Source organism: Oncorhynchus clarkii, chromosome 17 (genome assembly GCF_045791955.1).
Source record: "Oncorhynchus clarkii lewisi isolate Uvic-CL-2024 chromosome 17, UVic_Ocla_1.0, whole genome shotgun sequence".
NCBI classification, from domain to species: domain Eukaryota; kingdom Metazoa; phylum Chordata; class Actinopteri; order Salmoniformes; family Salmonidae; genus Oncorhynchus; species Oncorhynchus clarkii.
In genome coordinates this window covers 38,592,183-38,664,271 of record NC_092163.1, presented here as the reverse complement: position 1 = coordinate 38,664,271, position 72,089 = coordinate 38,592,183, and the positions used below count along the sequence as shown (strand labels likewise).

Sequence of the window (72,089 nt, the reverse complement as noted above, 5' to 3'; positions counted from 1 at the left end):
GTCCAGGTATCCTGGAAAGATAGTGACCTCTTTCCATCAGTAGAGGATAGCTGGTCTTTCTTTAAAAGTGCTTTCTTCACCATCTTAAATAAACATGCCCCATTCAAAAAATGTAGAACCAGGAACAAATATAGCCCTTGGTTCACTCCAGATCTGACTGCCCTTGACCAGCACAAAAACATCTTGTGGCCTACTGCATAAGCATCGAATAGCCCCTGCGATATGCAACTTTTCAGGGAAGTTAGGAACCAATATACACAGGTAGTTAGGAAAGCAAAGGCTAGCTTTTTCAAACAGAAATTTGCATCCTGTAGCACAAACTACCAAAAGTTTTGGGACACTGTAAAGTCCATGGAGAATAAGAGCACCTTCTCCCAGCTGTCCACTGCACTGAGGCTAGGAAACACTGTCACCACCGATAAATCCACAATAATTGAGAATTTGGCTACCCCGGTCAACAGCTCTGAACCCCCACAGCAACATGCCCAAGCCTTCCCCATGTGTCCTTCACCCAAATCCAGATAGCTGATGTCCTGAAAGAGCTGCAAAATCTGGACCCACTCTTTCTAAAATGATCCGCCGAAACTCTAGACCCAAACTGCTACAGACCTATATCTATCCTACCCTGCATGTCTAAGGTCTTCGAATGCCAAGTTAATGAACAGATCACCCACCATTTCGAATCCCACTGTACCTTCTCCGCTATGCAATCTGGTTTCCGAGCTGGTCATGGGTGCACCTCAGCCACACTCAAGGTCCTAAACGATATCATAACAGCCATCGATAAGAGACAATACTGTGCAACTGTCTTCATCGACCTGGCAAAGGCCTTCGACTATGTCAATCACCACATTCTTATCGGCAGACTCAACAGCCTTTGTTTCTCAAATGACTGCCTCGCTTGGTTCACCAACTACTTCTCAGACAGAGTTCAGTGTGTCAAATTGGAGGGCCTGTTGTCTGGACCTCTGACAGACTCTATGGGGGTGCCACAGGGTTCAATTCTCAGGCTGACTCCTTTCTCTGTATACATCAATGATGTCGCTCTTACTGCTGGTGATTCTCTGATCCACCTCTACGCAGATGACACCATTCTGTATACTTCTGGCCCTTCTTTGGACACTGTGTTAACTAACCTCCAGATGTGCTTCAATGCCATACATCTCTCCTTCTGTGGCCTCCAACTGCTCTTAAATGCAAGTAAAACTAAATGCATGCTCTTCAACTGATCGCAGCATCACTACTCTGGACGGTTCTGACTTAGAATATTTGAACAACTATAAATACCTAAGTGTCTGGTTAGACTGTAAACTCTCCTTCCAGGCTCACATTAAACATCTCCAATCCAAAATTAAATCTATAATCAGCTTCCTATTTCGCAACAAAGCATCCTTCACTCATGCTCAAACATACCCTCGTAAAACTGACTATCCTACCGATCCTTGACTTCGGCGATGTCATTTACAAAATAGCCTCAAACACTCTACTCAGCAAATTGAATGCAGTTTATCACAGTGCCATCTGTTTTTTCACCAAAGCCCCATATACTACCCACCACTGCAACCTGTATGCTCTCGTTGACTAGCCCTCGCTTCATATTCGTTGCCAAACCCACTGGCTCCAGGTCATCTATAAGTCTTTGGTAGGTAAAGCCCCGCCTTATCTCAGCTCACTGGTCACCATAGCAGCACCCACCTGTAGCACGCGCTCCAGCAGGTATATTTCACTGGTCACCCCAAAAGCCAAATGCTCCTTAGGCCTCCTTTCCTTCCAGTTCTCTGCTGCAAAGGACTGGAACGAATTGCAAAAATCACTGAAGCTGGAGTCTCATATCCCCCTCACTAACTTTAAGCACCAGCTGTCAGAGCAGCTCACAGATCACTGCACCTGTAGATAGCCCATCTGTAAATAGCCCATCCAACTACCTTATCCCCATACTGTTACACATTCTATTGCTCCTTTTTACCCTAGTATCTCTACTTGCACATTCCTCTTCTGCACATCTATCACTCCAGTGTTTAATTGCTAAATTGTAATTATATCGCCACAATGGCCTGTTTATTGCCTTACCTCCCTTATCTTACCTCATTTTCACACACTGTATATATACTTTTTTTCTATTGTGTTATTGACTGTATGTTTGTTTATTCCATATGTGTAACTCTGTGTTTGCGTCCCACTGCTTTGCTTTATCTTGGCCAGGTCGCAGTTGTGAATGAGAACTTGTTCTCAACTAGCCTACCTGGTTAAATAAAGGTGAAATAAAAAACTAAAACAATATAAAACTTACCACCAGAGCAAAGCTTCTCAAAAGTACATTTTTCTTCACCTCAAACAACAAGTAAACAAAGTCTGTTTTTAGATCCATTGAGAATGACAATAGTTCCTCAATGTAGCCTATTTGAAAAATCTTTCCAGCTCTCTTTTGATAACCACTCAGCGTGAAAGTGAAAAAATAGTAATGCTGGAAACGTCATAAAATAGGCCTACCTGATTACTTATTATCCCTGATGCAAATAGAGGGCCCAGAATATATTATCCAATGTTGCAAGTTACTAGTGTGAGCTTCATGCTGGACCCAAAAGTTAATAGTTGATACATTGTTTCAAGTTCCTTGCAGACAAGCCATGCGAAGCGATTTGTGATTTATATGATATTTGCTTTTAGCAGGATATTTTCTACCTGCAGGCTGCAAGGTTTTTATTTGTTGTCTTTATGTAGGCTATTTTTACATAGTTGTCAATGGCAATGGAAGTTTTAGAATTTTGATTAACCACATGTTAATGATTTTGAGACATAAAGACTTTATTGTAAATTAATTGAAACTGTTACACGAAAATGTGCATATGAAAATTATAACTGGCACGCAGATCGGTATAAATGGTAAGAAAATTGGCACTCCAAATGGAAAAGGTTGCCTGGTGTAGCCTATTACCTACCGGTAACTTGAGGATCGTAACAGCAGAATCTGCGAATGCCAGCTGTCATGACTACTCCTGCTCCCTCCCTCCGGAGCTTGACGTCGCCGGTCTACTAACCACCAGTCCTGGCAACCCACATTGTGCACACCTGGCAACCATTGTGCACATCTGCTCCCCATCATTACACACACCTGGACGTCATCACCACCCTGATTACTCTCCCTTCATATAGCCCTTAGTAGCTTCTGTCATCAGGCAGTATTGTTTTTTTTGGTTACGTGTAGTATGCATCTCCTGTTTTGTATTATCGTCATGTTTATTATTATTAAACTCACCTTCTGCACCTGCTTCCTGACTCCCTGCGTTGTGGAATAACCAATCAGAGATGCAGTAGGCCTATATACAAATAATTGCAATAAATGGATCTGTGCTGTTCACTTTGAACTGGACTGTGTTTACAGCATGAGCAATCACGAAGCTGCTGAAGTTACAATGCTTGTGATGTAGAATATCAGGCTCCAATTTCAAAATAATTTAGAGTCACAGTTGAAAAGTTGCGGATTGATACACTTGATAAAAGCAGTACTTGTTTCAATATGTGAGAAATAGGAGGTGTGGCAAGTGAGCGTGAGAAGAGGGTCAAGTGCATGTGTCTCATGCCCAATGCGTGAGAGTTGGCAGCACTGTTAACATTAATGGTGTTTTATGCAACCAGGCCCAGAGCCATGGAGCAGAGCCATGGAGCAACCCTTGAAAAAGCCCTGTCACTAAAGCTATGAAGCTTGGACTTGGTGACAACCAGATGTCCTGCTGTGGTGGAACAGAGTGAGCATGTGGGTTGCTAGGGGAGAAGAAGGGGGGGCAAAGGTGGTGGAGAGCTTTGTAGGTCAGGAGGAGGATCTTGTATTCAATCTAGTGGGAGACAGGGAGACAGGAGTTCAGGGGCGGCAGGGTAGCCTAGTGGTTAGAGTGTTGGACTAGTAACCGCAAGTTCAAATCCCCGAGCTAACAAGGTACAAATCTGTCGTTCTGCCCCTGAACAGGCAGTTAACCCACTGTTCCTAGGCCGTCATTGAAAATAACAGCCCAAGTCAGTTAAGTTTGTGCTTAACTGACTTGCCTAAATAAAGGTTTTAAAAAAACGGAGTTCTGAACCATTTGGAGCTTATAGAAGCCTGAGTTGAAGCCTGAGAGTAAAGTAGTCGAGACGGGAGGAGACCTGACTTTAGCAATGTTGCAGAGGTTAAATAATAAGGATTTGACAGTCTGCTGGATGTGGTGGTCAAAGGAGAGGGTGGAGTCCAGGATGGTGCCAAGCTTGCGCGCCTGGTGGGAGGAAGAGACAGTGGTTTCGTCAATGATGAGGGTACCAACTTTGGTGAGGATGGATTTGGTGCCTATGAGGAGGAGTTCTGTTTTAGCAAATCAAATCAAATCAAATGTATTTATATAGCCCTTTTGTACATCAGCTGATATCTCAAAGTGCTGTACAGAAAAATCTGCCCAATGTCTGCCCATTCCATCTAGACACCTAATCTACTCAGAACTACCAACAAGGGCATCTCCATAAATGCATCCGAGTAAGTTATGTATTCCATTCAAAAGGCTTAAAATGTGCCTTTGGTTGTATAGTGTTATTTGGGAGTGTTATGGACTTTGGCGTAGGCGTTTCCCCTGTAATTTTAATAGGCCACAATAAGAAAGAATGTCTACATTGTTAATGAGTAGCTAGTACACTGGAATCTCTTTTATAACAGTTTTGATTAAAGAACAATGTTCAAAATGTTTTTATGTGCGGCATAATCCCTTATCAGACTCATAACATGGAGACCATAAATTCAATTTTGATGCATCGTTATAAAAAAGTCTCCATGTCTGTATCATCAGTCACTTTAAGTTAGCATGTTAGCATAGTTTAAACTCTTTGGTAATAATGTCATGGTTAAGGTTGCAATATTCCGGGAACTTTCAATTAATTCCCTGGTTTTCCAGAAATCCCGGTTGGAGGATTCCGGATTTCCTGCTTATTTCCTCCTGATGCCGGGCTACTGCCAACCGGGATTTCAGGAAAACCAGGGAATCTATTGAAAGTTACTTTCATTCCTAGTCATAGTCATACATCACTCACTCTGGCATGGGAATCATGGGATTCACTGCAGATAAACAAAACACATAGCACTGTTGAGTTTTGTTGCATCCAGGTTTTTATTGCAGAGGCATGATTCAATGTGGGTTGAGGAGGGATTTGGTACCTAGGTAGATCTGGGTGTCATCAGCATAGCAGTGAAAGTTAAGGTTGAAGTGACAGAGGATCTGACCAAAGGGGGATGTAGATGGTAAAGAGTAAGAGGCCCAGCACAGAACCTTGGGGCACACCCAGTGTAACTGCAGTGAGTCTGAGATGTGGCCATTGAGGGAGATGTAGAAGGTCCGGTTGGTGAGGTAGGATTGTAGCCAGAAGACTACAGTGCCCTCAACACCCAGACCCTCCAGCCTGCTGAGTAGGATATGATGGCTCACAGTGTGAAAGGGGGCACCTAGATCAAGTCAGAATCAGGATGTTGAGGGCACCAGTATTAGCAGCGGTGAGGAGGTCATTGATGACTTGTGTATAATGTGTATAATGATGGTTGGGTGAACATTTACTGTTGATATAATCAATACATCAATAGGGGATGTGCTTAGTATCATGACCCCCTGCTGAATATTTTATACATTACAAATGCAGACAGTCTACTGGTAGGGTGTGTTACAGTCAAATCAAATCAAATTGTATTTGTCACATACATGGTTAGCAGATGTTAATGCAAGTGTAGTGAAATGCTTGTGCTTCTAGTTCCGTCAATGCAGTAATAACCAACGAGTAATCTAACATAACAATTTCACAACAACTACCTTATACACACAAGTGTAAAGGGATGAAGAATATGTACATAAATATATATGAATGAGTGATGGTACAGATGGTCGTCTGCAAACTTGATGACTGAGTTGGAGGCGTGCATGGCCACGCAATCGTGGGTCAACAGGGAGTACAGGAGAGGGCTCATAATGCACCCTTGTGGGGCCCCAGTGTTGAGGATCAGCGGGGTGGAGATGTTGTTACCTACCCTCACCACCTGGGGCGGCCCGTCAGGAAGTCCAGTACCCAGTTGCACAGGGTGGGGTCGAGACCCAGGGTGGAATGACGAGTTTGGAGGGTACTATGGTGTTAAATGCTGAGCTGTAGTCGATGAACAGCATTCTCACATAGGTATTCCTCTTGTCCAGATGGGTTAGGGCAGTGTGCAGTATGGTTGCGATTGCGTTGTCTGTGGACCTATTGGGGTGGTAAGCAAATTGGAGTGGGTCTAGGGTGTCAGGTAGGGTGGAGGTGATATGGTCCTTGACTAGTCTCTCAAAGCACTTCATGATGACGAAAGTGAGTGCTACGGGGCGGTAGTTGTTTAGCTCAGTTACCTTAGCTTTCTTGGGAACATGATCAAAGGTGGCCCTCTTGAAGCATGTGGGAACAGCAGACTGGGATAAGGATTGATTGAATATGTCTGTAAACACACCTGCGCGTGCTCTGAGGATGCGACTGGGGATGCCGTCTGGGCCTGCAGCTTTGCGAAGGTCAACACGTTTAAATGTTTTGCTCACGTCAGCTTCAGTAAAGGAGAGTTCGCAGGTTTTGGTAGCGGGCAGTGTCAGTGGCACTGTATTGTCCTCAAAGCGAGCAAAGAAGTTGTTTAGTCTGTCTGGGAGCAAGACATCCTGGTTCTCGAGGAGCTGGTTTTCTTTTTGTAGTCCATGATTGACTGTAGACCCTGCCACCTACCTCTTGTGTCTGAGCCATTGAATTGCGACTCTACTTTGTCTCTATACTGTCGCTTAGCTTGTTTGATGGCCTTGCGGAGGGAATAGCTACACTGTTTGTATTCGGTTATGTTTCCGGTCACCTTGCCCTGGTTAAAAGCAGTGGTTTGCGCTTTCAGTTTCGCACAAATTCTGCCATCAATCCACGGTTTCTGGTTTGGGAATGTTTTAGTAGTTGCTGTGGGTACGACATCGCCGATGCACTTGCTAATAAACCCGCTCACCGAATCAGCGTATTCGTCAATGTTGTTTGACGCAATGCGGAACATATCCCAATCCACGTGATCGAAGCAATCTGAAGCGGGTAATCAGATTGGTCGGACCAGCGTTGAACAGACCTGAGTGCAGGAGCATCCTGTTTTAGTTTATCTATAGGCTGGAAGCAACAAAATGGAGTCGTGGTCAGCATTTTCGAAAGGAGGGTGGGGGAGGGCCTTATATGCGTCACGGAGTGTTTGAATAAAAATAATCCAGGGTTTTACCAGCCCTAGTAGCACAATCGATATGCTGATAGAATTTCGGGAGTCTTGTGTTAAGATTAGCCCTGTTAAAATCCCCAGCTACAATGAATGCAGCCTCAGGATATGTGGTTTCCAGTTTACATAGAGTCAAATAAAGTTTATTCAGGGCCATCGATGTGTTTGCTTGGGGGGGAATATATACAGCTGTGATTATAATCAAAGAAAATTCTCTTGGTAGATAATGCGGTCGACATTTGATTGCTTGGATATCATCAACCTTGTTGTCAAGAGACTTGACATTGGCGAGTAGTATGCTCGGGAGCGGTGCGCGATGTGCCCGTCTCCGGAACCTGACCAGAAGACCGCTTCGTCTGCCCCTTTTACAGTGTCGTTGTTTTGGTTCGCCGGCTGGGATCCGATCCATTGTCCTGGATGGTGGGCAAAACACAGGATCCGCTTCGGGAAAGTCGTATTCCTGGTCGTAATGATGGTGAGTTGACGTCTTATATCCAGTAGTTCCTCCCGATTGTATGTAATAAAACCAAAGATTACCTTGTGTACCAATGTAAGAAATAACACGTAAAAAAAACTAAATACTGCATAGATTCCTAGGAATGCGAAGCGAGGCGGCCAGTAGTGTTACCTTGATGCTGTCGTGCCAGGGATGGTCTCACTGGACACGTTCTGCTTCACTGGCCAGCCTCTGCAGGTTCAGGTTACAGAACAGAGAAAACAAAGGTCCTGCCCTTTATTTTGAATAGTCCTAGTTGAATGGGTGGGATATTTAAACAAAAAATGATATTCACATTATTTATAACAGGGCCTGCCATGTCAAATAGTGTCCACTGCCAAATGGTTTCCACCCCTGAGTCACAACGGGTTTCAATTAGCTGTTAGCGTCTGTTGCTAGTGCCATTGCTAGAACCTGTGAAATCCTGACCGGCCTATGTAATGAACCAAAGCGTCTGTCACTATGCTGGTTGCTATGCTGGTTGCTAGCTCTATTCTACCTCATAGTGCTTGCGGAGGACGGAGGACATGGGTGGTTCTGGTTCCATTTCACCTCATAAGCGAATTTCTAAAGTAGCCTGGATGAACTCTATAGGTACTGGGAGTTTCAGGACAAATTAACCACACAAGTATGATGAGAAACATAAGCATATTATGACAGCAGTTTGCATAATATAATACTGCAAATATTTGTTAATAGTTCACTGACCTTCTCTCACTTGTAATGTCATTGATAAAAGAAACAATTGTGTTCAGAAATGGTCTGACTTCATAGAAATGTAATTGGTTTCGAAGACTATAAGAGCTGGGCGTTTGTCTTTCTGTCTAAACCACATAACCACCCGATGCTCTTATTTGTCAAATAAAAGTGAAAGTTATATTGACAGTAAAACTTTTACTATAATGGCCCCATTTACAAGAAATAGCTAGAGAAATAGGAGAGCTAGACAGTCCTCCTCACTTCATTTTCACTTTCTATTGTGCAAGTATAAATAGGTGCTGGTGAAATCCTTTTTTCAGAACTATATCAGAGTCTCAGCCTCAGGAGGAACTAGTACCAACAAGGTAAATCTATTCACATTTTTTTTATACATTTTTATATTATCTTTTATAAACAATTTATTCTGATGATAGGAAAAATTGGTAGAGGACCTGATCGATATACAGTACAATATTTGCATTGCAAAAGGAAAAATCAAATATAAAAAGCAATATAAATCATTGCTATACTGCAATGTTTGTAGAAGCTGTCTATAATTTGTGCACAAAGGAAATCTGTAACCTTGTCTTCTATTGTTCCTATACATCTTCTACATTATGGGGCAGTTTCCTGGACATATATTAAACTACTGTAACACAAATTGAATTGTAACTGGTTAAAAATGCAAACACCAGCTGGTTTCGGGTGCATTTTTTGTTCCTAAATATACTGAACAAAAATATAAACGCAACTTGTAAAGTGTTGGTCCCATGTTTCATGAGCTGAAATAAAAGATCACAAATGTTCCATATGCACAAAAAGCTTATTTCTCTCAAATTTTGTGCACAAATTTGTTTACATTCCTGTTAGTGAGCATTTCTCCTTTGCCAAGATAATCCATCCACCTGACAGGTGTGGCATATCAAAAAGATGATTAAACAGCATGATTATTACACAGGTGCACATTGTGCTGGGGGCAACAAAATGCCACTCTAAAATGTGAAGTTTGTCACACAATGCCATACGTTTTGAGGGAGCGTGCAAATGGCATGCTGACTGCAGGAATGTCCACCAGAGCTGTCGCCAGAGGATTGAATGTTAATTTCTCTACCATAAGTCACCTCCATCGTCGTTTTAGAGAATTTGGCAGTGCGTCCAACTGGCTGTTAGTGTTTTTTTGTGAAATAAATAGAAGTCAAATTTCTGACTTACATCCAGTGCTTTGCGTTTCTTGGCCAGTAGCTTCTCGATGTCTGAAGCTACCTTCTCCACCATCTCATAAGGATAATTATTTACTAGGCTGAACTGCCTTCTTTTCTCATTGTAGATTTGCAAAAAGAGTTTTAAAAATTACATCAATTTGAGTGCAGTTCCACATATGTTGTAGATGTCCTGATTGTATTACTGCATTTAACATCATTTGCAACAGTTTCCGATCTTTGTGGACACCTACTAGTCAAACATTTAATTCCAAAATCATGGGCATTAATATGGCGTACCTGCTTTGGATTAAACTACTTTAGGAAAACAGCCCTAATGTTGGAAACAAACATTTATGTTGCTATTTATTTTTCAAGCTATAGCACACAATATCTTACATACAGCAGGTATTTAAAGGACCAAAGAGTTTGGTCTGCTTCGTATTTAAATTTTTGCCATGGAAAAGAAATATTGTAATACTGGTATCCACCCAGCCCTAATAGCTGCAGTGCAGACATGACATTCTATTCAACCCAAATAGTATTTTTATGTTCCAGGGTTGAGTTAAAAGGTCCAATGCAGCCGTTTGTATCTCACTATCAAATCATTTTTGGCTAACAATTAAGTACCTTTCTGTGATTGTTTTCAATTAAAAATTCTCAAGCAAAAATGTTGATAGGACTGTCTGAGTGGTCTGAGTGGGGAGGTGAAACTATCTGTTATTGGCAGAGAGGTTTGGAACGCTCTTTCTTATTGGTCTACTAACTAATTTACCGCCTGGGGATGTTACTAGGCAGGCCAATACTCCATCCCACCAAAACAGGCTGAAATTTCAATTGGCCTTCCACTAAATTATCATAATTTTCACAATTTCACCGTATTATTCCAACCTCATAATGTGGATATATATATAAAACACAGGACAATAAAGTTGACTGCACTGAGTCTCTAATTCCACTAATCTATGTAAATTCTATTTAATTCAATTCAAATTCCAGGTCAGTCTTTAAATTCAGAAATAATGAAATTCCTCTCCATTCCAATGTTAGGTAAATTCCAAGAATTCAATTCCCAATTCTATATTAGGTCACAACAATTCCACAAATACAAATTCTATTCCCTCAGGCTTTAAGGCTGATCATGTGACTAATCCAACAGCCTACCTATACTGGAACTATAGAAATACAAGTTGAAAGTATTTAAAACAAATCCTGCAGTCAATGTTTGATACATTCCATTAACTGGGAAATGTAAAAATACAGAATTCCAATTTAATTCAATTCCACAGATAAATTGGAATTGTAAAACATTTCAAGTCCAAACAGTCAAATTCCAATTCAATAACTTGAAAGATTGTTGAAATTCTAAATAAATTGGAATTGACCCCAACCCTGTAACATTCCCTCTCAGAAAAGCAAACATGGGTGGAGAAGAATCAAGGCCGGCACCGACACCATCACCACGCTGGACACCACCACCACCCCGGACACCATCACCACCCCCACCAAAGAAGGGTAAGAGAGATATGACATATCTGTAAAATACAGTCAACACCTGATAGTGAATATCAGGTGTGCCTGATAGTGAATATCAGGTGTGAGTGCAAATTTGTTTCAAGCACAGTGCATCAGTCCCAATTCTTTGTACTTTTTTCTGGGAACCTGCAGACACCGTTTTAGCACATGCATTGACCACAGCCCCAAGGCTTTACTTATATAGTACATGCCCTGTAGGGGTGGCAGGTAGTTTAGTGGTTCGAGTGTTAGGCCAGTAACTGAAAGGATGCTGGATCGAATCCTCGAGCTGACAAGGTAAAAATCTGTCATTCTGCCCCTGAGCAAGGGAGCTGACGGCCTACTGGGGAGCAGTGGGTTATTGTAAATTATAATTTGTTCTTAACTGACTTGCTTAGTTAGATATAATGTAAACTTACTCATTAATTATGTGTCATTGTAATCAACATTTGAAAGTAAGAGATGGTGTGTATTGGAATGTGGAAAACAATAGTTTAGTGATTTTAATCTAGATGTGTTCTATGTGTGTCACACAGAATTTGACAAAGAATGGAGGGAAACACTTTGGAGGTAAGTACTGTACCGACTGATCAAATATGGAGGATGAAAGAAAGTAAAACTAAAGTTTTTTTGGTTTTTTTACATTTTATTTAACTAGTCAAGTCAGTTAAGAACAAATTCTTATTTACAATTGTGGCCTACCCCAGCCTAACCCGGGCGACGCTGGCCCAATTGGGACTCCCAATCACAGCCGGTTGTGATACAGCCTGGAATCAAACCAGGGTCTGTAGTGATGCCTCGTGCACTAAGATGCAGTGCCTTAGACCGCTGCACTATCAAGGGTTGTGTTGTGTGAATAGTGTGCTATGCTACAGTGCCTTGCGAAAGTATTCGGCCCCCTTGAACTTTGCGACCTTTTGCCAAATTTCAGGCTTCAAACATAAAGATATAAAACTGTATTTTTTTTGTGAAGAATCAACAACAAGTGGGACACAATCATGAAGTGGAACGACATTTATTGGATATTTCAAACTTTTTAACAAATCAAAAACTGAAAAATTGGGCGTGCAAAATTATTCAGCCCCCTTAAGTTAATACTTTGTAGCGCCACCTTTTGCTGCGATTACAGCTGTAAGTCGCTTGGGGTATGTCTCTATCAGTTTTGCACATCGAGAGACTGAATTTTTTTCCCATTCCTCCTTGCAAAACAGCTCGAGCTCAGTGAGGTTGGATGGAGAGCATTTGTGAACAGCAGTTTTCAGTTCTTTCCACAGATTCTCGATTGGATTCACGTCTGGACTTTGACTTGGCCATTCTAACACCTGGATATGTTTATTTTTGAACCATTCCATTGTAGATTTTGCTTTATGTTTTGGATCATTGTCTTGTTGGAAGACAAATCTCCGTCCCAGTCTCAGGTCTTTTGCAGACTCCATCAGGTTTTCTTCCAGAATGGTCCTGTATTTGGCTCCATCCATCTTCCCATCAATTTTAACCATCTTCCCTGTCCCTGCTGAAGAAAAGCAGGCCCAAACCATGATGCTGCCACCACCATGTTTGACAGTGGAGATGGTGTGTTCAGCTGTGTTGCTTTTACGCCAAACATAACGTTTTGCATTGTTGCCAAAAAGTTCAATTTTGGTTTAATCTGACCAGAGCACCTTCTTCCACATGTTTGGTGTGTCTCCCAGGTGGCTTGTGGCAAACTTTAAACAACACTTTTTATGGATATCTTTAAGAAACCTTAAGATATCTTTGCCACTCTTCCATAAAGGCCAGATTTGTGCAATATACGACTGATTGTTGTCCTATGGACAGAGTCTCCCACCTCAGCTGTAGATCTCTGCAGTTCATCCAGAGTGATCATGGGCCTCTTGGCTGCATCTCTGATCAGTCTTCTCCTTGTATGAGCTGAAAGTTTAGAGGGACGGCCAGGTCTTGGTAGATTTGCAGTGGTCTGATACTCCTTCCATTTCAATATTATCGCTTGCACAGTGCTCCTTGGGATGTTTAAAGCTTGGGAAATCTTTTTGTATCCAAATCCGGCTTTAAACTTCTTCACAACAGTATCTCGGACCTGCCTGGTGTGTTCCTTGTTCTTCATGATGCTCTCTGCGCTTTTAACGGACCTCTGAGACTATCACAGTGCAGGTGCATTTATACGGAGACTTGATTACACACAGGTGGATTGTATTTATCATCATTAGTCATTTAGGTCAACATTGGATCATTCAGAGATCCTCACTGAACTTCTGGAGAGAGTTTGCTGCACTGAAAGTAAAGGGGCTGAATAATTTTGCACGCCCAATTTTTCAGTTTTTGATTTGTTAAAAAAGTTTGAAATATCCAATAAATGTCGTTCCACTTCATGATTGTGTCCCACTTGTTGTTGATTCTTCACAAAAAAATACAGTTTTATATCTTTATGTTTGAAGCCTGAAATGTGGCAAAAGGTCGCAAAGTTCAAGGGGGCCGAATACTTTCGCAAGGCACTGTAAATTGCAGATATCAGTTTCCCACCATCTTAAATCAATTAAGTCCTGATGTTATCTTGATGCAATTTCTCTGTTTATAATTATAAGGAGTCTATGGCAACTGTTTTGCATTGAATCTGTGCCACAAATGGGAAAAGGTTAGTATTTGGAAACAATGGCCAGGTAAACAAAACAAGAAGTAACAGGTGCTCTTCATTGTCTCTGACAGCAAAGAAGAGAGAGACCACATGGTGGATGAACTGAGGAGCTTTAAACTGAGTGATCCTGATGTGGGTCAGCTCAGATGTCTGCTATGTGGACCAGTCGGTGCAGGAAAGTCCAGCTTCATCAACTCAGTCAACAATGTCTTCCAAAATCGGATAACAGGTGGTGCCCTGGTAGCTGCTGCCTCTGGCTTAAGCTTCACCACGACAGTAAGCTGCAGTGCCTAATACATTAAACAGACACAATGCAGGCATGGAATATGGCTACCTAATATATCCTGGTACACTAAGACACAGTATTTCATGAGCTACAAACAGGCAGAGACATGAAGAGGGACATACAGGAACAAAGAGGTTGTCTGCGCTGTTTTAAATGCAAAACGTAGTCAATCACAGGGGCGTAGGTTTGCAAAATTAGGACCATGGAAAGTATAAATACACTCAGACAGTTGGAAACTTCAAATAAAAAATGGAGACAAATGTATATAATTTACACATTTTTATATGAAAAGGTGTATAAAGGAAACGGACAAGGCAAATGAAAGCACACAAATCTGGCTATAAAGAAAACATAAATGAGTTGATAACATAATCAAGCCTAGATAAATGCAAAGGATGTAACTACACAGTAGAATAAAAAGTATAAATGTACACAGTAGAAATGTTATATTTAAGCAATAAGGCCGAAGGAGGTATGGTATATGATCAATATACCATGGCTAAGGGCTGTTCTTATGCACGACGCATCGCAGAGTGCCTGGACACAGCACTTATCCGTGTTATAAGAGCCGTATATCACAAACCCCCGAGGTGCCTTAATGCTATTATAAACTGGTTAGCAACATAATTAGAACAGTAAAAATAAATGTTTTGTCATACCCGTTGTATACGGTCTGATATACCACAGCTGTCAGCCAATCAGCATTCAGGGCTCGAACCACCCAGTTTATAATATGTATTCTACTGTATAGTTATATCCTTTGAGTTAAAAACGAAACGAAACGTTGGTCTTGCATTTTTACTTTATGCACCTTTTTGCACGTTTCGGGGCATTGTGCCCTAAATCAATTTTATATAAAGGGTCTGAGTAAAGGGTCTGAATACTTACAGTACCAGTCAAAAGTTTGGACACACCTACTCGTTCAAGGGTTTTTCTTTATTTTTACTACTTTCTACATTGTAGAATAATGGTGAAGACATCAAAATTATGAACACTGATGGAATCATGTAGTAATCAAAAAGTGTTAAACAAATCAAAATATATTTTATTTTTGAGATTCTTCAAAGTAGCCACCCTTTGCCTTGATGTCAGCTTTGCACACTCTTGGCATTGAGGTAATTGAGGTAATATGTATATGTACTGTAGGTAGAGTTTGGTTGAAAGATCAGGTGTTCCTAATGTTTTGGACACTCAGTGTATATATTTGTTGATCCTGAGCCTCAGTTTGGGATGCTTTTAATTTTTCTGAGTGTGAGGGTATTTATCCTTTCCATAGAAATGTTATTAAATAAAACATTTCTTTTCAGTATGACACACACTACATTCAAGGCCGTTCAGGTGAAAAACGTCTTCCCTTTGCATTCAATGATGTCATGGGTCTGGAAACACAAAACAACGGGTTGCACCCAAATGACATCATCAATGCTCTGAAGGGCCATCTACCAGAGGGCTATGAGGTAATGCAAAAGACACACACACACACACACACACACACACACACACACACACACACACACTAACAAATCTTATATTTTCTTGGTCAGTTCAATCCTTTCCACCCATTATCGGACCAAAAAAAGGAATTCATTCAGAATCCCAGCTTAAGTGACAAAACTCACTGCTTGGTGAGTATTGTGTCAGCGGACAAAATCTCTCGCATGTCAGAGGATGTCATAGCCAAGATGAAGAACATCAGGGCAGAAGCCAGCAGACTAAGTAAGTAAGCTCTTTAAACTCTGTTTCTCAATAGCCAGCCATAGTTGTAGTTTCTATCAGTTGTCACCTTTCAGCTGTAGCTCTTGACTTTTCACTATTACATGATAGTGTTACTTATGCTAGTCCTTCTATTCATTAAATATTCATTTTTATTGCAGAAATTCCTCAAGTTGTTGTCATGACCATGCCAGACAAGGCTTGTGAGCTGGTGAACAAGGATGTGAAGAGAATCTTCTACAGCAAGGCGATCAAAGAGAAGGTAAATCACATGACCTCAGACCTGATCAAATTTCACATTGCCTGGACAAGTGTTTAACATGTCAGCTAACTATATAACATGATGATGATATAATCTGATGCTCAACTGCACAGTTGATGACGTGGCATTCAACCATCGGTTGACGCAATGCAATGTCTGCAATGTAGTCAGCCATTAAATCTTGGTTGTGCTGACATGATTCAATGATAATCACTCAAGCAAAACTGATCCAGCCCTTTTTGTCTCCAACGTTTTTCAGATGCAGATCTGCAGTAATGAGCTAGGCCTTCCCATGAACTGCATCCTGCCTGTGAAGAACTACCACGAGGAGGGGAGGATGGATAACGACATGGATATCCTGATACTGAACGCCATGACCCAGATTATGAACTTCGCCAACGACTACCTCTGGAACCTCCAACAACATGCAAATCAAAAATAGAATGAGTATTAACAGTGAGCCCTGCAGTTTAAGATTGGAATAAAGTTCTGTATTTTTTGACATTGTGGTCGTATCATTTCACTTCCATGTAGAGGCCTAAATATGTTATCTGGGGCTCTGTGAGAAATGTATTTTGAGTGAGTATGCATTTCGTGTGTCAAGAAAATCTTTAAAATAAACTAGGCACTGCTGTGCATATATGCTACATTTTAACATCAACACCCAACAGTGTACAATTGTGTTAGATAAACTAGCATCCTTCACCGAATTCTTTAGATGACAAACTGATTTTAAACTATACTTTGTTTTACTGATATTGCTGTAACATTAATTTCATATGACATTATTGTTGTATCATTTTTGTGTGTAGCTTTTCTGCTTAAGTTGACTTAATTTCCAGGTAAATTTTAAGTTAAATAAATCATTTTTAAAATAATTGCTATTGATGACATCACCATCTTTCTCTCTATAACCAGGTTTCCATCCAATCATTTCATGGGGATGAATTACCTGACGCATAAAGAAACTCATGATAGGCCTGATGGAAACGGCAAATTTGTCTGTAAAATTTCCCAATGTCGACAAAACAAAATACACTACACAAGGGTGGATAATTTTGGTGGTCTGTGAAATAGATTGTGACAATTGTAGTGGAAACGCATTAAAGCGCAAATATTGCTATAATAACAGTCATATCGAGTCACGCGATGGTTTGTTATGTTGTACAGCCAGCACAACGTGGAAAAGCATGCAGAGTTTATAGGCAGATTAAATACCGTAAATGATGGTGAATTTATGCTAGTTAACCAGTTGAGTGTTAATGTGAAGTGGATGGTTGTATTAAACATATCTTCATGAGAGGACCATGAACAGTACCTAGTAATGCCTTATACTGTTAGAAAGCGGTTTTGTTGCTTTTTTTGGGTAATTATAATTTGTATTAACTTTTTGCACTAGCACGCACTGCTATAGTAAATAGTATGAAAAAAAAGATATATATATATATATTCTATTTTCATTCGCTATGAACAACCAATTCATGAAATATGACAATTGATATGCTATGAGATTTCAGCTGCCTAATTTACTGTAATAATTTGGTATAAAACTAGTGGTTGGAAAATTTGACACATTTCCTGGTGCACTGCTCTCATTTATTGATGTCTCTATCTCCCTGTGAAGAACACAAAGTGGTTTTGTATCACATCTTCAAATTGTGTTTTTAAAATTAAATTTGATATAGAATGATGAGACTTCCTATGGCTGCAGTAGACTCTCAGCTTTGCAGCGCTATGCAGTTTGTGCCAGTGATGCACCGTCCACCACAAATTGACAGACAGTCCGGTCAGCGATGACCCTTTTCCTAACCTTAACCTAATTTTCCTAACCTACAATGTTAATTCTCTTAACCTGCGGCATAAGTCATATCCTTATCGAAGTGACGCGTTTTTAGGGAATCTCGATTCAAAAAGCCCCACCGGTGACGTCTCTGGTAATTCCTTTGTCTCCGTCTTTCTAGCAGATGGACGCCTACTTGGCGTATCGCTGCCACCGCTGGTTTGAGTGCACACTACACTCTCAACCCAAAGTAAAAAATTGTGACTAAAACTAACCAGTAACCTTACTTAAAAGTAACAAGCGTCCTGTCCCATCAGAACATGCAAGAGTATTGTAGCGAATACATATTTAAATGCAATTTAAATCATGTTTGAATTTGATTTGACATTGCACTTTTAATTGGTTCAATATTCTTTGAGAGAAATATGCTGTCAGGGTTGCCAACTTTCTCACGACCAAATAAGGGACAAAAGGTGGCGTGCCAGTGCACGGTGCCACAGCTGTGTGGGTATGGTGTTGTGTGAATGAATGAGTATACAGTGTATATTCTTATTCAATTGGAAAGGCAAAACATTTATATATTCCATTTAGTCTATAGCTTTACTAAAACTGTATCATCATGTAAACCTATGTGAATAAACCTCAAAATAAATTATCAAAGAAATAAAAATGTTGACCTTTACAGCAAAAAATATATATACATTTCAAATGCAAGAGGAAGAGGGGCTTGAGTCACTCACCAAGTCTACTTTTCCCATGTATATTTTTTGCTGCTCTTGACTCTTTCAAGCAGTCCTTTGTCCTTTTGCATTGCCAGAGAGATGTCCTTACAGTCACAGCTCACAGATATTTGAAGTTCATTTTGTTAATAAAAAAAAAAACGGACCCCCTTTTTCTCCCCAATTTCAAGGTATCCAATTGTTAGTTGCTACTATCTTGTCTCATCGCTACAACTCCCGCTCGGGAGAGACGAAGGTTGAGAATCATGCGTCCTCTGATACACAACCCAACGAAACTGCACTGCGCGCGTCCAACCTGGAAGCCAGCAGCACCAATGTGTCGGAGGAAACACTGTGCACCTAGCAACCTTGGTTAGCACGCACTGCGCCCAGCCCGCCACAGGAGTTGCTGGTGCGCGATGAGACAAGGATATCCCTACTGGCCAAGCCCTCCCTAACCCGGACGACGCTAGGCCAATTTTGCGTCCGGTTGCGACAGAGCCTGGGCGTGAACCCAGAGTCTCTGGTGGTACAGCTTAACCACTGCGCCACCCAGGAGGCCGCTGAAGTTCATTTTTGATCAGCTCTGTGCTGCATCTGTTTCTTGAGTCTGACCATTTAATGGTCATCAGAGAGAAAATCCTCTCTACAAAGGCATTTGAGCCTGAGGACAAATGAGACAATCCTGAACATATTGATCAAGTTGGCTTTCCCTAGGTTTTGGAAAACTGCCACCCACTGCTCATTGGTGGATTTTGTGGTATCCTGTCTGTCTTTCTGTATTTCCTCCCAGCAATCACAAACCTCTTCATAGAGTTGGTCCATACTGACTGTCTCTGTCATTTTGAGGGCAACCATCACCTGCTCCAGGTCAGTGAAGGAGAGCTCCTCATAGAGGTCGATCTGTTTCAGTTTCAACCTTACATTTTCTGGTGAGAAGTCAAACCACTTGTCAATGTATGTAATGACAGTGTCATAGAACTTCAAAGTCTTGTTGCTGTGTGGATCTTTGTGCTGACAATTGTTTGTCCATCAGCTGCTTGATCTGGTATCAAAAAAAGCTGTCCTGTTTCTGTTCATTTTTAATTTTTGGACTTCCTTGTAAACATCTGTGATGCAGAGCGTTGTTTCCTCCAGCTTTTTTACGAGTAGTTCAAATACACACCCCAAGTTGAAGAAAATGCACAGATAAATCTCAGCAACTTCCGTTTTTTCTTCATACTCAAAAATACTCTTCAGTGCCACAGGACAGGTCTCCCCAAGGGACCTGAAGTATGAAGTAAGAGCTGGCCAGCTTTGTGTGGCCGATGTGAAATGGCTAGCTAGTTAGCGGTGGTGCGCACTAATAGTGTTTCAGTCGGTGACGACACTCGCTCTGAGACCTAGAAGTAGTTGTTCCCTTTGCTCTGCAAGGGCCGTGGCTTTTGTGGCACGATGGGTAACGATGCTTTGTGAGTGACTGTGGTTGATGTGTGCAGAGGGTCTCTGGTTCAGGGCAAGGAGAGGGACTATACTGTTACATTGATGCTGTTGACCCAGATCACTGGTTGCTGCAGAAAAGGTCAAAAGGGGGCTGAGTGTGGCCGATGTGAAATGGCTAGCTAGTTAGCGATGGTGCGCGCTAAGTCACTCGCTCTGAGACCTAGAAGTAGTTGTGTGTGCATTTGAGGGTTTATTCTTCTGATGCAAATAGTTATTTGATGCATGGCCTACTATTTCTAACTGGAAAATAAATTCGTATGTCTTTTTTGTAACACCAAAATGTATAACACTCACACCACAACTACACGTTGAAACTACAGTTTTTTTCCTGTGCAGCGATCAACTTACATTTTGATAGCTTTTTGTATTTCTGAGTAACATAAACATATCGACATAGTGATTCACTTTTAATGTCATTACAGAAAACATACAACTACAACAAAATGATCGAGTTAACACATTAGAAACAAAGCGTGTCATGAAACTGGCAAATAAAGATGACAATGGAAAGGGAAATATTGATGATGGCCAGACATTCAGTCAACACCAACTCGATCATTACTCCAGAGACAGAAGATGAGGCAGAGACTCTAGAGGACAAGGAAAGATGACATACAAGCACAAAGTGCAATGTTTTTTTTTTTTGTGATAGTTTGTTTTCAGTTCATGTTTAACAACTCTTCTAAATGTGTTTCATATGCACATTGCAGGTCACAGCTCTGTGGCGAAGAAACAATTGCGAGGTGGTGGTTACTGTTGTGAGGTCTACAGACAAAAAGTCCTCTTTCCTTCTCCATCATTCAGTTTAAAACTCTGCAGCCCCACAAATGCTTGTGGGTGAGGTAATAAATACTAGTCATAACATGACATTAAAGCATTTTTTTAAATCACAATTCTAAACATAGTGTAAAAAAATTCATACAGTACAAAGGATGAACATAGAAGTACATTAGATGTGCCCCTAACCAAGTCTAATGACATGTAATAATATCATTATGTAGTTAACTGGAATTGGAGTTGAATGTTTCTGATGACGTACACTTGAATATTTATGGCCCTTATTCTGTCATTGTGAAGTAAATAGTGAAGATGTGTCATCACATAAACACAATATTGTCAGCAATTACACACTTTGACTACATAACACCTTAAGTATGATTACTTAATCTCCCTAACAAGGCATATATGTCAGGACCCAGTTACGAACTCGGGTCTCCGGTGTGAGAAACAGTCACTTAGCAAACTGAGCCACTAATAGTCGACAGAACCCAGAAGATGAGGCAGACACAGCAGACACAGCAGTACTTGAGACGGTGTTTTTAAAAAGGAAAGTTCTTCAGGCTAAAATATAAATTCACAACGTCAAAAGTAATTCCAAGAGAACAAAGGTAATCCGCCAAGTCAAAAGGTAAATCCACAAGGTGGTAGGTACAGCAGAAAAAAGCCTCAAAAGATAATAAAAAATAAATCAACGAGAACAAAAACAATACCACAAGAGCGTCCAACTGGAACAACAAATGTTCACAGCATCGCTGGGGCTGGGTGCTAACATTCAAACACAGAGCAAAGAACTGAGGAAAACTAAGGGTTTAAATACAATCAAGGGAAACGAGGCACAGGTGCAAATAATAACTGGGAACAAAGGAAAACAAAAGGGTCAAAAAGCACAATGGGGGCATCTAGTGACCAAAACCAGAACAACCCTGGCCAAATCCTGCCAATATATACAGTTGAAGTCGGAAGTTTACATACACCTCAATCAAAAACATTTAAACTCGAACTAGAACGTGTCTCCTTCCTTCCTGTCTTCGGTACCACACAGCTCCGGTATGACAGCTGTGTGGTCCCATGGTGTTTATACTTGCGTACTATGGTTTGTACAGATGAACGTGGTTCCTTCAGGCATTTGGAAATTGCGCCCAAGGATGAACCAGACTTGTGGAGGTCTACAATTTCTTTTCTAAGGTCTTGGCTGATTTATTTTGATATTCCCATGATGTCAAGCAAAGTGGCACGGAGTTTGAAGGTAGGCCTTGAAATACATCCACAATTACACCTCCAAGTGACTCAAATGATGTCAATTAGCCTATCAGAAGCTTCTAAAGCCATGACATCATTTTCTGGAATTTTCCAAGCTGTTTGAAGGCACAGTCAACATAGTGTATGTAAGCTTCTGACCCACTGGAATTGTGATACAGTGAATTATAAATGAAAAAATCTGTCTGAAAAAAATTGTTGGAAAAATTACTTGTTTCATGCACAAAGTAGATGTCTTAACCGACTTGCCAAAACTATAGCTTGTTAACAAGAAATGTGTGGAGTGGTTGAAAAACTAGTTTTAATGTCTCCAACATAAGTGCGCCATCGCGCGCATGCTGATTTTGTCCATCCACACCAGACGTGATAGGATACACAGGTTGAAATATCAAAATGAACTCTGAACCAACTATATTCATTTGGGGACAGGTCGCAACACAAACATTCATGGCCATTTAGCTAGCTATCTTTCTGTTGCTAGCTAATTTGTCCTGGGATATAAACATTCTGTTGTTATTTTACCTGTAATGCACAAGGTCCTTATTTTCTGGATCTTTCTAGAATTTTGACCCATGTTGAGTCACACTAAATCGTGGGATGAAAGGGGAAACCTAGTTAGTTTCTAGTAATCTCTCTTCTTCAGTCTTCTTCTTCTGTGGACTTTATATGGCGGTCGGCAACCAACTTTAAGGTGCATTACCACCACCAACTGGACTGGAGTGTGGACCTCAAATCATCTTTCAATCACCCACGTGAGTATATGCTCCTAAAAACCAATGAGGAGATGGGAGAGGCGGGTCAAGTGTAAAAAATAGAACAAAGTTCTTGTTGAAATGATTGAATAACATGTATGTGTACATTTATTTTGCTACGCATGTGCACATAACACGAGCGGTGTGGTCAGCATATTAGAATCACATTTGGCAGCGATTACAGCTGTGAGTCTATCTGGGTATGTCTCAAGAGCTTTGCACACCTGGATTCTACAATATTTGCCCATTATTCTTTTCAAAATGCATCAAGCTCTGTCAAATTGGATGTTCATCAATGCTGGACAACCATTTTAAAATCTTGCCATAGATTTTCAAGCAGATTTAAGTCAAAACTGTAACTTGCCCACTCAGGAGCATTCACTGTCTTCTTGGTAAGCAACTGAAGTGAAGATTTGGCCTTGTGTTTTAGGTTATTATCCTGCTGAAAGGTGAATTAATCTCCCAATGTCTGGTGGAAAGCAGACTGAACCAGGTTTTCCTCTAGGATTTTGCCTGTGCTTAGTTCCATTTGGTTTCTTTATTATCCTGAAAAACTCCCCATTCCTTAACAATTACAAGCATGCCCATAACATGATACAGCCACCACTATGCTTGAATATATGGAGAGTGGTATTGGATTTGCCCCAAACATAACACTTTGTTTTCAGGACAAAAAGTGAATTGCTTTACCACAATAGTTGCAGTATTACGTCAGTGCTTTGTAGCAAACAGGAAGCATGTTTTGGAATATGTTTTATACTGTAGGTTCTTTCTTTTCACTCTGTCAAGTAACTACAATGTTCTTGATCCATCCTCAGTTTTCTCCTATCACAGCCATTGAACTCTAACTGTTTTAAAGTCACCATTGGTCTCATGGTAAAATCCCTGAGCGGTTTCCTTCCTCTCCGGCAACTGATTTAGGAAGGACGGCTGTATCTTTGTAGTGACTGGGTGTACTGATACACAATCCAAAGTGTAAATAATAACGTGAACACACTCAAAGAGATATTCAATCTCTGCTTTAAAATGTTTACATATCAATAGGTGCCCTCCTTTGCGAAGCATTGGAAAACCTCCCTGGTCTTTGTGATTGAATCTGTGTTTGAAACTCACTGCTCGACCGAGGGACCTTACAAATAATTGTATGTGTGGGGTACAGAGATGAGGTAGTCATTAAAAAATAATGTAAAACACTATTATTGTCCATATAACTTATTATGTGTCTTATTAAGCACTTTTTTGCTCCTGAACTCATTTAGCCTTGCCATAACAAAGGGGTTGAAAACGTATTGACTCAAGACATTTCAGCTTTTTATTTTAAGTTCATTTGTAAATATGTCAAAAAACAAAGTTACACTTTGACATTATGGGTTATTGTGTGTAGGCCAGTGACAAAAAAATGTATTTAACACTCAGAGCGCCGGAATTCCATAACTACTAGAATGGCCATGATGGTCATTCTGACTGTTTATATTTCAATTGTAGAAATATGTGATAGTAAATAATAAATTGCTAAGTTCCATTTATTATGTTAAAATAGATCATAAGGAACCTCAAAACATCAAATTCAGTCAGAAAATGTATTGCCACTAGAGATTCTGGATTCCAGTCCAGGCTCTGTCGCAGCCGGCCACGACCGGGAGACCCATGGTGCAGGCACAATTGGCCTGGCGGGGAGGGTTTGGGCGGCTGGGGTGGAGTGATGGGTCATTCGCGAACGAGTCTGCTCTAAGAGCCGGCTCTTGTAGGTGAACGTTGGAAGCTGGCTCGCATATCAGAAAAGCAGAATCTATTTGTAAAACAATTACGATATGAGTAATCAAAAGATTTCAATTAATAGAATGAACTAATTCAAAGAACGAATAAAGAAATAAAATAATATAGAACTAAATGCTTAAGATCACACATTCCACTGCTCAGACTAACAGCCTCATCTGTTGTTCCTGTCAATCAGAGACGCATTGTTAACCATTGAAGCAAACATGCGTGAGGGAGGGCCATGCCAACTCACTCACAATCACACACTTGGCAGCCGATAAGAGAGAGGGAGGACAGTTGTGAAAACAACAGCTGGAAAATGAGTCGGAAGCACAGTAACATTTGGATGCATTTTAATAACGTAGACAATGTTAGAGCACAGTGTAGAATTAGCCAATTCTACGCACAACCTATACCGGCATAGGAGAACTGTGTACCCAACTGTGAAGCTAGCTGAAGCAGAGCTTCGAGAAACTAGCGTGCCTCCTAGTGGTAGTGGTGGAGCCAGCCCCTCCACACGTGGAGATGTATCCACTTAGTCAAGTAGGCCTACTCCACGACCCACAGCAACGCAGTCTCTTATGGACCGGTTTATGCCAAAGTCTATATCTGTAGCAAAACAAGACCAAATTGATATTGCATTGGCTAAAATGATTGCCACCGATTTCCAGCCATTTTCGATCGTGGAGGACAAAGGTTTTAGAAAATATAGCAATAGTCTATATCCAATGCACACAATTTCAAGCAGGAAAACCCTTTCAAAATCACTTATTCCACAACAGTACGAGAGCACAGAGGCTACCGTGCGGGAGAGAGTCCAAAAAGCTACTGCAGTTTGCCTTACCACTGACTGCTGGACATCAAGGGTAACCACTTCTTACATGTCGGTTACATGTCACTTCATTGAAGATTTTTCGATGCCTAGCTGTCTTCTGGACTGCTTTGAGTTCAGCGACAGACACACTTCAGAGAACTTGGCAGAGGAACTGTTGAGAGTGGCCAGAGAATGGCAAGTAGATGGAAAGTGGTCTGTTGTGTTAGCGACAATGCAATTAACATAACCAAAGCCATGAACATTTTTAAATTGACCCATCATCCATATCTTGCCCACACAATCAACCTGATTGTAAGAAATGCTCTGAAGGTGATGAAGCCCACTGTGGACAAAGTGAAAGCAGCTGTGGAATACTTCCACAGGAGCACAGTAGGTTCTAAAAAACAAAAGTCTACACAACGCCAGATGGGGATGCCTGAGCTGAGGCCTAAACAAGACTGCTCTACAAGGTGGAATTCAACATTTTATATGTTGAAGCGGTTTCTTGAGTCAAAGGATGCCATCATCTCTACCCTGGCCATTGTCAATGCACCAGTTGATGCTCTGATCCTGGAACCCTTTGAATGTGGTATCAGTAGACAAACCATGAACCTAAACTAATAAGTTACTGTTCTCTCTTGTCAGCTATGTGACATCTTCAAAAATTATACTCCTGTGTTTTATTTTTATTTTTTTTATTTCACCTTTATTTAACCAGGTAGGCTAGCTGAGAACAAGTTTTCATTTACAACTGCGACCTGGCCAAGATAAAGCAAAGCAGTGTGAACAGACAGCAACACAGAGTTAAACATGGAGTATACAATAAACAAGTCAATAACACAGTAGAATTTTATTTTATTTTTATTTAAAAAAAGAGTCTATATGCATTGTGTGCAAAAGGCATGAGGAGGTAGGCGAATAATTACAATTTAGCAGATTAACACTGGAGTGATAAATGATCAGATGGTCATGTGCAGGTAGAGATACTGGTGTGCAAAAGAGAAAGGGTCTGCAGCGAATCACATCCAGCCGCCAGGGAGAAGCAAATGTAACCACAGGACGTGACAGAATTGATGGACACCCAATATACATCAATGGACCGAAAGTTCCACAGAATAGAATATAATCACGTGCTATCAGAAACCGCTGCACATGACCCCAGGTTTAAGAAGTTAGCCTTCAGTGATGCCAAAGCGATTGATGAGGCTCTTCAAAGAATAACCTCAGCAGCAGGGAGGGACAGCCCCAGCAGTCAGCTGGCTCAGGCACCAGGGCAACAGGAAGAAGATGGAGCGGATGGAGCAGAAGCACTAGCAGTAGTGCCACAAACATCTGCTGTTTGGATGCTGTTTGACGAGAGAGAAACTGGGGATGCAGCACGAAGGAATCCCTCAGCAGATGCCATAATGGAGGTTATGACATTAAACGGAAATGTTTTGTTTGAGAAACATACACCTCACAAGTCCTCAACTGGCAGCTTCATTAAATAGTACCCGCAAAACACCAGTCTCAACGTCAACAGTGAAGAGGCGACTCAGGGATGCTGGCCTTCTAGGCAGAGGTCCTCTGTTCAGTTTCTGTGCTATTTTGCCCATCTTAATCTTTTCTTTTTAATGGCCAGTCTGAGATATGGCTTTTTCTTTGCAACTCTGCATAGAAGGCCAGCATCCCGGTAATAATGGGCCTCTGTACGCCTATGTAGATATTCCATTAAACATCAGCCGTTTCCAGCTACAATAGTCATTTACAACATTCACAATGTCTACACTGTATTTCTGATCAATTTTATGTTATTTTAATGGACAAAATATGTGCTTTTCTTTCAAAAACAAGGACATTTCTAAGTGACGCCAAACTTTAGAACTGTAGTGTACATGCAGAGATCATCCGTTCACCTACTCTGCGTCTGTAATAATGCCTGTGTGTAGCTGGTGTAGAGGAGTCAGGCGCAGGACAGCAGATATGAGTAAAAAACGTAATTTACTCAAAATTCCACAAACACAATAAAACGAGCCCACAGTAACGGCCCGTATTACAAACAATCACAGGAACTAAGGGTTAAATAATGAACAAGTATTTGGGGGATTGAAACCAGGTGTGTAAGACTAGGACAAAACAAATGGAAAATTAAAAGTGGAACGGCGATGGCTAGAAGGCCAGTGATGTCGACCGCCAAACGCCGCCCGAACAAGGAGAGGGACCGACTTCGGCGGAAGTCGTGACAGCGTCTCGCAAAGACACAAAAAATCTCAAATTGGACTCATCAGACCAATGGACAGATTTCCACCGGTCTAATGCCCATTGCTCGTATTTCTTGGCCCAAGCAAGTGTCCTCTTCTTATTGGTGTCCTTTAGAAGTGTTTCTTTGCAGAAATTCAACCATGAAGGCCTGATTCACGCAGTCTCCGAACAGTTGATGTTGAAATGATTCTGTTACTTGACCTACGCAAAGCATTTATTTGGGCTGCAAACTGAGGTGCAGTTAACTCTAATGAATTTATCCTCTTCAGCAGAGTTAACTCTGTGTCTCCCTTTCCTGTGAGAGCCAGTTTCATCATTGGCGCATGATGGTTTTTGCGACTGCAAATGTTCTTGATTGACTGTCCCTTATGTCTTAAAGTAATGATGGACTGTAGTTTCTCTTTGCTTATTTGAGCTGTTCTTGCCATAATAGGAACTTGGTATTTTACCAAGTAGGGCAATCTTCTGTATACCACCCCTACCTTATCACAACTTAACTGATTGGCTCAAGCGCATTAATGAAAGAAATTCCATTAATTAACTTTTAACAAGGCACACCTGTTAATTGAAATGCATTCCAGATGACTACCTCATGAGCTGGTTGAGAGAATGCCAAGAGTGTGCAAAGCTGTCCTCAAGGAAAAGTGTCACACCCTGATCTGTTTCACCTGTCTTTGTGCTTGTCTCAACCCCCCTCTAGATGTCGCAAATCTTCCCCATTATCCACAGTGTATTTATTTCTGTGTTGTCTGTTGCCAGTTTGTTTTGTGTCGTGAAACCTACCATAATTTTGCACTTGCACTTGCACTGTTCTAGTTTCTGTTTTCTAGTTTTGACCATTCTGCCTACACTGATCCTCCCTGCCGTTCTATACCTTGCCACGCCACACTGGATTTTTGACCCCTGCCTGCTCTGACCCTGAGACTGCCTGTCGTTCTGGACCTTTTGCACCCTATCTGGATTACTGACCTCTGGTTTACTACATGATTCCACAAGTGTTATTTCGTTGTTTTGATGTCTTCACTATTATTCTACAATGTAGAAAATAGTCAAATAAAGAAAAACCCTTGAATGAGTAGGTGTGTCAACTTTTGACTGGTAGTATATATATATATATATATATATATATATATATATATATATATATATATATATATATATATATATATATATATATATATATTTATTTATTATTACTGCAGCCGCCAACCACAGGAGCCTGTGGTCTGGTCTGTAGCCTACTGCAGCTGTGATAATCATTAGATGGGGGAGTAGGAGAGGAGGTAGGGTGCACATTTGGGTAACTGGGGGGGACCTACCTTGGTTGGGTAATTGATTCAAGGCCAGTCCTATCCTTTTGCCCCCCACCTTGCGGGTAAAACACTTTAGTGGCCCCCCTCTTGATGTTGGGGATAAAAAGGTACATTTTTAAGTTAATTCTTGCAATTCTACACATTTTGCCACGAGGTGTAGAGAAAATCCTGCCGTTTTAAAGCAAGTGTTCTGCAATTCGACACATTTTGCCAAAGGGCAGAGATATTTTTCTCTTCAGTTTAAAAGCTAATTTTCTGCAATTCTACACATTTTGCTTTGATGACATGTTAATGATATGAGTGACTAAAAACATCAATGTGGGCCTCCTGGATATCCAGGCCTGTGGTGGAAATTCTACCTTTAATTAAAATTTAATAATGAGGAGAGGCAAGGTCAATAATCAATCAAGGTATAACAATTTATTAATAAACTTCTTGCAATAAGGGAGCTGGTTACACCACACACAAAGTGAATGGAGTGAGAGCCCGCGCACAAAGAGTCCGGAAGCATTATATAGTCAAGCTGTCTTATACAAGCATCAGGACGTGACCTTATGTATGTGTATGTGGTGAGAGACGAAACTGGGTTACGGGGTACAGGCTACAATGAAAAGGTTGTCTCATTCTGTCGCAACTGAGGGAGGACAATAGGTGCCAAAGTGACAGGAAGTCACTCCAGATGTACTTCCTCTAGCTCAACGGTTCCCCCAAGTTGGGCAAGCAAGCAAGCACCTTTGACTGTCGGCCCAGATGATATATGGTCCTACCCTGACAGGAAGTCACTCCAGATGTACTTCCTCTAGCTCAACGGTTCCCCCAAGTTGGGCAAGCAAGCAAGCACCTTTGACTGTCGGCCCAGATGATGTATGGGCACAAGCATGAACCTTTCGCCCAGAAACAGGCTCCAAGTAGAACAACAGCCGTATCCCTGGTGTGCAGAATAAAACACTTTGCTCTGTCTCCAGTTAAGCTAAGAGGAACTAGTTAGTTTCTATCAGCTCTTGGCTGAGCGCCTAGACATCATGGGGTCATACCACACACACACACACACACACACACTTACACTTTTCTATCTTATATGATTTAGTTTCTTTATCAATCTCAAGCCAATGCCTAGGCTTAAAGAAGGATATTTTAGTACACAAGCATTAGTAAGGTTTCACAGAAAATTACTTCACAGGCCCCTGGGCACATGTCCTGCATGCCCAGTCGGTATTCAGCCATGATTACTACAAGTTTAGAGAGCTGGCTAGATTAACATTATAATCTAAAAATTGTTAGCTGACATGGCTAATTGAGTGAGTGTCAGTGACTGACATAACAAGAGAATAAACTGCTGAGACTCAACAACATTTCTAAATTGCAGTAAATTGAGACCCTGACTTCCCCCGGGTGGGGATGTTAATCCGGTGCTGAGTCTTGTTGTATAATTCAAGCTTTTCTTCTCACAATAAATCATAAAGTGTCAGTCAGCATAATCAGTTGGGAGAAATTACACTTAATTGGGAGACTATTGTTTCAATTCAACCCATAATTCAATTAAAAATAGATAATACAACAGGCCGAGCTCTGGTTGATTTAAAACATTGAAGTTAAAAATAGTTTGATTTTATATGATTCAGTCCTATTCTTTAACTTAGATTTTTGGTTGAGATGGAGACGTGAATCAATTATTAATTTGTAGAAAAACTGGAATTAAAATCAGAGTAGGTCATTGGCACAGATGGAACTAATGTTGATATTTGGTTGCATTGACAACCCAAACACAATTCAATATCACAATATCAACATTAACCTTAAAATGAGTAACACATCAATAGCCCATTTTCAGGTTACTGTAACTATAAATGTCTTCTTATGTAATCCTATAAAGCGTTCAAGGTAGCATGTGTACTGTAGGTCGTCACAGGTCTGTGGAGATCAATTGCTATAATAATCTGTGCAGAATCTCATACGGCAATGATCACTTGCACCATGTACTTTTGTATGTAATCTCAACTGCAATCCAGGCCATTTGCTTCTGCTATTAGATGAAGCACAGTGATAACACATTAATCTGTTGTATAAATAAACAAAATATCCGACATTGTATTCCCATTTTAACTTTTTAACTTTTAAATGATTGAAAGAACAGTGATATACATTTGGGTGACAACTAAACCAAAGATCAGACATTGTTTTGCCATTGGAATTTGGTTGTGCTCTTAGGAAAAAAAATCCAAGATGGCATAGCAGTTCAGACGTCTTTTGTCCTCGTCTTGTCGTGTCCCGTATATATATATATATTTACAACTTTTTTCACATACATTTTTTTTTATTTTCCATAAACTCATCTTCAAAACACTCTCCTGCAACCCTTACCAATTTATATTTATAAAAAAGTATTATTTACCTCAAATCTGTAATCCTCCAAGAAGCTAGTCAGAAACTCCAAGAAGCTAGCCAGAAACTAGCCAGAAGCTAACCAGGAGCTAGCCAGAAGCTAATCCAGAAGCTAATCAGAAGCTAGTTCAAAAGCTAGTTCAGAAGCTAGTTAGCTTCTTTACTGGCAAATTGTTAGTATTCAGCTAACCATGGTTTGTGGTCATCAGCTATCCTTTAGCTCGAAAATCTATCGCCAGTTTTGTACGGCGCAGCGCAGCGCGGCTCGGAACGGAACATACCGGACCAATTTTTCTCTCCATGTCCCTGGATTTCAACCGCTAACTCTGGACATTCATACCTGGATCTCACAGATAGCTAGCTGCTATCCGTGTGACTATCGGCTTTCGGCGATTCCGGAGCAAACATCAATTATTCCGGAGCTAGCCAGCTGAAGAGTTCCATCAATCACTCCCGGGCTGCAGTCACCTATCCGGACCCGGGCCTTCACAACTGGACTGCTGACGTTATCTACCCGAAGGAGTTATCCAGCTGGCTCCTCCGTACGCCCATCTGCGGCCTGCTAACCGTTAGCTGTCTTAACTATATCTATTGTTTTTATTTTTGTTGTTGTTGTGTGATTTGGATTAATCCCCTCTACCACACGGAACCCCACTAATCTACTGACGGAACGGAAGAGGTGGCTAAGGAACGCAAGAGGTGGCTAATAACAGACCTCCATCCTATGCTAGCTTGCTACCGATGGCCTGGCTAGCTGTCTAAATCGTCGTGACCTCCAACCAACCTCTCCACTGACCGGACCCTTTTGATCACTCGACTAAGCATGCCTCTCCTTAATGTCAATATGCCTTGTCCATTACTGTTCTGGTTAGTGTTTATTGGCTTATTTCACTGTAGAGCCTCTAGTCCTGCTCACTATACCTTATCCAACCTATTAGTTCCACCACCCACACATGCAATGACATCTCCTGGTTTCAATGATGTTTCTAGAGACAATATCTCTCTCTTCATCACTCAATACCTAGGTTTACCTCCAATGTATTCACATCCTACCATACCTTTGTCTGTACATTATACCTTGATGCTATTTTATCGCCCCCAGAAACCTCCTTTTACTCTCTGTTCCAGACGTTCTAGACGAGCAATTCTTATTGCTTTTAGCCGCACCCTTATTCTACTCCTCCTCTGTTCCTCTGGCGATGTAGAGGTGAATCCAGGCCCTGCAGTGCCTAGCTCCACTCCTATTCCCCAGGCGCTCTCTTTTGACGACTTCTGTAACCGTAATAGCCTTGGTTTCATGCATGTTAACATTAGAAGCCTCCTCCCTAAGTTTGTTATATTCACTGCTTTAGCACACTCTGCCAACCCGGATGTTCTAGCTGTGTCTGAATCCTGGCTTAGGAAGACCACCAAAAATTCTAAAATTTTAATTCCAAACTACAACATTTTCAGACAAGATAGAACTGCCAAAGGGGGCGGTGTTGCAATCTACTGCAAAGATAGCCTGCAGAGTTCTGTCCTACTATCCAGGTCTGTACCCAAACAATTTGAACTTCTACTTTTAAAAATCCACCTCTCTAAAAACAAGTCTCTGCCGTCTGCTATAGACCACCCTCTGCCCCCAGCTGTGCTCTGGACACCATATGTGAACTGATTGCCCCCCATCTATCTTCAGAGCTCGTGCTGCTAGGCGACCTAAACTGGAACATGCTTAACACCCCAGCCATCCTACAATCTAAACTTGATGCCCTCAATCTCACACAAATTATCAATGAACCTACCAGGTACCTCCCCAAAGCCTTAAACACGGGCACCCTCATAGATATCATCCTAACCAACTTGCCCTCTAAATACACCTCTGCTGTCTTCAACCAAGATCTCAGCGATCACTGCCTCATTGCCTGCATCCGTAATGGGTCAGCGGTCAAACGACCTCCACTCATCACTGTAAAACGCTCCCTGAAACATTTCAGCGAGCAGGCCTTTCTAATCGACCTGGCCGGGGTATCCTGGAAGGATATTGATCTCATCCCGTCAGTAGAGGATGCCTGGATATTTTTTTTAAATGCCTTCCTAACCATCTTAAATAAACATGCCCCATTCAAGAAATTTAGAACCAGGAACAGATATAGCCCTTGGTTCTCTCCAGACCTGACTGCCCTTAACCAACACAAAGATATCCTATGGAGTTCTGCATTAGCATCGAACAGCCCCCGTGATATGCAGCTGTTCAGGGAAGCTAGAAACCATTATACACAGGCAGTTAGAAAAGCCAAGGCTAGCTTTTTCAAGCAGAAATTTGCTTCCTGCAACACTAACTCAAAAAAAGTTCTGGGACACTGTAAAGTCCATGGAGAATAAGAACACCTCCTCCCAGCTGCCCATTGCACTGAAGATAGGAAACACTGTCACCACTGATAAAACCACCATAATTGAGAATTTCAATAAGCATTTTTCTACGGCTGGCCATGCTTTCCACCTGGCTACTCCTACATCGGTCAACAGCACTGCACCCCCCACAGCAACTTGCCCAAGCCTTCCCCATTTCTCCTTCTCCCAAATCCGTTCAGCTGATGTTCTGAAAGAGCTGCAAAATCTTGACCCCTACAAATCAGCCGGGCTAGACAATCTGGACCCTTTCTTTCTAAAATTATCTGCCGAAATTGTTGCCACCCCTATTACTAGCCTGTTCAACCTCTCTTTCGTGTCGTCTGAGATTCCCAAAGATTGGAAAGCAGCTGCGATCATCCCCCTCTTCAAAGGGGGGGACACTCTTGACCCAAACTGCTACAGACCTATATCTATCCTACCATGCCTTTCTAAGGTCTTCGAAAGCCAAGTCAACAAACACATTACCGACCATTTCGAATCTCACCATACCTTCTCTGCTATGCAATCTGGTTTCAGAGCTGGTCATGGGTGCACCTCAGCCACGCTCAAGGTCCTAAACGATATCTTAACCGCCATCGATAAGAAACATTACTGTGCAGCCATATTCATTGATCTGGCCAAGGCTTTCGACTCTGTCAATCACCACATCCTCCTCGGCAGACTCGACAGCCTTGGTTTCTCAAATGATTGCCTCGCCTGGTTCACCAACTACTTCTCTGATAGAGTTCAGTGTGTCAAATCGGAGGGTCTGCTGTCCGGACCTCTGGCAGTCTCTATGGGGGTGCCACAGGGTTCAATTCTTGGACCGACTCTCTTCTCTGTATACATCAATGAGGTCGCTCTTGCTGCTGGTGAGTCTCTGATCCACCTCTACGCAGACGACACCATTCTGTATACTTCTGGCCCACTGTGTTAACAACCCTCCAGGCAAGCTTCAATGCCATACAACTCTCCTTCCGTGGCCTCCAATTGCTCTTAAATACAAGTAAAACTAAATGCATGCTCTTCAACCGATCGCTACCTGCACCTACCCGCCTGTCCAACATCACTACTCTGGACGACTCTGACTTAGAATACGTGGACAACTACAAATACTTAGGTGTCTGGTTAGACTGTAAACTCTCCTTCCAGACCCATATCAAACATCTCCAATCCAAAGTTAAATCTAGAATTGGCTTCCTATTTCGCAACAAAGCATCCTTCACTCATGCTGCCAAACATACCCTTGTAAAACTGACCATCCTACCAATCCTCGACTTTGGAGATGTCATTTACAAAATATCCTCCAATACCCTACTCAACAAATTGGATGCAGTCTATCACAGTGCAATCCGTTTTGTCACCAAAGCCCCATATACTACCCACCATTGCGACCTGTACGCTCTCGTTGGCTTGCCCTCGCTTCATACTCGTCGCCAAACCCACTGGCTCCATGTCATCTACAAGACCCTGCTAGGTAAAGCCCCCCCTTATCTCATCTCGCTGGTCACCATAGCATCTCCCACCTGTAGCACACGCTCCAGCAGGTATATCTCTCTAGTCACCCCCAAAACCAATTATTTCTTTGGCCGCCTCTCCTTCCAGTTCTCTGCTGCCAATGACTGGAACGAACTACAAAAATCTGTCAGAGCAGCTCACAGATTACTGCACCTGTACATAGCTCACCTATAATTTAGCCCAAACAACTACCTCTTTCCCTACTGTATTTAATTAATTTATTTATTTTGCTCCTTTGCACCCCATTATTTTTATTTCTACTTTGCACATTCTTCCATTGAAAATCTACCATTCCAGTGTTTTACTTGCTATATTGTATTTACTTTGCCACCATGGCCTTTTTTTGCCTTTACCTCCCTTATCTCACCTCATTTGCTCACATCGTATATAGACTTGTTTATACTGTATTATTGACTGCATGTTTGTTTTACTCCATGTGTAACTCTGTGTCGTTGTATGTGTCTGTTACGATCTACTAGGTGTGGTGGGTGGAATCAGGCGCAGAGAGCAGGTTCAGTCGTTTTCCTCAGATTTATTCCCCAGCGCAACAAAAACAGTCACGCCAACACACAGGGCGTAAATACGTTGCTAGTCCAAAACAACTACAGGACTAAACAGTCCGGAGAATAAATACAATAATAAATCACACCAACAAAACACAGAGTAACAAAAACAAGCCCGCACAAATACCCAGCGGGCCTAGTGCCCTTAAATACCCTACAAACAAATCCTAATACAAAACAGGTGTACCCAATTAACCAATAACCCAAAACAAACGGAAAGGGAATCGATGGCAGCTAATAGGCCGGCGACGACGACCGTCGAGCACCGCCCGAACAGGAAGAGGCACCATCCTCGGCGAGGTTCGTGACAGTACCCCCCCCCTGACGCGCGGCTCCCGCAGCGCGCCGACCCCGGCCTCGAGGACGACCCGGAGGACGAGGCGCAGGGCGATCCGGGTGGAGGCGATGGAAATCCCTCAAGAGGGAAGGATCTAAAATGTCCCTCCCCGGTACCCAGCACCTCTCCTCCGGACCGTACCCCTCCCAGTCCACGAGGTACTGCAGGCCCCTCACCCGGCGTCTCGAGTCCAGAATAGCTTGTACTGTGTACGCCGGGGACCCCTCGATGTCCAGAGGGGGTGGAGGGACCTCCGGTACCTCACCGTCTTGTAGGGGACCAGCTACCACCGGCCTGAGGAGAGACACATGAAACGAGGGGTTAATACGATAATAAGAGGGAAGTTGCAATCTATAACACACCTCGTTTATCCTCCTCAGGACTTTAAATGGCCCCACACACTGCGGCCCCAGCTTCCGGCAGGGCAGGCGGAGGGACAGGTTTCGGGTCGAGAGCCAGACCCTGTCCCCTGGTGCGAACACCGGGGCCTCACTGCGGTGGCGGTCAGCGTCTCTCTTCTGCCGTTCACTGGCCTGCCTGAGAGAATCCTGGACTGCCCGCCAGGTCTCTCTAGAGCGCTGTACCCACTCCTCCACCGCAGGAGCCTCGGTCTGACTCTGATGCCACGGAGCCAGGACCGGCTGGTAACCCAGTACACATTCGAATGGCGACATATTCGTGGACGAATGCCGAAGAGAATTCTGGGCTAACTCTGCCCATGGGACGTACCTTGCCCATTCTCCTGGCCGGTCCTGGCAATACGACCTCAGAAACCTGCCCACTTCCTGGTTTACTCTCTCCACCTGCCCATTACTTTCGGGGTGATAACCAGAGGTAAGGCTGACCGAGATCCCCAGACGCTCCATAAACGCCTTCCAAACCCGAGATGTGAACTGGGGACCCCGATCGGAGACGATATCCTCTGGGACCCCATAGTGCCGGAAGACGTGGGTAAAAAGAGCCTCTGCAGTCTGTAGGGCCGTAGGGAGACCAGGCAATGGAAGGAGACGGCAGGACTTAGAGAACCGATCCACAACGACCAGAACGGTAGTGTTCCCCTGAGAAGGGGGAAGATCAGTAAGGAAATCTACCGAGAGATGGGACCATGGCCGTTGTGGAATCGGGAGGGGCTGTAACTTCCCTCTAGGAAGGTGCCTAGGAGCCTTACTCTGGGCGCATACCGAACAGGAAGAGACATAGAGCCTCACATCCCTAGCTAAGGTGGGCCACCAGTATTTCCCTCTAAGACCCCGCACTGTCCTATCGATCCCCGGATGACCCGCAGACGGTAGTGTGTGAGCCCACCGAATCAACTTATCACGAACACCAAGCGGTACGTAACTTCTGCCAGTCGGACACTGTGCAGGCGCAGGTTCAACCCTCAACGCCCGCTCGATGTCCGCGTCCACCTCCCATACCACTGGGGCCACCAGCCGAGAAGCAGGAAGGATGGGAGTGGGTTCGATAGACCGGTCCTCGGTGTCATAGAGACGGGACAGCGCGTCGGCCTTAGTGTTGAGGGAACCTGGTCTGTAAGAGATCGTAAATCTAAAACGTGTAAAGAACATGGCCCACCTAGCCTGGCGCGGATTCAGTCTCCTCGCTGCACGAATATACTCCAGATTACGGTGATCAGTCCAGATGAGAAAAGGGTGTTTAGCCCCCTCTAGCCAGTGTCTCCACACCTTCAGGGCCTTTACCATAGCTAGTAACTCCCGGTCCCCCACATCATAGTTCCGCTCTGCCGGACCCAGCTTCTTAGAAAAGAAAGCGCAGGGACGGAGCTTCGGTGGCGTACCCGAGCGCTGAGACAGCACGGCTCCAACCCCAGCCTCGGACGCATCCACCTCCACTATGAATGCTAACGAAGGGTCCGGATGCGCCAACACGGGAGCCCCAGTGAACAGTGCCTTCAACTGGTTGAAGGCTCCATCAGCCTCTGCTGACCACCGCAAACGCACCGGCCCTCCCTTCAGCAGTGAGGTAATGGGCGCCGCTACTTGGCCAAAACCCCGGATAAACCTCCGGTAGTAATTGGCAAACCCTAAAAACCGCTGCACCTCCTTTACCGTGGTCGGAGTCGGCCAATTACGCACGGCGTTAACGCGGTCACACTCCATCATCATCCCCGAGCTGGAAATGCGATAACCCAAGAAGGAAACGGCTGGTTTGGAAAACACACATTTCTCAGCCTTGACGTATAGGTCATGCTCCAGCAGTCGCCCAAGAACCTTGCGCACCAGGGAAACATGCGCGGCGCGTGTGGCAGAATAAATCAAGATGTCATCAATATAGACTACCACACCCTGCCCGTGCAAGTCCCTGAGAATCTCATCTACAAAGGATTGAAAGACGGCTGGAGCATTTTTCAACCCATACGGCATGACGAGGTACTCATAGTGGCCTGATGTGGTACTAAACGCTGTTTTCCACTCGTCTCCTCCCCGAATACGCACCAGATTATACGCGCTCCTGAGGTCCAGTTTTGTGAAGAAACGCGCTCCGTGGAATGATTCCACCGCCGTAGCGATGAGAGGTAGCGGATAACTAAAACCCACTGTGATCGAATTGAGACCTCGATAATCAATGCACGGACGCAGACCTCCCTCCTTTTTCCTCACAAAAAAGAAACTCGAGGAGACGGGTGACATGGAGGGCCGAATGTACCCCTGTCTCAGAGCTTCCGTGACATATGTTTCCATAGCCAGCGTCTCCTCCTGTGACAGTGGGTACACATGACTCCGGGGAAGTGCAGCGTTCTCCAGGAGGTTTATCACGCAATCCCACCGTCGATGGGGTGGTAATTTGGTCGCTTTCCTCTTACTAAAAGCGATAGCCAAATCGGCATATTCGGGGGGAATGCGCACGGTGGAAACCTGGTCTGGACTCTCCACCGTCGTGGCACCAATGGAAACTCCTAAACACCTCTCTGAACACTCGTCTGACCACCCCTTAAGAGCCCCCTGTTTCCAGGAAATAAGGGGATTGTGAATAGCCAGCCAGGGAACCCCCAACACCACCGGAAACCCAGGTGAATCAATAAGGTAGAAACTGATCCTCTCCCTATGATTCCCCTGCGTTACCATGTCCAGCGGAATCGTGGCCTCCCTGACCAGCCCTGACCCTAGCGGTCGGCTATCTAAGGAGTGCACGGGGACAGGTGGGTCTATCTGCACTAACGGAATACCCAATTTACGGGCGAGTCCACGATCCATAAAACTCACAGCTGCGCCTGAATCGACTAGCGCCTTATGCTGAAGAGAGGGGAAAAATGCAGGGAAAAAAACTAACAAAAACATGTGACCAACAGGGAGCTCTGGGTGAGTTTGGTGCTTACTCACCTGGGGTGGCCGAGGAGCGCTCTGCCGACCATCTCGACTCCCAGAGGGACTCCTCCAACACCGGTCCGAAGTGTGTCCTCTCCGTCCACAATAGGAGCAGGAGGAGCCCCCTCTGATCCCCCTAGATGCAGCTCCTCCCAACTCCATCGGAGTGGGAGTGGGAGAGCTGGACGGTGGAATTAACAGGACCCCTTCTGAACGCCCGCGGGCAGCTAGCAGGTTGTCCAATCGAATAGACATGTCTATTAGTTCATCCAGGGAGAGAGTTGTGTCCCTGCAAGCCAGCTCCCGGCGGACGTCCTCCCGGAGACTACACCGGTAATGGTCCATCAGGGCCCTGTCATTCCACCCAGCACCAGCAGCTAGGGTCCTAAACTCCAACGCGAAGTCCTGCGCGCTCCTCGTCTCCTGTCTGAGGTGGAACAGTCGCTCACCCGCCGCTTTACCCTCTGGTGGATGATCGAACACTGCTCGGAAACGGCGGGTGAACTCCAGGTAGTTGTCCCGAGCTGAGTCTGGACTGTTCCATACTGCGTTAGCCCAGTCCAGGGCCCTGCCCGTTAAACAGGAGACGAGGAGGCTCACACTCTCCTCACCCGAGGGAGCCGGACGCACGGTAGCCAGGTAGAGCTCCAGCTGGAGCAAAAATCCCTGGCACCCAGCAGCCGCTCCATCGTACTCCCTCGGGGGGGAGAGACGTAGTGCGCCGGACCCAGAGGACGATGTAGGTGGAGTAGGTGGTGTCGGGAGTGGGGGAGCTGGGGTAGATGTCGGGAGACCACTCCTCTCCCATCGTTCCATCCTCTCCATCATCTGGTCCATCGCGGTACCAATCCGATGGAGGACAGCTGTATGGTGATGAACGCGCTCCTCCATAGTGGGGAGAGGAGTGGTCGCTGCTCCTGCTGACTCCATTTCAAGGGGTGCGGGCTTCTGTTACGATCTACTAGGTGTGGTGGGTGGAATCAGGCGCAGAGAGCAGGTTCAGTCGTTTTCCTCAGATTTATTCCCCAGCGCAACAAAAACAGTCACGCCAACACACAGGGCGTAAATACGTTGCTAGTCCAAAACAACTACAGGACTAAACAGTCCGGAGAATAAATACAATAATAAATCACACCAACAAAACACAGAGTAACAAAAACAAGCCCGCACAAATACCCAGCGGGCCTAGTGCCCTTAAATACCCTACAAACAAATCCTAATACAAAACAGGTGTACCCAATTAACCAATAACCCAAAACAAACGGAAAGGGAATCGATGGCAGCTAATAGGCCGGCGACGACGACCGTCGAGCACCGCCCGAACAGGAAGAGGCACCATCCTCGGCGAGGTTCGTGACAGTGTCAAACTGCTTTGCTTTATCTTGGCCAGGTCGCAATTGTAAATGAGAACTTGTTCTCAACTTGCCTACCTGGTTAAATAAAGGTGAAATAAAAAAAATAAATAAAAGATGCTTGTAGGCATAGTGATAACACATTGGAAAATCAACTAACTTTTGGCTGTCTTCATTACTGGGTGAATATAGGTTGTTATCTCATCTCATTGATCAATGTCTCAACCAAATATTACCCAATTATCTAGTTGAAATGATGTGGTGTTCCCAGTGGGACATCTCTTGATGATTTCATATCTGATCTCAGATCAGGAGGAAAGTAATATCTAATAGTGCATACAGTATATCATACAATCATGATAGAAGTAAAACTCAATTATGTCTCTATTCTATATTGTCTCTATTCTGTAACATGCATTATGGTACAGAACCAGTAGCCTAGAGCTACCACTTTCAAGGAATGGGACACGGACATACAATAAATCCCACTACGCCCTCTGACGAGCCATCAAACAAGAAAAAGGACAATATAGGAATAAAATGGAATCCTACTACACCTGCTTTGACGCTCATTGGATGTGGCAGGGCTTGCAGACGGTTACGGATTACAAAGAGAAGCCCAGCCGTGAGTTGCCTGGTGGCGCAGACTTCTCTAACAAACTGAATGCCTTTAATGCTCGCTTCGAGGTAAACAACACTGAGTCATGAGAGCCCCTGCTGTTCCAGACAACTGTGTGATCTCGCTCTCCGTGGCAGATGTGAGTAACTTTTAAACAGGTTAGCCCTGGGCCCGACGGAATACCAGGGTGCATTACCAGAGCATGCGCAGACTAGCTGGCAAGTGTCCTAACGCACATTTTAAATCTCTTCTTGTCCAAGTCTATAATCTCAACATGTTTATAAGCTGACCACCATTGTCCCTGTTCCCAAGAGCTCCAAGGTAACCTGCTTTTAAATGACTATCGTCCCATAACACTCACATCTGTAATCATTAAGTGCTTTTAAAAGCTGGTCATGTCACAAATCAATACTGATGGGTTCTGACTACTAAACTTGAAAATATGAAATATCCTTATTCATGTTACTGAAGGAAAGTGGGGAATGTAGAATGCTTATATTCTGTCAGAAAATTGTATTGCTAGACATCAGGGAGCCTATGGAAAGGAGAAGGGCCACAGTCTGGTACAAGTCAACAGGACAGCCGTGAGTTGGAGAGGAGTGAGAAATTTGGGCCGAGGTCAGGTCAGATGATGTGAGGAAGAACAGATATCTGTCACGACTCCCGCCGAAGTCGGCTACTCTCCATGTTCGGGCGGCCCTCGGCGGTCAACGTCACCGATCTTCTAGCCATCGCCGCTCCACCTTTAATTTTCCATTTGTTTTGTCTTGTTTTTCCGCACACCTGTTTTTACATCCCCTCATCACTCTACGTGTATATTATCCTCTGTTCCCCCCCATGTCTGTGTGTGTAATTGTTTGTTACGTGTCATGTATGACGCTTCATGCTGGTTTTTCGCCGGGTCTTGATTGGAACCCGTGGTATTTTATGCTGTACATTATTTGTGTGACGAGTGCGCTATTCGCTTTTGCCTTTGACAGGAGTGCCGTTACGCAGTTGCGTCTGACTGTTTTCCTTCTGCCAAATAAAGTGTGCCTGTTCACTCATCTCTGCTCTCCTGCACCTGACTTCAGTTAACCAGTTGCGCACACCCTTGACAATATCACTAAAGTTCTGTCTAGCAACAGAGGTGTATTGGCTGTTCAGATGTGTAAGGAGGAGACTCAGCATAGGAGGAAGGGTTAAATACCAGTGCTCGTGTGAACATGTCTTTGTCTGCTCAGCTGTCTGACCCTTTGGGTGAATAAACTTGTTTTGAGCTTTTCATAGTTGTCTGTCAGTTTTTACCCTGTTACTTAGAACCTAACAATGTCATCATCCCAGACACACTAGACCCACTCCAATTCACATACCGCCCCAACAGATCCACAGATGACACAATCTTAATTGCACTTCACACTGCTCTCTCCCACCTGAGAGGACTAGCTATGTGAGAATGCTGTTCAATGACTACAGCTCAGCATTGAACACCATAGTCCCCTCCAAGCTCATCACCAAGTTCGGGACCCTTGGACTGAACACCTCCCTCTGCAACAGGATCCTGGACTTCCTGACAGGCCAACCCAAACACCTCCCCTTCAGGAGGCTGAAAAGATTTGGCATGGATCCTCAAAAAGTTCTACATCTGCACCATTGAGAGCATCTTGACTGGCTGCATCACCGCTTGGTATGGCAACTGCACTGACCTTGACCGCAATGCGCCACAGAGGGTGGTGCTGACGGCCCAATACATCACCTTACAGGACATCTATATCAGGCGGTGTCAGAGGAAGGCCTGAAAAATTGCCAAAGACTTCAACCACCCAAGCTATAGACTGTTCTCCCCGTTACCGTCCGGCAAGTGGTACCGGAGCATCGGGTCTCGGCCCAACAGGATTCGTGGCAGCGTCTATCCACAAGACTGCTAAATAGTTAATCAAAATGGTTACCCAGATGTTCTTCATTGACCTTGTTTGACCCTATGCACACTCATAAGACTCCACCCACACACTCACCACACTGACACTCTCTCACACACACACATACTTTCACACTCATCAAAAAACGCTGCTGCTACTCTGTTCCTTTTTTACTCTTGTTATTATCTATGCCATGCCTTCAAGTACATATCTACCTCATTGATCTGGTAGCTTAATTGTTGTGTATTTTCATTCCTCTTTTGAATATATATATAAATATATTTTTTTTTTACTCTACATCGTTGGGATAGGGCTCCTAAGTAAACATGCAGTATTACGGTAAAGTCGACAGCTGTTGTATTCAGCACATATGATTTGGAAGATTTTTCTGTGACAAGCCACCCTGTTTTTCTACCCCTCCCCTTAAGCATACACCCCTCCCAGACATAGGTCCATTGTAGGGAGTGTGTGTGACTGTGTGTCTGTGTGTGGAGGAAAGAGGGTGTGGGAGGGGAGAGGCCATAAAATACAAGCCAAAAGGAAGCGAGAGAAAGGGAAGTGGGAAGAGAAAGAGATATAAACAAGGCTGTGTGTCGATTGCGATTTTGAGGGTCCTAGCCCAAACTCTTCCGGATACCTTGACAACCTACAAAGGACTGCAAACTTGAGTGTGACTCTGTGGAAATAAGATGCATGCGATGGAGCAGGGGAGCGTTCAAGAGCATGGAAGAAGTAGAAAACTCTCCAAGATCTGGGTGATAAATGAACGTGTTCGAGTGGGATTCGCAGAATCCCTCAGCACCTATGTCATGATGGTAAGAGAAAGATAGAGAGAGAAAAAAAAGGGAGAAAGGGTTAGAGGACAACATCAACCTCTCACTTCTTAAGGTCAAGGCCGGACTGGCCCCTTGATTTGATCCGTATCCGTGATTTCCAATGCTTTCTCAATGGGAGTTGTACGTTGACGCTGACCGTTAACGTATTTTCACGGACAAAAAGTTCAGATGAGTTGAACTTTTGCTGGGCCGACCGATACGTAACCATCTGCTTAGCCAATTAGAAAAGAGGAGGCGTTTTACGTCACACACTTCACACACACACGGAGCAAAATGTATCCGTTCTAATTTCGTATCCACGCGTCAGTCCGGCCTCACCCTTACTCCCTTGCTTATTTGCATTTTACATTTGCATGTAATATGTTTTGGTTGTTGCCTATTTCCAAAAGTACAAGAATTATAAATGAATAAATAAAATGTTGTATTTAAAGGTATTTATTATTACTAGTTTATTACTACTCGTATTACTACTAGTGTCTATATTCATTGATAGATTTCCACTCAATTGTGATTCTGCTTAGAAATATTCATAGAAATTGCATGTTGCAATACGCTCCCCATGTAGATGCTTATCATGTGGCATTGGTTGTCACTGTCATGCGCTTGACCCTGTGATAACACGGCTGGCCAGTTGGCCGCATGCACGCTCACACACACACACACACACACACACACACACACACACACACACACACACACACACACACACACACGCTGCCTGTTTGTCACATGCCTGAAAACGAATCCTATTCTTAGAGTTTAGGACAAAGACAGAAGACACACATGTGGTAGTAGTGCGATAATGTCTTTACTACTATACAGTAATTGTATAAGGAGCTTTCCCTTTCCTTTGTGACTTACCAACACAAAAAAAAATGGGAAGATGCTTGTTGTTAATCTTAAGTGCTTTTACTGATTGGAATGATTGAAAATGACACTTTCTATTAAATTTGTCTGAAATCAATTAACAAATTTGACAGATCAATGTGATCTTTTAAATTGATTGAAAGGTTCTAAACTGCTTTCAACACCTCATGCGCTTGCACATTGAATAACATTGGGGGAAATGTAGCGGAAGCAGCCTATCAGAAGAGTTGGAGGCGTGGCTTGTTTGGGTCGCAGCTTTCAGTTGGTTCTTTTTGCACACCAGTGAGAGTGTCATTCCAGTTATTCTGGTTTTTGTAGTCGTTTTTTCACCAATAGCATCTGTAATCATGCTGGCATAATTATATTTCATATAAAAGAGCCTGATATGGTTTATATGTTACTGTACACAATGCTTGATTATGATATTATGACATGGTACAAATCTGTCGTTCTGCCCCTGAACAGGCACCCACTGTTCCTAGGCCATCATTGAAAATAAGAATTTGTTCTTAACTGACTTGAAATAAACTTAACTGAACTGAAATAAAGGTAAAATAAATATTGTGGCTACTAAATGTGGAAACATTATTTTCAACCAACTTAATATCTTGATTTACAGGGAATTATTTAATTATTTAAAGTATTTTTGGAGGGTTGATCCAAAAGAGTAACCTTGGGATATTCGTGTGGGTTGGAAGTGGGTCATCACCTTATTAACCTACATACAATACAATATTCATACAATAATCCCATCCCCCTAAGGCCTAAACTGATTATATTCTTATAAATAATTAAGTACATCACTCAAAATGAGTTGACAGGTTTATAGGATAAGACGTGATAATTACCTTAAATGTCTTAAAGAGCAACTGAAGGCAATAAACAACTTCTCTAGTAGAAAACGGCCAAGTAGAAAACGGCCCTTGCTATTATTCCGATTTTTTTGTTCTAGTGTGAAAATTGACTACAAAGTGTAAATAGGATAATTTTGGTCATAAAGTCAGTCTCATCCAAAACTGAGATTTGTGAGATAATTAGGGGGGGAAAGTATGTCACGGAATCAAGGGTACTATAACAGTTTTCCTTGGGTTGGGATTATTTCAATCCTGCCCACACACCCAAAACTGGCAGCACATAAATAATCATACATTTGGAGCGCAGCTGCACCCGACCCCATCGTAATAGCCATGGTCAATATGGTTTGACATTCGATATCCCTATGAGGGCTAGTTAGGGAACATCAGTAAATTACACAATGTAGATGGGACAGTCATTTTAAATGTCAATAGCTCCAAATTTCAGTGACTTAAAAACCTCAAACAACTATTATTTGTAGAAATTCAGATACAAATACAGCTCAAAGATGAGCAACATTAAAATATTGTCGCATTTACATTGTATAATTTATTGACGGTCCCTAACTAGCTATCCAAAGTCAAACCCACTTTGCCACGGTCGCACACCGGCTGGCTGAAGCTGATTGGCAAAAGAAGTTAGCTGGCTTGCTAGCTAGTCTAGGCTACGTCCAGACACAAGACCTGGTTAGACCGTTTCAAGTTATTTAGAAGGGGGAGTACTGTAACTGTGTGCTGTTTTTGCAGAGTGAAAGTACAAACGAAGTACGTGAGGATGGAGGTCGGATGTTGGAGAATTATGAATTTTTCAAACACCTGAAAAAGGGTTTTCCAGGAATCTAGAGCCATAATAATTCTGCCTAATTCTATGTAAAAAAAAACAAATGCATATTTTTCTCCATAGGTTATCCAAGGATACATCTTTTCCAGCAGCATACCACCCTGCATCCCACTGCTGGCTTGTTCTGAAGCTAAGCAGAGTTGGTCCTGGTCAGTCCCTGAATGGGAGACCAGATGCTACTGGAAGTGGTGTTGAAGGGCCAGTAGGAGGCACCCTTTCCTCTGCTCTAGAAATAATATCCCAACGCCCCAGATTGGGGACATTGCCCTTTGTAGGGTTCTGTTTTTCGGATGGGACATTAAACAGGTGTCCTGACTCTCTGTGGTCACTAAAGATCCCATAGCATTTATAGTAAGAGTTAACCCTGGTGTCCTGGCAAAATTCCCAATCTGGCCCTCATACAGTCACCTAATCATCCCCAGTTTACAATTGGCTCATTTACCTCCTCTCCGCTGTAAAAAATACATGTACCTGTTCAACTGTCATTTTAATGATGGTGTCATTCTGACTGTTGTAAATTACACATCTAAATATACTGCAATAACATGCCTAAAATGTCACATCCAAATTACAACACAGTACATGGGACCACACGTCAATACAGGCACATATCATGGAATAATAATTAACAAACAGATGTCATGATAATATCATAAGGTGGCAGATTAAATTTAAACCAAATATGTTCTGCATCCCCCTAAAATCTAGATAAAAGGTTGAACGGAATGTGATTCTTATTGGGTACATTAAGTAATTGTACACTTTCCTAAAGTCTAGCAACTTTGCCCGCAGCATGCCAGCTAAGATACCGTAGTTAGACAAGCTACTCTAAGTTGATTGGTAGCCTGAAATTACTTGGTAGCTAGTTATGAAGTTGGGAGATTGGGAATTTATCTAGCTGGCTAACTAAAACCAACTCCATAAAATGGCTAGGTGTCTTGTATTACATAAAAATAATATTTTTTTAGTTTAATTTATTAATAAAAAGGAATCAATAGGTGACATAGCTTGATCAAATTCATTTACAAACATACCTCCTGTGACTCCTGCCCATCATCGGCAGCTAAAATCAAATCAAATGCAGTGTCTTTGCTCCATGGTGCACCTTGGAAGGAAACACTTACTAGGGAGAATGGGGGTACTCTTTGCCTGGTCCAGTCAGTGTGCCCCTCCACAAAATACCGCTGACAGATCTATTTTTTATAAATAATTATGTTGAAGTTTAATAATTCATTTTACATCAGAAAAATATAAAACTGGACAAATCGGAGGGGGAATGTGCTCTTGTGCCCCCTATGGGCATGACGCCTCTGCAAGAGACACTCACATCAAAGACGCATTCAAGACCCAAATCTAGTTCTCATTCACATTTCCTAATGAGGGAATTGAAACTTGTTTTTACTTTAACAGTAATTCTTTGTTTAATTGAGTTAAGTGAATCCAAATGCACCAGAAGGAATACATTACGTAGACCCACAAACCAGCTTGGATGTATTCACAACTGTAATAAATGATTGTAATCAATTCTCCCACTGTGGACGTCTGTTTTTGACAGGTTGTGTTCATGTTGTGTTTATATTCAAGGTGTTTGGCTTGGGCTCTGTGGCACAGGTCGTGACTGGACGGGGTGCGTTCGGAGAGTACCTTAGTGTCAACCTGGGCTTCGGCCTGGGCGTGGCTATGGGAGTGCATATTGGCGGGAGGGTCTCAGGTACATAACACAACACCACTCATTTTGACATGGGTAAAGGTTGAAATCGTTTTCATGTATGGTGCCTTTTATAACAGCACATTTAAGTGCAAAAGGAAAATACTTCCCTCTCTCTCTCTCTTCCTCTACCTCCTAGGGGCCCATATGAATGCAGCAGTATCATTCTCCATGTGTCTCTTTGGTCGTTTGGGTTGGAGGATGCTTCCCGTCTATATCCTCTGTCAGCTGATAGGCTCCTTCTTGGCTGCTGGGACCATATACTCCCTTTACTATGGTAAAGACAGAATGACAACACAGAAGACAATGACCAGTTCACTTTGGGAAATCATACAGCCAGTGCAAGGAAGCGCTTGTGTGCATTGGGGTGGCAGGGTAGCCTAGTGGTTAGAGCGTTGGACTAGTAACCGGAAGGTTGCGAGTTCAAACCCCCGAGCTGACAAGGTACAAATCTGTCGTTCTGCCCCTGAACAGGCAGTTAACCCACTGTTCCCAGGCCGTCATTGAAAATAAGAATTTGTTCTTAACTGACTTGCCTGGTTAAATAAAGGTAAAATAAATAAATAAATAAATAAAATTAAACGTCACTATGAGGGCCGGAAATGTTTGTTTCAATGTTATTGTTTGAGATACATGTACATTTCCCAACCTTAACACTTGAAAACCCACAGATAGTAGTGGTGTGTTGGTTGAATATGGTTATGAGGCGCTGTTCAATGCTGTGAAACTTGCTTTGTCACTGTATTTCCAGACGCCATATACCACTACTGTGGAGGGAATCTGACTGTGTCTGGCCCTAAGGCTACAGCTGGGATCTTTGCTACCTACCCAGCACCCTACCTCTCGCTTCCTGCTGGATTCTTAGACCAGGTAAGCATGAAACGGGTCATTCAACCCCATTTTACTCCATAAAGACACCTGTTGAATTGGTTTGTCAAGCCAGTTTACCCTGATCTACATTTTACTGCGGACGTTCATCTCCCACTGACGGAGGACAACTCAAGCTATCTCTCCCTTTTCTCCCTAAGTGTGTGTGCGTGTATGTGTGTTAATTGTGTGTCGTCCAGGTATTAAGCACCCCACGGGGGGAATTCAGACCCGAGTGTTGTGCACGTAAATGGAACTTCATTTCCTTTTTATGCACTTTTCGTTCAATGCGTAGTCTGACCTTGAATTTGAGCGTGGGGAAACGCATGTGCCAGCCAGCTATACGTTTGGGGTGGAGATCAGAGAAATGGAGGTGTGGTAGAGATGTGTCTACAGATATCTGTATTCTGACCTTGACTTAATTCGCTCAAAATTCCACTACATTTGCGCTTGAGGAAACCATGGATAAGGTCGAGCGAACCTGTTCGTTCCAAGTGGAAAATCATACTTAATTGTTTTTTTTCCCAGATATAAATAACCCCTTTTCTTCATGCACTGTAATTTATAAATTGATAAGAGCAATTGATACGAGCTAGACGAGCTGACCTATGAGCAATCTGTTGGGAGAAGAGGGTTAAAAAAAAAAGAAGATGATTTTTTTCCCTCGGATCGCTGGAGAATGAAACCAGTCATAGAAGCAAACTAAAAGCATGACAATAATTTCTGCCCTTTTCCCACTGCAAAGTACAACATGCTGTGTGACCTTATGCATCATTTTAATTGTATGGCCTTTATAACTTGCAGTTATGAAGCTTGGAGATGCCAGCCAAATGGGTAGGCTACTGCAGCCTGGAGCACGTGATGACGATGCACAATGGTAGTGACGCCAAATTGAACCTTTGGGCACTCTCGAATATTTAAATTATATGCCTCAACCTTCTCTGGTTCCTACTATTTCTATCATGTTATCAAATGTCAGTAATAACCACACATATTTAACTGCCAATTTAATGTTAGTTTCCTTCATTTAGTTACATTACATCCCTCAATTGAATTGCATTGTTTTGTTTGCCTTCATATGCTTCCTCTGTAAACGCTGTCACGTCCGTGTGGTTGTTGCTGAGGATCTCTAGTAATAGTTGATCATGTTTAATAATGTATATATTTTTTTAAACATGTAGGCTAATTAAATCCTTATGGAGTGACAGACCAAGTCTTAATAGTTTGAACCTGACTCTTGACGCAATACTTGGCCATGTCATCACACAGTTCTATTACAATTACTTGTTTGGTCTCTCACTTTGGGTAATGTCTCGTTAGGGGCGGAGTATAGGAATGGGCAGAGTCTATGAAGATCCAATCACACAAGGTCTGCCATAGACTTCCTATACAAGGGGCTATAGTCTGCTCCCATCTTCACTTCTTTCATCTTCCTCACAGATTCTATTAAGATCCTCTACTTTCCTCAGTAATATACTCTACTCTCTTCTACTCTCCTCAGTAATATCCTCTACTCTCCTCAACTTGGACCTCTGCTTTCCTGCTAACCTGTCCTCAGGTGGACCGTCAAAGAATCCATCGCCGAGCGTAGGACAGCAGCTTATCATCGAGAGGATTGACATCACAGTGAAAACTACTCTCAGTCTCTGGTTCAGCTAGCGCCACACGGCTAGCTGTAACTAAACTACCTGCTTCGCTTTGCTTATTCCTACCTAGGTGGAAAGAGAAAATATCATTTTTTATAGCTAACGAAGAACACACATTATCTTCAGCTAACAGCGTGCTGGCTTTAGCTAGGTTACTAACCCACGAGGTGAACTCTAGCTAGCCAACGACAGGACTACTAGCTACACAGCTACAGCGTCGACCAGCACACACATAGCCTGGGTGTCTACCCCTACACAGGATGAGACCAGCAAACCTGCTGACCTACACCCATGCCCATGTGGGGCTCTCATACCCACACCCTATATTTCAACTCTCCAGGACTGGAGCATGCCCAGACAAGGCTCGCTATTCCTGAGTCCTGCGTGTATTGCTAGGAGTTGCCGAAGGCTATCCTCAAGCGTCGAGTGCGACAGGCTGCCGCCTCATGCTCATCTTCCTCCAGCATTTTGGGTGAAGAGGCAACTCAACAACCCCTACCCAGTCCTGTATGTACTGAGGTTGACAGGACTGAGGTTATGGACAATCTCCCCCCGGATATACGGTTTGACGACCTAGCATTAGGGGAAGATGACTTGATCATAGATGAGGATGAAGACGACATCCTTTGTCTCCTCCGTGATGTAGAAGAAGAGGGGGAGGAGGACTCCCTGGCTCCCAGACCCACACAGGGCAGAGATGTCCCCTCTCCTACCCTGGGGTACGGGCTCGTGGATGTGTGTAAACGGGCTGCAGCCAAGCTCAAGATTAGGACACTGGACGTCACCACTCTACTGATGGTATATCAAAAACTGAACAAGAACGAGCCCAACCCATTGCTCAGGGAAGAGATCTGTGTCGTCTCAGACCTCAACCTCCGTGCCTCCACGGGTGCTATACAAGGCTGTGGGCGTGTCATTCGCCTCCCAGTGGTGGAGGATAGAGTCCTGCGGCTGAACCTGTCCAGCCTCACGGGGGAGACGGCAGACTTCCTGGATGCTCCTATTGAGCCAAAGGAACTGTTTGGCCCTATTGACTGGAACTGTACAGAGCAGAAGGAGAAGCTTCCAGCTTCTGCCTGCCCCGCCAACCCGGGTCCCACCCCGGTCCAACCTCCACAGCCATGAGCCAGCGTGCCTCCTCAGCAGGAAGAGGCCAGTACTCCTCCGCCAGGGGCACCAGGCCCAGCAGATTGCTAACCCACAAGTAAGTGTTCAGACTAGAGGCAGACGAAACTGTGGCAGACGTTCCTACGCAGCAGCCGCTTTGAGGTCACACCCCAACGATTCCCCTGAGGGGGAGACCGTCCTAGGGGTCCTTCCACAGTGGCAAAGGGGAGCAGAGCACAGCTCATATGGTGTCCGGCCCTTCGCTCTCTCGGGCTAAAGACCTTTCACCCGACGTAAATTGCAAGAGGGGCATGTCTATTTTGTCAGAACACTTTCCCCCGTGCTACAACACATTGTTTTGTGTCTAGACACAGGGAGGATGGAGACAGCCCACTTTCCCCCCCAAGTGCACTTCATACTGTAGCTCTCCACTCGACAACCTTGTTTGATGTGTCAGAGCCCGGAAAACAAGGTTTCAGTTGCCATGAACACTTTCTGCGTTCCGGGTTCATTCACTGCCTTTTCAATAAAGGTACTACTGTTGCGCTTAAGCTTTTCGCAAATCAAATCAAATTTTATTGGTCACATTCACATGGTTAGCAGATGTTAATGCAAGTGTAGCGAAATGCTTGTGCTTCTAGTTCCGACCATGCAGTAATAACCAACGAGTAATATAACCTAACAATTTCACAACAACTACCTTATACACACAAGTATAAAGGAATTAATAAGAATATGTACTGTACATATAAATATATGGATGGGCGAGGGCCGAACGGCATAGGCAATATGCAGTAGATGGTATAGAGTACAGTATATACATATGAGATGAGTAATGTAGGGTATGTAAACATTATATAAAGTGGCATTGTTTTATGTGACTAGTGATACATTCATTACATCCAATTTTGTATTTTTAAAGTAGCTAGAGATTTGAGTCAGTATGTTGGCGGCAGCCACTCATTGTTAGTGATGGCTGTTTTACAGTCTGATGGCCTTGAGATAGAAGCTGTTTTTCAGTCTCTCTGTCCCAGCTTTGATGCACCTCTCCTTCTAGATGATAGCAGGTGAACAGGCAGTGGCTCGGGTGGTTGTTGTCCTTGATGATCTTTTTGGCCTTCCTGTGACATCGGATGGTGTAGGTGTCCTGGAGGGCAGGTAGTTTTTCCCCGGTGATGTGTTGTGCAGAACTCACTACCCTCTGGAGAGGATTTTCCATTGTGGGCGGAGCAGCTGCCGTACCAGGCTCTCAATTGTGCATCTGTAAAAGTTTTGGGTGTTTATGATGACAAGACAAATTGCTTCAGCCTCCTGAGGTTGAAGAGGCGCTGTTGCGCCTTCTTCACCACGCTGTCTGTGTGGGTGGACCATTTCAATTTGTCCATGATGTGTACGCCGAGGAACTTCTCCACTACTGTCCCGTCGATGTGGATAAAGGGGTGCTCCTTCTGCTTTTGCTGAAGTCCACGATCATCTTTTGTTTCGTTGACGTTGAGTACTGAAACGTGGCCGGATGATGACGCTATGCATGTAGTACTCAGTGGATTATCCATGCAGCGGCAGGATCGTACCGCGCCTTCGGAGAAGTCGAAAGGAGGGGGAGTGTGTTTTTTCATATATAACAACTGGTGTGCTGCTTCAAGTGTGAAGGAAATCTCTAGCTTTTGTTCACCTGATATAGAATACCTAATGGTAAGCTGCAAAACATGTCATCTAACAGGAGAGTTCTCATCCTTAATTATCACGGCTGTCTACATCCCGCCCCAAGCCAACACCACTCTGGCATTCAACAAACTGTATGGGGCCATATATACAAACAAGAGACCGCTCACCCAGAGGCAGCGTTTTTGGTGGGGGTAAATTTTAATTTGTGGAGACATAAAACCGTCCTACCTCACTTCTGCCAACAAAACTCTAGACCACTTTTATTTTACCCACAGAAATGCATACAAGGCCCTCCCTTGCACCACCCTCGACAAATCTGACCATGACTCAATTCTCCTGCTTCCTGTTTACAAGCAAAAGCTCAAACAGGAAGAACCAGTGATGCGCTCAATACGGAAGTGGTCAGATGAAGCAGACGCGAGGTTACAAGACTGTTTTGCTAGTACAGACTGGGAAAACTATGGATTACAGGCCATATCCACACTGGGCTAAAGGCTAGAGCTATCGCTTACAAGGAACAGGACACGCTCATGGAAGCAATCAAGAAATCCCGCTACGAACCCCGACAAGACATCAAAGATGCAAAAGGACAATATAGGAAAAAGGTGGAATCCTATTATACCAGCACCGTCTCTCGTCGTATGTAGCAGGGCTTGCAGACGATAACGGATTACAAAAATAAACCCAGCAATGAGTTGTCCAGTGATGCAGAACTCCTAGACAAGCTAAATGCCTTTTATGCTCGCTTCGAGGAATATAACATCGTGCTTTGCATGAAAGCTCCTGTTTTTCCCAGATGGCTATGTGATCCCGCTCTCCGTGGCCGATGTGAGCAAAATGTTGATTGATCGTGGACTGTAGGAGAAAGAGGGGAGAGCACATTCACATCAACGGGGCTGTTGTGGAGCGGGTGGAGAGCTTCAAGTTCCTTGGCGTCCACATCACTAAGGACCTAACATGATCCACACACCCGCAAAGTCGTGAAGAGGGCACGGCAGGAAGCATCTCATCCCCCTCAGGAGGCTTAAAAGATTTGGTATTGGCCCTCGGATCCTCAAAAGGTTCTACAGCTGCACCATTGAGTGCATCTTGACTGGCTACATCACCGCTTGGTATGGCAAATGCACCGCCCATTACTACAAAGCGCATGTGACAAACTTTTTATTTGTTTTGAGAACACAACATCAGTAAGATAACAATAGCATACAAGGAGTGTTACTATGACTTTGGCAGTGCATGGCTGGATGAACTAAGTCAGGCAGGAACATTTTAAAGGCCTGCCTCTTAGCGAGAAAATGTTGCCATTTTCAAGCAAATTTTCTGCAATTCTACACATTTTGCCACGAGGCAGAAAGAAAACTTTTCAGTTATAAAGTTTAAATTACAATGCATTTCATGTAAAAAATGTAAAAAATGTTTAAAAAAAATAAATAATAATGTTTGACCTGTTTCCCAGAGTTAAGAACATAAATTGTATTTTGAATAATATGACATTGTATTGTATTACACCATCTAACTTGTTCCACTAATTCTTTGGACAACATTAGTTTAATCTGTTGTTTTTAGTAATATTCATTTGAAAAATTAACTATGTTTAAAAACAGTTATTACTTTATTTTAAGATCTGGTCACGGACCCCCTGCAGTAGCCTACCTCGTCCACGTACCCCACTTTGAGAACCCTGCATTAGGTAACCTTAAGTTCCATGGTCAGTGCGGGCAATGAGCCAGGGTATACTATTGTACACTATTCTCCCTATTACAATTATATGTTCACTATTAATCAAAACAGTTCTGTTTTTTTTGTGCGTAAAGGCTCTCCAAATGTTTCTATGAAGTAGCCTAGGGTTCATGAAAACTCCCCTAAACATACATACTGTGAAATATCAGTGTTTTGAAATCTACACATTTTGATGGCTATCTTTCATTGATATCCATTCTGAAAGCATTTTTCATAGGCTGCATTGTAATGTTGTGCCGATTATATTCAAATGAAAGGTACACATTATTTAGATGGATTGCTTAAGATGAACAGAAAAACATATTGAAGAAAAACTCTGATCAAATTGGCCAACCCAGTAGGTGTGTTTTTTGTTGGATCGAATCAAATGTATTCAGTGTGTGCAAGACAGCCACACCCGCAAACCATGTTATGCTCATGATTATGGTAAGTCTGAATACCAACTACTGAGAAGTGCTTAAATCAGAATGCTTAAAAAAGGCATACATTTCCTAAGTCTGATTTGGTCCCATAGTGTCAATCATGGTTGTTTTACTCTCACAGACAGTAGACATATTAACCTAAAGTCCACTTTCTCGCTGTGTGTGTTCCAGGTGATCGGCACGGCCATGTTGTTGCTGTGCCTGATGGCCCTGTCTGACCAAAGGAACCAGCCTGCTCCATCGGGGAGTGAGCCCATCGCTGTGGGCCTGTTGGTACTGCTCATAGGAGTCTCTCTGGGGAGCAACAGTGGATACGCTATCAACCCTAGCCGCGACTTGGGACCTCGAATCTTCACCGCTATAGCAGGCTGGGGGCCAGAGGTGTTCCGGTAAGACTGGAGGGGAGTAAGACCTGGTGGTGGTCAATTCAGTTTTCAGTTTTGGTTCAGTGAATTAGTTATTTGATATTCAATTTATGAATTCAAAAGTGAATTGGCCATTTTCAGAACTGAGTGGATTGAAAAGTGAATTGACCCCAACCTTGCCTGCTAGTCTTGCAAGGGCTTTTTATCTTACACTGCCTTCAGAAAGTATTCACACCTAAATAAGTTCAGGAGTAAAGATGTGCTTAACAAGTCACAAACATGAATACATTGCATGGACTCACTCTGTGTGCAATAATAGTGTTTAACATGATTTTTGAATGACTACCTTGTGTCTTTAGCCCACACATACAATTTTCTGTAAGGTCCCTCAGTCGAGCAGTGAATTTCTAACACATATTCAACCACAAAGACAAAGCAGGTTTTCCAATGCCCCGCAAAGAAGGGCACCTATTGGTAGATGCATAAAAAAAGCACACATTGAATATCCCTTTGAGCATGGTGGAGTTATTAATTACACCATCCAAAGTGTATCAATACACCCAGTCACTAAAAAGATACAGGTGTCCTTCATAACTCAGTTGCCAGAGAGGAAGGTCACCGCTCAGGGGTTTCACCATGAGGCCAATGGTGACTTTAAACTGTTACAGAGTTTAATGGCCGTGATAAGAGAAGACTGCAGATGGAACAACAACATTGTAGTTATACCACAATACTAACCTGATTGACAGCATGAAAGCCTCTACAGAATAAAATATTCCAAAACTAGCATCCTGTTTGCATAAAGGCACTAAAGTAATACTGAAAAAACAATTGACAAAAGGGCAAAAATATATATCATTCTATAGTGATATTAATTCATTAATTGGTAAAGCAATTCACATTTTGGCCTGAATACAAAGGGTTATGTTTGGTTCAAATCCAATACAACACATTACTGAGTACCATATTTTCAAGCATAGTGGTGGTTGCATCATGTTATGGGTATGCTTGTAATCGTTAAAGACTGGGAGGTTTTACAGGATACAAAAGAAACGGAATTGAGCCACTGTAAGCACAGGCAAAATCCTAGAGGAAAACATGGTTCAGTCTGCTCTCCCACCTGACACTAGGAGATTAATTCACATATCAGCAAGACAATAACCTAAAACACAAGGCCAAATCTACACTGGAGTTGCTTACCAAGAAGACGGTGAATGTTCCTGAGGGGCAGAGTTACAGTTTTGACTTAAATCTACTTGAAAATCTATGGCAAGACCTGAAAATTATTCTCTAGCAATGAACAACAACCAAATTGACAAAGCTTGAAGAAGTTTGAAAATAATTATAGGCTAATATTGTACAATCCAGGTGTACAAAGCTCTTAAAGACTTACACAGAAAGACTCACAGCCAAAGGTGATTGTAACATTTATAGGTTGAATGCTATCTAATCAATATATGTTTTATTTATCATAAAACATTTAACAAATATTAGAATTCTCTGTAGACATTTGACCAAAAAAAAGACAATTAAATCAATTTTAATATCACGTTGTAACACAAAATGTGGAAAAAGCAGGGGTGTGAGAATACTTTCTTAATGTACTGTATATCAACAAACTGGCTGGACTAAGATTGCCTTGGTGTTTTGGATTAGCAACATTCACACGTTTTGCCTTCAGAGTTTAGCCAGGTGTTGATGGTGGTGTTGGTAGAATGTTCAGTGGTTCAGGGGTCAATTACAGGGCAGTAGAGGTATTTTGGAGTGGACAGTCTGGTTTCCCATGCCAATCTGCATTATTTCCTCTGTCCTAGCCAGTCACTTATTTTGGATGTTTCTTTGTACTGTTCTGTCCTCTTGTTCCGAAAATAACAGGAAAAGAGCTGTGCCCGTTTGTTGTGGCATCTAATTTGATCTCACCCTCTTATGGCATCTAATTGGATCTCACTGGCCAGTTACGTTCCAATTTTGGTAGCAACAAAAAAGAAGTCCCTCTCATGATATGGTTCAAATTATTTTGGGATTGTTCAACATTGCAACTGACGTGACGCATTTTGGGTAAATTGTGACTGACTGATCTACAAATAAAAATGTTTTATTTATGATAATCTGTAGATCAGTCAGTCTACGGTCACCTTCAATGTCAGCTGAAATGTCAAACAAGCCCACTGTGATAATCAGGAAAACTTGTCAATCAGGAATTCTGATAGGCCTGTTACGGGAGCGCCTGCTTGAAATGACAATAGATTGAATTCTGATCAAGGGCTGCCAAATAATACAGCATATAATTAAATAGGACAAAACTCCCCAAAGCTATTTTTGTTTGTTTTTGACTGACTTTGACCACTGTAACCAATCTCCACACTGTTGTCTCTCTCTGTCTGTTGTGCAGGGCAGGTAACGGCTGGTGGTGGGTACCTGTACTTGCCCCCATGGTGGGAGGAGTCACAGGGGCTTCCATCTACAAGGTCTTTGTGGAATTGCACCACCCCTCCCCCTGTGAACACAGGAGGGAGATAGAGGACGAGGCAGAGGAGGAGGCTGCGCCTCTGGATATGCAGAAAAACCTCAGCCCAGAGGTGTGTGTGTGAGGCACCCCAGCTATGTGTGCGCACACTTGCTACACCCAAAGTAACTGGAGGAGGATCCAATGGAACAGAAACATCAGCAAACAATTGGGGATGTTGTTCTGAGAGGACACTGACTGGACTGGTTACTTTCTCGACGGTCCAAGTCCAAGTGACAGAATGAATTGTGAAAGTGAAACAACTGTGAAACAGAGCATGAATTCAGTTTGGCTCCCAGGCTAAGGATGAATGAGACCACCTCTAACAGAAGTCAAAGCTCCATATAGAAGTTGCCTGTAGGTACAAGTCTAGGATCAGCTTACCCCTCAACCAATAGAACTATGGAGCCTTGAAACTGATGACAAAATGAAAGAGACTATGTAAAGAATGTAATTGGTGCTCATTACTCGTTTCGGTTTCAAAGCACAATGCAGCACATCTGAGGACACTGGAGGAAATCTGGACTCATTAAAATGGCCATCGACAATAACACAGGTTTAACCGAAACGATTCTCATCTGCCTTTAATAGGAAATACATACAGCCATAGACACAAAAGGGAAATAAATAGGATCAACAGGATGGCCTACAAGGCTTCACAGGGAATAGCAGCATTGCTAGAAAAAACATGTCAGGCACGCACACACACACACACACACACCCACACACTCAGGAGAAGAAGCATTTATAGTGGTATAATACATAGCTACCGTTTCCCTGCCATTACTTACTTGAGAAGCCAAGCGCTGTAGCCCCATTACCTACCACATAGATCGTTAGCTTCAATATTCTGAATGGTAGCAGCCAGATATGTTGCTTCCGGGCCCTTTTCACCCCACTCAAGAAACAAATGCAGGGGAAACACTGCCATAGCCCATTGAATATGTATTTTTTGGGGGGTGGGGGAGGGGAAGTTTCCTTATCGCCTGCCCCCACTATGCCTCCCTGAGCTCCCCTGCCCCTTGGCAGTGCCCCCCACCCCTCCCTGGGGCGACTGTTTCTTCTTCGGGGCGGGCAGCTTTGCTTTGCCCCGGAAGGCTTTGCTGGGGTCCAGCTTGTTGACAGGCGGATCTCCGGTGAGGTCGGCCATACTGGGCTCACAGTGGAAACTCAGGGGCTGGTAGAGAGACGCCCACTGCTGTTGGGGAGATATAGATGACACAAGCACAATGGGTAAACTAACTAACCGAACAAAAACTAATGGCATTATATCCTACTGTTAAGCTGTACTTATTTAGGTTTGCGTGCTGAGAGAAATCTCTTTCATGAGACGGACTTGTTTTAAACATATATAACAAACCTTATTGTTAAGTTGTCTAATCAAAAAGTATAGCTACACATTTATAAGTTGCTTACTACAGTATAACTCATTTTAGGATACACTTAAATGACTAAAATACTAATATTTTTTTGTGAGACCTAGTCAAGGTAGGGCAGGGCAATGAAACAAATGCACTTAATGACCCCTCCATTGGGTCAGAGCTTGGGGGTCAACATACCTCAGTCAAAACACTTTAGTCCTAGGCCCTGACTTATTTGTTTTAGCTGATGTGGCCAGATGGTGATGATACATAGCCTAACTGCGGTCTGTTATGTTTGACATGACTATATATTGTACATTGAAAGAAACAATAAAATCTGTGTTTACCTTGTATGTAATGGATCACCTTTTTGGCTGTGCTGATTTAGTTTTTTACTTCCATACATGGTAGTAGGCCTCTAATACATATCATTGTAGATGTGTTACAATTACATCTGCATGCAATACATAAGAACAATGGTCACTATTTTCAAGTGCTCTTAGACACACAATGTATTCTCTTAAATTTTGTCCCAATTCCAACAAAATCCCATAACCCCAGCCTCGCTCCTTCTAGAAGGTGACGGTGTATTACCTTGGCCTGGGGACTGGGGCCGTAGGGGGTGAAGGCGTTCTGCCACTCTGGCAGGCCTAAGTTGGTGATCATCAGGCGGTAGTAGGCAGTGAAGCTGGGTGTTAGGTAGTGCCAGTACAGAGAGCGATCCAGGAACCACACCTCACACTTCTGGGCCACCACACCTGGAACCAAACAGCCATGGGACAGAGAGCAAGGGGGATGAAATAATTATGGGCACATTCCCATGAATATTAACCAGTCAAAATCAATTTAACTTTCTAACTTTCATAAAGTCTGGTGTAAAATATGGCAAACGGAAGTTGTCTTCCTCTCTTATTCTTTCATGATATTTTACACACACAGTGCATGTGGCATATCACATGGGTAAATGGGTACCTTCTGTGCAGTCTTTGTAGACCAGGCAGACTTTGCCATTCCCACTGCAGGGGTCCAGCTCAAAGATACGGCTCCTGGAATCAAAATGGGGCTCCACCAGCCCACACTCTGACTCTGAGGAAAACAGAATGTGTGAATTGTCTGTGTGTGTCCTACTATGTTAACTAGATAGGCCTATCTATACATGACGTAGCAATTTATGGAACATTTGCTTCAATGCCCCGTATTCTACAATATGTCCAACATTTCGACAAGGAACCCATCGGTAGAAGATTCAGTATACAATAACATTGGAGGCTGAAACTAAAGAATCCCCTAAGTAGCTGAATGAGGTGGTGTCACCTTCAACTTGTTCTTCGTCCCAGTCCAGGTCAGCCAGTGAGGGTGCGTTGGGGAGGGAGAACACTGACGATGACTGGCAAAGAGGACGCAGGTTGGCCACACCGTTGAGCACCATGCATCCTAAAGGCACAGATTCATCTGGTACAATGTAGGAAAGAGTGTCACAGAGAGAAGGACAGATAGTGTTCAGTTGTCTGTTCTTCTATGGATGTTTGGGGCTGAATGTGTCACTGTCAGGGTTACCTACTCTCGAGTTTGGCACTCCAGGTAAGGGTGAAACCATCCGTTGTGAGATAAAAGTCTCGGAGGTCCTCGGGCAGAACACAGGTATTTTTCTGTAAACCGCACAAAAAATGTCAACACAGAGGGGTAAATCTATTTAAATTCAATCACTTTTTCACAGCACCCCTATTGATTTGAACAAAACATTCCATACATATTTGCCCATTGTAGAAGTGATCAAAATGTGACTATTTGGAACTGAATCAAGAGATAAATGTGCTCAAATTTGGCCCATTTTGCATACCCTACCATGAGACATCTCATCACTGGAAAAGATAAATGGTTGAGATTTATATAATTTAAGGGCTTACAAAACAGCGTTGTAAAATTATTTTAGAATTTTGTAAGAAAAAACACTTAAATTAAAAAATAAATAAAAAATCTGCATATGTTGTAGCTTCAGTCTGGTCTTTGGCAGTTTAGCAACGTTTCAACAATTTATTACTTTTTATCTACTTTGCAACTACTTTGTATGTTAGCTAACCCTCATCCTAGCTCTAAACCTTCCCCTAACCCTTCCCCAGACCTTTAACCTAACTCCTAAACGTAATCTTGATGCTAACCCCTAAGCTAGGTATTGTTAGCCAGCTAGCTATCGTTAGCCACCTAGCTAGAATTTGTAACATATCATACGTTTGGCAAAGTCATAGTGCATTTGGAAATTCGTAACATAATACGAAACGTGGCCCATCAAATCACTGTTTCATGTCTGTCAGCAGCAACTGTGATTAAACACTACACTCTTAAAAGCAATGTTGAATAGGGGATATATGTAACGGATGTGAGACGGCTAGCTTAGTTAGCGGTGGTGCGCGCTAAATAGCGTTTCAATCGGTGACGTCACTTGCTCTGAGACCTTGAAGTAGTAGTTCCCCTTGCTTTTGTGGAGCGATGGGTAACGATGCCTCGTGGGTGTCAGTTGTTGATGTGTGCAGAGGGTCCCTGGTTCGCGCCCGGGTATGGGCGAGGGGACGGTCTAAACTTATACTGTTACATATAGTTAAATAACTTCACTACGTTGGTTGGAGAAAAGTACATTAGGTCTGCTTACCGCTATGTTTAACCACCTGTACAAAATTTCTACCGATAGCCTAATGTTTACTCTTTTAGGTCAGCCTTATTAGCATATAATTTTGGTAGGGTGACCTGATTTGTCTAATTATGAACAATATCTTTGCCCAGACAGATTGTGAACCCAACTGTGTAACTGATTCTAGGGGGGATACATTGAAAGATCATTTGGGTTGGGTGTAGGGGCAGATTTGAACTATGTAATCTTGTGTTCAGGGGATTGTATTATCTGTTTAATTGATTTGGTCAGAACACAGACTTGGGGTGGAGCCAATGACATTCACAATCTCACTCCAAGCTACAGTATGTTCAAAGGTTGGCAGGCCTGCTGCTGCAACTTGATTGCCTGAAAATGAAAGACAACATCCGGGATTAGCATTTAGCCACTATAGCATGGTGGTGGAAAATGGTGTTCCATAAGGGAAGTATGCATATTTTCCAATTATTTTCCACATTCTCACCATTACAGAGTTCAAGGAATTTTGGCAATGAGGCAATTTATTTACTTGCCCAGAGTCAGATGAAATCGTGGATACCTTTATATGCCTATGTCCAGTATGAAGGCATTCGTCAGAGGTGGTTTGGCAAATGCTAACTACCATTATAGTTAGCCATAGACTTCCCATTGGTATATCTCATTGGTATAATTCCAAAGGATCCATCTGAGGAAATCAAAGCCTATGCAGCCTGAATGGATGATTTAGGTACATACCGGTCCACGAGGGATACTGATGTTTTGCAGGCTGCATACAATGCATTTGAATGTAAAATGACAACTCAATATCGTCATCTGCCGGCCTTTGGGCTGTGTCCATTAAGTCACTTTCTGACCACTTCTTCCATGGGCAAATATGTCTGGAAAGTTCTGTTGCTGTCAAAAAGTGATGCTATCAAAAAATGATTGAATTCAAATGGATTGACACAGAATTCCCTCCCAAACCGGGATAAGAACCTCTCTCCCTCCTTTCCTTCACCTGTCCTACACTGACGTGATGGAGAGAAGGAGCAATTTTAGTATTGAAATGCAGCCAGCCTGTGTTTTTACCTGTTCCCATGACAGCAGGCATCGCTTCTCTGCAGGCTCCCTCTCCACAAAACGCACGTCCATCACCCCGGGCATACTCTCTGTGACACCAAAATATTATACAGCATAATGACAATTAATGTTAGCCACAACTGTAATGCAATGAAGAAGAAAAAAATCCCAACAGGACGTCCCAAACAGGCTTCTAGCGAGCTAGCTAGCCTAGCAGCAACAGGCTTGCTAAATCAAACGCTAGCTAGCCAGCGAAAATGAATGCTTACCAAGTACTCTGGTGATGCCGAGTGTCAGCCTTTCAGCGACCCCTTTACATGTTAAACCTTCCTTTGTCTCCTCCATTTCAATAATTAGAAATCACAGCAGAGAAATATTAATAAAATCCATCTAACAGTGAATTTTCTGGAGGAGTCGCAGATTATCTTCTTCTCTGAGATGTTATGGTGCACCACAATTATTGTTGTATTGCCGCCCCCAACTGGACGGGGTGAAGAAAACAAAAGTACATTCATTATGGAGAAGGGAAAAACATGAATCCACACATGCAATAACAAAAAGCATAAAAAGATCTCATTCATTATCATTCAAAAACGCCATAGCTCCCTACACAGGCTCTTGGGCCTGCGAGGGTTGGACTGCACGAGACAGAACTTGATTGTAGCTCCCCTCAGTGATCATAGATGCGGTAAAAGAGTAAATAGAAGGCATTGACCAGATTGCCGCACATTCAACAAATCTGATCTAACAAAGTCGTCAAATCCGTCATGATGTATGTATTGTAACAGGCCCACAATGTGGTTACTTAAACCAGATATGGATATATTTGGCTGTTTACGCTACATAACATGTAGAAGTTGTCCTTTATAAGGTTTTGAAGAAGGGACTGCTACATTCTAACCCAATTCTAAACTTGTTTGCATAGCTAGCGTACAGAAATCGGTGGTGGTAGTCAAAGTAGTTTTTAAATGTAATGCAGTTGATTGGTAACGATGACATGAACATGTGTTGAGGTTGATTTTATATGAAATGCATATAAAATAGCCTAAATAAATGTAGGCAAATTTTTCTGGGGGGCAATGAGGATACTCGCATCTTTCCCCCACACGTTTCCATGGCAATTCCATTCCAGTTTGATTGACCTCTTTACCACAAATGTGAAATGTAATGTCGTTTTAAAAGCATGAACTAATCTTAAAATTGTCATAGATGGGTGAAGAGGTCAATGGAACTTGAGCCCAAAAATGAAAATGCCAAGGAAATGTGTGGGGGAAAGATCCCAAATCTCCTCATTGCACCCTAGCAAAATGTTCCTACATTTAGGCTAATATTTATATGTGTATTTCACACTATGTTGAGGTAACAAATTCCGAGTATAATGCTTGTATGGATGTCAACCGCAATACATTTCCACACTGTGGGCCTTTTACAACACATCAAACATGACGGATTTGACAAATATCCACTTTTTTTTATCAGATTTGTTCACTCTGTGCCAATCTGGCATCCTTCTTCTATCCCCAACTAGTTGATGGGTCGTTCTCAAACAAACTTGGTTCACTCCAGACCTGACTGCTCTTGACCAGCACAAAAACATCCTGTGGCGTACTGCATTAGCATCGAATAGCCCCCGCGATATGCAACTTTTTAGGGAAGTTCAATATACACAGGCAGTTAGGAAAGCAAAAGCTAGCTTTTTCAAACAGAAATGTGCATCCTGTAGCACAAATTCCCAAAAGTTCTGGGATATTGTAAAGTCCACAGAGAATAAGAGCACCTCCTCCCAGCTGCCTACTGCACTGAGGCTAGTAAACACTGTCACCACTGATAAATCCACGATAATTAATTTTTCAACAGCTGGCGATGCTTTCCACCTGGCTACCCCTATCCCGGTAAACAGCTCTGCACCCCCCCAGCAACTTTCCCAAGCCTCCACAATTTCTCCTTCACCCAAATCCAGATAGCTGATGTTCTGAAAGAGCTGCAAAATCTGGACCCCTAAAAATCAGTAGGGCTAGACAATCTGGACCCTCTCTTTCTAAAATTATCCGCCACAATTGTTGCAACCCCTATTACTAGCCTGTTCAACCTTTCTTTCATATCATATGATATCCCCAAAGATTGGAAAGCTGCCGCGGTCATCCCGCTCTTCTTACAGACCTATATCTATTCTACCCTGCCTTTCTATGGTCTTCGAAAGCCAAGTTAACAAACAGATCACCGACCATTTCGAATTCCACCCTGCCTTCTCCCCTATGCAATCTGGTTTCCGAGCTGGTAATGGGTGCACCTCAGCAACGCTCAAGGTCCTAAACGATATCATAACCGCCATCGATAAAAGACAATACTGTGCAGCCGTATTCATCGACCTGGCCAAGGCTTTGGACTCTGTCAATCACCTCATTCTTATTGGCAGACTCAACAGCCTTGGTTTCTTAAATGACTGCCTCTCCTGGTTCACCAACTACTTCTCAGACAGTTCAGTGTGTCAAATCGGAGGACCTCTTGTCCGGACCCCTGGCAGTCTCTATGGGAGTGCCACAGGGTTCAATTCTCGGGCCGACTATTTTCTCTGTATACATCAAGGATGTCGCTCTTGCTGCTGGTGATTCTCTGATCCACCTCTAACCAGACGACACCATTCTGTATACTTCTGGCCCTTCTTTGAATACTGTGTTAACTAACCTCCAGTTAACCTTCAACGCCATACAACTCTCCTTCTGTGACCTCTAACTGCTCTTCAATGCAAGTAAAACTAAATGCATGCTCTTCAACCAATCACTGCCCGCACCTGCCCGCCTGTCTAGCATCCCTACTCTGGATGGTTCTGACTTAGAATATGTGGACAACTACCTAGGTGTCTGGTTAGACTGAAAACTCTCCTTCCAGACTCACGTTAAGCATCTCCAATCCAAAATTATTTCGTAACAAAGCATCCTTCACTCATGCTGCCAAACATACCCTCGTAAAACTGACTATCCTACTGATCCTTGACTTCGGAGATGTCATTTAAAAATAGCCTCCAACACTCTACTCAGCAAATTGGATGCAGTCTATCACAGTGCCATCCGTTTTGTCAACAAAGCCCCATATACTACCAACTACTGCGACCTGTATACTCTCGTTGGCTGGCACTCGCTTCATATTCATCGCCAAACCCACTGGCTCCAGGTCATCTATAAGTCTTTGCTAGGTAAAGCCCCACCTTATCTCAGCTCCCTGGTCACCATAGCAGCCCCCACCCATAGCACGCGCTCCAGCAGGTATATTTCACTGGTCACCCCCAAAGCCAATTCCCCCTTTGGCCGCCTTTCCTTCCAGTTCTCTGCTGCCAATGACTGGAACTAATTGCAAAAATCACTGAAGCTGGAGACTCATATCTCGCTCACTAACTTTAAGCATCAGCTGTCAGAGCAGCTTACAGATCATTGCACCTGTACATAGCCTATCTGTAAATAGACGACCCAACTACCTCATCCCCGTATTGTTATTTGCACCACAGTATCTCTACTTGCACATTCATCTTCTACACATCTATCACTCCATTGTTTAATTGCTAAATTGTAATTATTTTGCAACTATGGCCTATTTATTGCCTTACCTCCCTATTCTTACCTCATTTGCACACACTGTGTATAGACTTTCTATTGTGTTATTGACTGTACGTTTGTTTATTCCATGTGTAACTCTGTGTTGTTGTTGTTTGTGTCGCACTGCTTTGATTTATCTTGGCCAGGACGCAGTTGTAAATGAGAACTTGTTCTCAACTGGCCTACCTGGTTAAATAAAGATTCAATTAAAAATGTAATTAAAAAAACTGTTATTTTTGTACAGATCCTTTTGGAGAACGTCTGGAACCGAATCGGTGAAAGAGCCGTTCCAAGAGTTATTATAATGAACCCAAGATAGACCTTAGCATGTCGTTTCCAATGGAAGCAAACAAGCTCCTATTGGCGCGTTCTAGCATTTATTAGCATATTTCTGTTAGGGAACGCCTACTCTGTGAAATGCGCGTGTGCAATAATTCAATTCGCCCATGCACTCCTTCTAAACAACACCGTTTTTTTTTGTTCTATCTGTGGCCGTTCATTTGGCATCTACAGTGCCTTGCGAAAGTATTTGGCCCCCTTGAATAATTTTGCATGCCCAATTTTTCAGTTTTTGAGTTGTTAAAAAAGTTTGAAATTTCCAATAAATGTCGTTCCACTTCATGATTGTGTCCCACTTGTTGATTCTTCACAAAAAAATTCTAATTTCTAAGAATTTGTAAGATACTTATTTGCATAAAATGGACAGAAACCAGTCTCAAAATCAATCAATAGCGTTTATTCTCGAGAGTACTGATCATAGTACAATTTTCATCAGGTTATATACTAAAAATAACATCATAGGTTTTAAAATGTCCTTCCTCCATTCCGATACAATGGCAGTATAGTTCACAAGCCTTCCCACATTGTCTACCACCTGTTAAATCATCTACTACTAGCCCAAGGTCTCTCCCCTCCCTGGGTAGAGACAGGATGTCCTGTAAGGAACACAGTATTCCAGCCGGTCTGAAGATAAGTCAATTTGTTTCTAACAAGGAACAGACAGTCCTTGTTCTAATTCTTGATTATAATTACACACATTATATTCAGTACTATGATTATAATAAGAGTCATACATCCATACAGTAACATAGTAGTATTCTGTTTAGTTATCATTTTAAGCTAAATGTATACATACAGTGCCTTGCGAAAGTATTCGGCCCCCTTGAACTTTGCGACCTTTTGCCACATTTCAGGCTTCTAACATAAAGATATAAAACTGTATTTTTTTGTGAAGAATCAACAACAAGTGGGACACAATCATGAAGTGGAACGACATTTATTGGATATTTCATATTAACTTTTTTAACAAATCAAAAACTGAAAAATTGGGCGTGCAAAATTATTCAGCCCCCTTAAGTTAATACTTTGTAGCGCCACCTTTTGCTGCGATTACAGCTGTAAGTCACTTGGGGTATGTCTCTATCAGTTTTGCACATCGAGAGACTGAATTTTTTTCCCATTCCTCCTTGCAAAACAGCTCGAGCTCAGTGAGGTTGGATGGAGAGCATTTGTGAACAGCAGTTTTCAGTTATTTCCACAGATTCTCGATTGGATTCAGGTCTGGACTTTGACTTGGCCATTCTAACACCTGGATATGTTTATTTTTGAACCATTCCATTGTAGATTTTGCTTTATGTTTTGGATCATTGTCTTGTTGGAAGACAAATCTCCGTCCCAGTCTCAGGTCTTTTGCAGACTCCATCAGGTTTTCTTCCAGAATGGTCCTGTATTTGGCTCCATCCATCTTCCCATCAATTTTAACCATCTTCCCTGTCCCTGCTGAAGAAAAGCAGGCCCAAACCATGATGCTGCCACCACCATGTTTGACAGTGGGGATGGTGTGTTCAGCTGTGTTGCTTTTACGCCAAACATAACGTTTTGCATTGTTGCCAAAAAGTTCCATTTTGGTTTCATCTGACCAGAGCACCTTCTTCCACATGTTTGGTGTGTCTCCCAGGTGGCTTGTGGCAAACTTTAAACGACACTATTTATGGATATCTTTAAGAAATGGCTTTCTTCTTGCCACTCTTCCATAAAGGCCAGATTTGTGCAATATACGACTGATTGTTGTTCTATGGACAGTCTCCCACCTCAGCTGTAGATCTCTGCAGTTCATCCAGAGTGATCATGGGCCTCATGGCTGCATCTCTGATCAGTCTTCTCCTTGTATGAGCTGAAAGTTTAGAGGGACGGCCAGGTCTTGGTAGATTTGCAGTGGTCTGATACTCCTTCCATTTCAATATTATCGCTTGCACAGTGCTCCTTGGGATGTTTAAAGCTTGGGAAATCTTTTTGTATCCAAATCCGGCTTTAAACTTCTTCACAACAGTATCTCGGACCTGCCTGGTGTGTTCCTTGTTCTCTGCACTTTTAACGGACCTCTGAGACTATCACAGTGCAGGTGCATTTATACGGAGACTTGATTACACACAGGTGGATTGTATTTATCATCATTAGTCATTTAGGTCAACATTGGATCATTCAGAGATCCTCACTGAACTTCTGGAGAGAGTTTGCTGCACTGAAAGTAAAGGGGCTGAATCATTTTGCACGCCCAATTTTTCAGTTTTTGATTTGTTAAAAAAGTTAGAAATATCCAATAAATGTCGTTCCACTTCATGATTGTGTCCCACTTGTTGTTGATTCTTCACAAAAAAATACAGTTGTATATCTTTATGTTTGAAGCCTGAAATGTGGCAAAAGGTCGCAAAGTTCAAGGGGGCCGAATACTTTCGCAAGGCACTGTATAATTCATTGCAGAAACAATACACTGCATTCAGAAAGTGTTCAAACCCTTTCACTTTAACATTTTGTTATGATACAGCCTTATTCTAAAATTGATTAAAAATTGTTTTTTCACAATTTATACACAATACTCCATAATAACAAAGTGAAAACAGTTTTTTTTTTTTTTTTTGCAAATGAATTAAAAATAAAACAGAAATACCTTATTTACATAAGTATTCAGACCCTTCGCTATGAGATTCGAAATTGAGCTCAAGTGTATCCTGTTTTCATTGATCATCCTTGAGATGTTTCTACAACTTGATTGGAGTCCACCTGTGGTAATGTCAATTGATCGAAATTATTTGGAAAGGCACTCACCTGTCAATATAACGTCTCACAGTTGACAGTGCCGGTCAGGAAGACGGATGAGAATCTGCACAGTAAGCAGGGATGCGTTAGGTTCGGCTTCAAACAAGGAAGTGAAATATAATCAATCGTTCTATATACACTACCGTTCAAAAGTCTGGGGTCACTTAGAAATGTTCTTGTTTTTGAAAGAAAAGCACATTTCTGTCCATTAAAATAACAAACAATTGATCAGAAATACAGTGTAGACATTGTTAATGTTGATCATTAGAAAACCCTTTTGCAATGATGTTAGCACAGCTGAAAACTGTTGTCCTGGTTAAATAAGCAATAAAACTGGCCTTCTTTAGACTAGTTGAGTATCTGGAGCATCAGCATTTGTGGGTTCGATTACAGGCTCAAAATGGCCAGAAACAAATAACTTTATTTTGAAACTCATCAGTTGTCAGAAATTAAGGCTATTCATGCGAAAAATTGCCAAGAATCTGAAGATCTCGTACAACGCTGTGTACTACTCCCTTCACAGAACAGCGCAAGCTTGCTCTAACCAGAATAGAAAGAGGGGTGGGAGGCCCCGGTGCACAATTGAGCAGGAGGACAAGTACATTAGAGTGTCTAGTTTGAGAAACAGATGCCTCATAAGTCCTCAACAAGCAGCTTCATTTAATAGTACCCACAAAACACCAGTCTCAACGTCAACAGTGAAGAGGCGACTCCGGGATGCTGGCCTTCTAGGCAGAGTTCCTCTGTCCAGTGTCTGTGTTCTTTTGCCCATCTTTTCTTTTTATTGGCCAGTCTGAGATGTGGCTTTTTCTTTGCATCTCTGCCTAGAAGGCCAGCATCCCGGAGTCACCTCTTCACTGTTGACGTTGAGACTGGTGTTTTGCGAGTGGCTACTTTGAAGAATCTAAAATCTAAAATATATTTTGATTTGTTTAACACTTTTTTGGTTACTACATTACTTCCATTTTTGTTTCCAAATCGTTCCCTTGGGAATTAAACAAATTAAAGGTGTGAACTGGGAGGAAATTGTGTTGGGAGAGAGTTGTATTTGTATTTATTATGGATCCCCATAAATGCTGCCGAAGCAGCAACTACTCTTCCTGGGGTCCAGCAAAATTAAGGCAGTTTATACAATTTTAAAAACATTACAATAAATTCACAGATTTCATAACACATCTTTTGCCCTCAGGCTCATCCTCTCCCCCTACCACATATCTTCAGTACTAAATCCATGTGTATGAAAAGTGCGTGTGTGTGTGTGTGTGTGTGTGTATGCATGTGTCTGTGCCAATGTTTGTTATGCTTCACAGTCCCCGCTGTTCCATAAGGTGTTTTTTAATCTGTTTTTTTAAATCAAATTTTACTGCTGGCGTGAGTTACTTGTGGAATATGTGGAATAGAGTTCCATGTAGTCATGGCTTTATGTAGTACTGTGTGCCTCCCATGGTCTGTTCTGGACTTGGGGACTGTGAAGAGACCTCTTGTGGCATGTCTTGTGGGGTATGCATGGGGGCCCGAGCTGTGTGCCAGTACTTTAGACAGACAGCGCGGCCATTCAACATGTGATAAATAACCTCTCATAAATAAAGTAGCGATG

At 42.8% G+C, this 72,089-nt stretch overlaps 3 protein-coding genes across 3 annotated transcripts; 2 read left to right on the top strand and 1 right to left on the bottom strand.

The window, feature by feature from the left end:
* Positions 1-8,774: 8,774 nt before the first annotated feature.
* LOC139369736 (interferon-induced protein 44-like) lies at positions 8,775-17,629 on the top strand. The gene is made up of 8 exons (XM_071108996.1): positions 8,775-8,815; positions 11,061-11,164; positions 11,701-11,734; positions 13,868-14,072; positions 15,390-15,539; positions 15,627-15,798; positions 15,957-16,057; positions 16,317-17,629. Exons 2-8 carry the CDS (start codon positions 11,071-11,073, stop codon positions 16,497-16,499), a joined length of 939 nt encoding a protein of 312 aa, XP_070965097.1. The 5' UTR covers positions 8,775-8,815; positions 11,061-11,070; the 3' UTR covers positions 16,500-17,629.
* Positions 17,630-43,772: 26,143 nt separating this feature from the next.
* LOC139370783 (aquaporin 7) lies at positions 43,773-60,456 on the top strand. The gene is made up of 6 exons (XM_071110544.1): positions 43,773-44,133; positions 48,301-48,427; positions 48,564-48,701; positions 49,176-49,294; positions 56,043-56,260; positions 58,629-60,456. Exons 1-6 carry the CDS (start codon positions 44,008-44,010, stop codon positions 58,825-58,827), a joined length of 927 nt encoding a protein of 308 aa, XP_070966645.1. The 5' UTR covers positions 43,773-44,007; the 3' UTR covers positions 58,828-60,456.
* LOC139370784 (tubulin polyglutamylase complex subunit 2) lies at positions 59,312-64,271 on the bottom strand. Its single transcript, XM_071110545.1, has 7 exons — positions 64,076-64,271; positions 63,816-63,895; positions 61,665-61,752; positions 61,418-61,555; positions 61,076-61,189; positions 60,698-60,861; positions 59,312-59,940 (listed from the first exon to the last, which is right to left on the bottom strand). Exons 1-7 carry the CDS (start codon positions 64,149-64,151, stop codon positions 59,722-59,724), a joined length of 879 nt encoding a protein of 292 aa, XP_070966646.1. The 5' UTR covers positions 64,152-64,271; the 3' UTR covers positions 59,312-59,721.
* Positions 64,272-72,089: the final 7,818 nt, after the last annotated feature.

Bases quoted from the DNA above. Each gene is read 5' to 3' on its own strand.
- LOC139370783 (XM_071110544.1), top strand. From the start codon at position 44,008: ATGCATGCGATGGAGCAGGGGAGCGTTCAAGAGCATGGAAGAAGTAGA. The intron at 48,702-49,175 runs GTAAAGACAGAA...CTGTATTTCCAG, and splicing joins CATATACTCCCTTTACTATG to ACGCCATATACCACTACTGT. The intron at 56,261-58,628 runs GTAAGACTGGAG...TCTGTTGTGCAG, and splicing joins TGGGGGCCAGAGGTGTTCCG to GGCAGGTAACGGCTGGTGGT.
- LOC139369736 (XM_071108996.1), top strand. From the start codon at position 11,071: ATGGGTGGAGAAGAATCAAGGCCGGCACCGACACCATCACCACGCTGG. The intron at 11,165-11,700 runs GTAAGAGAGATA...TGTGTCACACAG, and splicing joins ACCACCCCCACCAAAGAAGG to AATTTGACAAAGAATGGAGG. The intron at 15,540-15,626 runs GTAATGCAAAAG...TTTCTTGGTCAG, and splicing joins ATCTACCAGAGGGCTATGAG to TTCAATCCTTTCCACCCATT.
- LOC139370784 (XM_071110545.1), bottom strand. From the start codon at position 64,151: ATGGAGGAGACAAAGGAAGGTTTAACATGTAAAGGGGTCGCTGAAAGG. The intron at 61,556-61,664 runs GTAGGTAACCCT...ACATTGTACCAG, and splicing joins CTGGAGTGCCAAACTCGAGA to ATGAATCTGTGCCTTTAGGA. The intron at 59,941-60,697 runs GTAATACACCGT...TCTCCCCAACAG, and splicing joins GCCCCAGTCCCCAGGCCAAG to CAGTGGGCGTCTCTCTACCA.